General features: G+C 37.6%; 3 annotated features.

Annotated features, from left to right (window-relative positions):
• Positions 28,527–29,028: an enhancer, noted in NCBI's record as "NANOG hESC enhancer chr19:24584392-24584893 (GRCh37/hg19 assembly coordinates)". NCBI's record gives its function as "activates a minimal SCP1, AML or CMV promoter by ChIP-STARR-seq in naive H9 embryonic stem cells {active_cell/tissue: H9 hESC(naive)}" and the evidence as "EXISTENCE:reporter gene assay evidence [ECO:0000049][PMID:30033119]".
• Positions 29,552–30,053: an enhancer, noted in NCBI's record as "NANOG hESC enhancer chr19:24585417-24585918 (GRCh37/hg19 assembly coordinates)". NCBI's record gives its function as "activates a minimal SCP1, AML or CMV promoter by ChIP-STARR-seq in naive H9 embryonic stem cells {active_cell/tissue: H9 hESC(naive)}" and the evidence as "EXISTENCE:reporter gene assay evidence [ECO:0000049][PMID:30033119]".
• Positions 69,593–70,578: an enhancer, noted in NCBI's record as "OCT4-NANOG hESC enhancer chr19:24625458-24626443 (GRCh37/hg19 assembly coordinates)". NCBI's record gives its function as "activates a minimal SCP1, AML or CMV promoter by ChIP-STARR-seq in primed H9 embryonic stem cells {active_cell/tissue: H9 hESC(primed)}" and the evidence as "EXISTENCE:reporter gene assay evidence [ECO:0000049][PMID:30033119]".

Here is a 72,089-nt window from a genome sequence, read left to right on the forward strand (position 1 = left end):
GCATTGAGGCCTATGGAGAAAAAGCAAATATCTTCAGATAAAAAATAGAAAGAATTTTTCCAAGACACTGTTTTGGATGTGTGCATTCCCCTCACAGAGCTAAAGGATTCTCTTCATTGAGGAGTATGGAAATACTGTTTTTGTAGAAACTGTGAAGGAATATTTGGGACCACTTTGAGGCCTATGGTGAAACAGGAAATGCCTTAGGGTAAAAGCTAGAAAGAAGCTTTCTGAGAAGCTGCTGTGTGATATCTACATTCATCTCACAGAGATAAAGCCTACTTTTGATTTAGCAGTTTTGAAACACTGTGTAGAATCTGCAAAAGGATGTTTTGGAGTGCATTGAGGACTGTGGTGAAAAAGGAAATATCTTCATAAAAACCTGAAAGAAGCTTTTGGAGAAACTGCTTTGTGATGTGTGCTTTCATCACATAGAGTTAAACAAATATTTTGATGGAGCACTTTGGTAACACTGTTTTTGTAGAATCTAGGAAGTTATATTTGGGAGCACTTTGAGGTCTGCAGTGAAAAAGGAAATATTCTCAGATGAAAACTAGAAAGAAGCTTTCTGAGAAAATGCTTTGGGATGTGCGCATTCATCTCACAGAATTTCACCTTTCTGACATTTGAGCAGTTAGGAAACACTGTTTTTGTAGAATCTGTGATGGGATATTTTGGAGTGCATTGAGACCTACTGTGAAAAAGGAAACACCTTTACATAAAAACTAGAAGGATACTTTCTCAGAAACAAATTTGTGTTGTGTGCATTTGTTTTACTGAGATAAAACTTTCTTTTGATTCTGCAGTTTAGAAACACTGTTTTTGTAGCATCTGCAAAAGCATACTTGGGAACGCAATGAGGCCTATAGAGAAAAAGGAAATATCCTCAGATAAAAACCAGAAAGATGCTTTCTCAGGAACTGTTTTGTGATGTGTACATTCATCTCACAAAGTTACAGCTTTCTTTTGATTGAGCAGTTTGGAAACACTATTTTTCTTGAATCTGCAAAGGGCTATTTGAGAACGCAATGAGGCCTATGGTGAAAAAAGAAATATATTCACATGAAAACTAGAATGATTTCTGAGAAACAGCTTCGTGATGTGTGTTTTCATCTCACAGAGTTAATACTTTCTTTTGATTGAGAAGTTTGGAAACTGTTTTTCTAGAATCTGCAAAGGAATATTAGGGAGCACATGGAGGCCTATGGTGAAAAAGACAATATCTTCTGATGAAAACTAGTAAGAAGCTGTCTGAGACATTGCTTTGTGATGTGTACATTCACCTCACACAGAGTTAAAACTTTCTTTTCATTGAGCAGTTTGGATAAACTCTTTTTGTAGAATCTGCAAAGGGATATTTGGTAGCAAATTGAGGCCTAGGGTGAAAAAGGAAATATCTTCACACAGAACTAGAAAGACACTTTCTGAGAAACTGCTTTGTTATGTGTGCATTCATGGAATATTTTCACATAAAAACTAGAAAGAAGCTTTCTCAGAAACAGCTTTGTGATGTGTGAATTCATCCCACAGAGTTAAATATTTATTTTGATTGACCAGTTTGGAAACACTGGTTTTTAGTGTCTGTGAGGGATATTTGGGAGAGCATGGAGACCTATGGTAAAAAAAAAATCTTCAGATGCAAACTAGAAAGGAGTTCTCTGAGAAACTGCTTTGTGATATGTGCATTCATCTCACAGCATTAAACATTTGTTTTCATTGAGCAGTTTGGAAACACAGTTTTTGTAGAATCTGTGACTGCTTTCATCTCATAGAGTTAAAACTTTCTTTTGATGGATCTGTTTGGAAACAATGTTTTTGTAGAATCTGCAAAGGGATATTTGTGAGTGTGATGATACCTGTGGTGAAAATAAATAAAATATCTTCAGACAAAAACTACAAGGGAGATTTTTGAGAAACTGCTTTGTGTTGTGTGCATCCATCTCACAGAGTAAAACATTTATTTTGATCGAGCAGTTTGGAAACACTGTTTTTGTATAATCTGTGAAGTGATGTTAAGTATCAGAAAAAGGCCTATGGTGAACAAGGAAATATCTTTAGATAAGAATGGAAAGAAGTGTTATGATAAACTGCTTTCTGTTGTGTGCATTAATGTCACTAAGATAAGTCCTTCTTTTTATGAAACAGTTCAGAAACACTGTTTTTGTATAATCTGCAAAGGGATATTTGGGAGCACATTGAGCCCTATGGCGGAAAAGGAAACATCCCCAGAGAAGACCTATACAGAAGCTTTCTGAGAAACTGCTTTGTAATGTGTGCATTCATCTCACAGAATTAAGCCTTTCTTTTGACTGAGCCATTTGGAAACACTGCTTTTGTTTAATCTGCAAAATGATATTAGGCAGTGCAAAAAGCCAATGGTGAACAAGGAAATATCTTCAGAAAAAACCTGGAAAGAAGCATTATGAGAAACTGCTCTCTGATGTGTGCATTCATCTCACAGAGGTAAGTCTTTCTTTTGATGGAACAGTTTGGAAACACCTTTTTTTTAAAATCTGCAAAGGGATATTTGGAAGTGCATTGAGGCCTGTGGTGGAAAAGGAAATATCCTCAGAGAAGACCTATATGGAAACTTTCTGAGAAACTGCTTTGTTATGTGTGCATTCATCTCACAGAGTTAAATCTTTCTTTTGACTGAGGCGTTTGGAAACACCATTTTTGTAGAAACTGCGAAGGCATATTTCAAAGCGCAGTGATGCCTATGGTGAAAAAGGAAATATCTTCAGATAAAAACTAGAAAGAACCTTTTTTAGAAACTGCTTTGTGATGTATGAATTCATTTCACAGAGTTAAACTTTTCTTTTGACTGAGCAGTTTGGAAACACTGTTTTTGTTTAATCTGCAAAGTGTTGTTTGGTAGTGCAAATAGGCCTATTGTGAACAAGGAAATACCTTCAGATAAAAACTAGAAAGAAGCGTTATGAGAAACTGCTTTCTGATGTGTGCATTCATCTCTCAGAGTTAAATCCTTCTTTTGATGGAAGAGTTCAGAAACACTGTTTTTATAGAGTCTATGAAGGGATATTTGGGTGCATATTGAGGCCTATGGTGGAAAAGAAAATGTCTTCAGAAAAGAACTAGGCAGAAGCTATCTGAAAAACTGCTTTGTGATCTGTGTTTTCACCTCACAGAGTTAAACGTTTCTTTTGATTGAGTAGTTTAGAAACACTGTATTTGTAGAATCTGCAAAGGTATATTTGGGAGCGCACAGAGACCTATGGTGAAAAACAAAATGTAGTAGGAAAAAAATAGAAAGAAGCATTTTGAGAAATTGCTCTGTGATGTGTGTATTCAACTCACAGAGGTAAACTTATTTTTTCATTAAGCAGTTTGAAAACACTGTTTTTGTAGAATCTGTGATGGGATATTTGTGAGTGCATTGTGCCTATAGTGTTAAAGGAAATATCTTCGGATAAAAACTAGAAATAAGCTTTTTGAGAAACTGCTTTCTGATGTGTGCATTCATCCCCCAGAGTTAAAAGTTTCTTTTGACTGAGCAGTTTGGAAACACTCTTTTTGCGCTATCAACAAAGTGATATTAGGTAACGCAAAAAAGGCTATGGTGAAGAAGGAAATATCTTCAGATAAAAATGGGAAAGAAGCTTTATGAGAAACTGCTTTCTGATGTGTGAGTTCAACTCACAGTGTTAATCTTGTTTTATTGAGCAGTTTTGAAACACTCTTTTTGTAGGATCAGTGAAGGGATATTTGGGAGTGCATCGAGGCCTATGGTGGAAAAGGAAATATCTTCTGAGAAGAACTACACAGAAGCTATCTGAGAAACTGTTCGTGAAGTGTTCATTCATCTCACAGAGTTAAATTTTCTTTTGATTGAGCAGTTTGGAAGTAAGGTTTTTATAGCATCTGCCAAGAGATATATGGGAGTGCAATGAAGCCTATGGGATGAAGGAAATATCTTTGGACAAAAACAAGAAAGAAGCTTTTTGAGAAACTGCTTTGTGATGTGCACATTTATCTCACAGACTTAGACATTTCTTTTGATTGATCAGTTTGGAAACACTGCTTTTGTAGACTCTGCAAAGGGATATTTGGGAGTGCATGAGGCCTATGGTGAAAAAGGAAATAACTTCAGATAAAAACTACAAAGAAGCTTTCTAAGAAAAAGCTTTGTGATGTGGGCATTCTTCTCACAGTGTTAAATGTTTCTTTTGATTGAGGAGTTTGGAAACACTGTTTTTGTAGAATCTGCAAAGGGATATTTGGGAGCACACTGATGCATATGTTGAAAAAGCAAATATCTTCCTATAAAAGCTAGAAAAATCTTCTTGAGAAACTGCTTTGTGATGTATGCATTCATCTCACCGAGTTAAACTTTTCTTTTGACTGAGCAGTTTGGAAACACTGTTGTTGTAGAATCTGCGAAGGGATATTTGGGAATGGATTGTAACCTATTGTGGAAAAGGAAACATCTTCCAATAAAAATTAGAAAGAAGGTTTCTGAGAAACTGCTTCATGGTGTGTTCACTCACCTCACTGAGTTAAGCCTTCTTTTTGATTGAGAAGTTTGGAAACACTGTTTTTGTAGAATCTGGGAGGGGATACTTTGAGCACAGGGATAAATTTGAGTGCTTTGTGGCCTATGTTGAAAAAGAAATATCTTCAGATAAAAACTAGAGAGAAGATTTCTGAGAAACTGCTTTGTGATGTGTGCATTCTTCTCACACAGTTAAACATTTCTTTTCATTGAGCAGATTGGAAACACTCTTTTTGTAGAATCTGCAAAGGTATATTTGGGAGCATATTGAGGCCTATGTTGGAAAAGGAAATATCTTCAGAGAAGAACTAGACAGAACCTATCTGAGAAACAGTTTTATGATGTGTGCATTCATCAGAGTTAAACCTTTCTTTTGATTGAACAGTTTGGAAACACCGTTTTTGCGGAATCAGCAAAGGTACATTTGTGACTGCACTGAGGCCTATGGTGAAAAAGGAAATATCTACAGATAAATAGTAGAAATAAGTTTTCTGAGAAACTACTTTGTCATGTGTGCATTCAACCCACAGAATTAAACTTGTTTTTCAATTAAGCAGTTTGCAAACACTGTTTATATAGAAGATGCGATGGGATATTTGGGAATGCTTTGAAGCCTATGGTGATAAAGTAAATATCTTCAGTTAGAAACTATAAAGAAGTTTTTTGAGAAACTGCTTTGTGATGTGTCCATTAATCTCACAGGGTTAAACTTTTATTTTGAATGAGGAACTTGGAAACTCTGTTTTTGCAAAATCTGCCAAGCATTATTATGTGGCACAAAATAGCCTATGGTGAACAAGGAAATATCTTCAGATAAAAGCTGGACAGAAGGGTTGGGAGAAACTCCTTTCTAATGTGTGCATTCATCTCACAGAGTTAAGTCATTCTTTTGATGGAACAGTTTGAAAACACTGTTTTTGTAGAATCTGTGAAGAGATATTTGGGAGCGCATTGAGGCCTATGGTGGAAGAGGAAATATCTTCAGAGAAGAATTAGGAAGAAGCTTTCTGAGAAAATGCTTTGTGTTGTGTGCATGTGCAGTCATCTCACAGAGTTAAACCTTTCTTTTGACTGAGCAGATTGGAAACACTGTTTTTGTAGTACCTGCAAAGGGATGTTTGGGAGCTCATTGAAGCCAATGGTGAAAAAGGAAATACCTTTGGATAAAGACTAGAAGGAAGCTTTTTGAGAAACGGCTTTGTGATGTGTGCATTCATCTTACAGAGTTAAACCTTTCTTTTGACTGAGCAGTTTGGAAACCCTCTTTTTGTATATTCTGCGAAGTGAGGTTTTGTAGAGCAAAACTGCCTATTGTAAACAAGGTAATATCTTCAGATAAAAACTGGAAAGAAGCGTTACAAGAAACTGCTTTCTGATGTGTGCATTCATCTCACAGAGTGAACTCCATTTTTTGATGGAACAGTTTGGAAACACTCTTTTTTTAGAATCTGCAAATGGATATTTGGGAGTGCATTGAGGCCTGTGGTGGAAAAGGAAATATCTTCAGGGAAGAACTAGACAGAAGCTATCTGAGAAACTGCTTTGTGATGTGTGCATTCATCTCACAGAGTTAAAACTTTCTTTTATTGTGCAGTTTGGAAACACTGTTTTTGTATTATCTGCGAAGGGATATTTGGGAGTGCATTGAAGCCCACTGTTAAAAAGGAAATATCTTCTGATAAAAACTAGAAAGAAGCTTTTTGAGAAACTGCTTTCTAATGTGTACTTTCAACTCACAGAGTTAAAACTGTTTTTGTTTGAGCAGTTTGGACACAAGGTTTTTGTAGAATCTGCAACGGGATATTTGGGAGTGCATTGAAGCCTATGGTGAAGAAAAAAATATCTTCAGATAAAAATTAGAAAGAAGCTTTTTGAGAAACTTATGTGACTTGTGCATTCATCTCACAACGATAAACCTTTCTTTTGACTAAGCAGTTTGGAAACAACGTTTTTGAAAAATCTGCCAAGCAATATTAGGCACCATTAAAAAGACTATAGTGAACAAGGAAATATCTTCAGATAAAAACTGGAAAGAAGCGTTATGAGAAACAGCTTTGTGTTGTGCATGTTCATGTGATGCAGCTAACTCCTTCTTTATGTGGAAGAGTTTGGAAACACTGGTTTTGTAGAATCTGCAAAGGGATATTTGGGAGCATATTGAGGCCTATGGTGGAAAAGGAAATATCTTCAGAGAAGAAATAGACATAAGTTTTCTGAGAAACTGCTTTGTGATGTGTGCGTTCATCTTACAGAATTAAAACTTTCTCTTGATTGAGCAGTTTTGAAACACTATTTCTGTAGAATCTGTGAAGGGATATTTGGGAGCACATTGAAGCCTATTTTGAAAAAGGAAATATCTTTGGATAAAAATGAGAAGGAAGCTTTATGAGAAACTGCTATATGATGTGTGCATTCATCTTACAGATTTAAACTTTTCTTTTGATTGATCAGTTTGGAAACACTGTTTAAAGAGGATCTGCAAAGGAATATTTGGGAATGCATTGAAGTATATGGAGACATAGGAAATATATTCGGATAAAAACTAGAAAGAAGTAATTTGAGAAACTGCTTTTTGATGTACACTCTCATCTCACAGAGTTAAACCTTTCTTTTGATTGATCAGTTTGGAAACACTGTTTTTGTAGAATCTGCAAAGGGATGCTTGGGAGCTCACTGATGCCTATGGCATAAAGGGAAATATCTTCAGAAAAAAACTAGAAAGAACTTGAGAAACTGTTTTCTGATGGATGCATTCATCACACAGAGTTAAACTAGTCTTTGACTGAGCAGTTTGGGAACACGGTTTTACAATCAATTGCGAAGCAATGTTAGGTAGCGCATAAAAGGATTATGGTGAACAAGAATAATTTCAGAGAAAAACTGGAAAGAATCGTTAAAAGAAACTGCCTTGTGATGTGCGCATTCATCTCACAGTTTTAAGTCTTTCTTTTGATTGAACAATTTGGAAACACTGTTTCTGTAGATTCTGTGAAGGGATATTTCAGAGTGCATTGTGGCCTATGGTGGCAAAGGAAATATCTTCAGAGAAGAACTAGACAGAAACTACCTGAGAAACTGCTTTGTGATGTGTGCATTCATCTCACAGAGTTAAACTTTTTTTTTCTTTTTGAGCACTTTGGAAACACTCTTTTTGTAGAATCTGTAAAGGGATATTTGAGAGTACACTGATGCCTATAGTGTAAAAGGAAATATCTTTGGATAAAAACTAGAAAGAAGCTTTTTGAGGAACTGCTTTTTGATGTATGCATTCATCTCAAAAAGCTAAACTTCTCTTTTGACAGAGCAGTTTGGAAACACTGCTTTTGTATAATCTGTGAAGTGATGCTAGGTAGCATAAAATAGCTTATGGTGAACAAGTAAATACCTTCAGATAAAAACTGGAAAGAAGCGTTATGGGAAACTGCTTTCTGATGTGTGCTTTCATCTCACAGAGTTCAATCCTTAATTTAATGGAACAGTTCGGAAACACTTTTTTTTTTCAGAGCACATTGAGGCCTATGTTGGAAAAGGAAATATCATCAGAGAAGAACTAGACAAGCTATCTGAGAAACAGCTTTGTGATGTGTGCCTTCATCTCGCAGAGTTAAACCTCTATTTTGATTGAGCCTTTTGGAAACTGTTTTTGTATAATATGCAAAGGTATATTTGGGAGCTCGCTGAAGCCTATGGTGAAAAAGGAAATATCTTCAGATAAAAACTAGGAAGAAGCTTTTTGAGAAACTGCTTTGTGATGTATGAGTTCAACTCACAGAGTTAAGCTTGTTTTCTGATAGAGCAGTTTGGAAACAGTGTTTTTGTAGAATCTGTGAAGGGATATTTAGGAGCACATTGAAGCCTATGTTGACATAGGAAATATCTTTGGATAAAAACTAGAAAGAAGCTTTTTGAGAAACTGTTTTGTGAATTGTGCATTTGACTCACAGAGATCAAACTTTCTTTTACTGAGCAGTTTGGAAACACTGTTTTATCAAAATCTGTGAAGCAATATCAGGTAGTGTAAAAAAGCCTATGGTGAACAAGAAGACGTCTTCAGATGAAAACTGGAAAGAAGCGTTACAAGAAACTGCTTTCTGATGTGTGACCTCATCTCACAGAGTTAAGTCCTTCTTTTGATGGAACAGTTTGGAAACTCTGTATTTGTAGAATATGTGAAGGGATATTTGGGATCAAATTTAAGCCTATGGTGAAAAAGGAAATGTCTTCAGTTAAAAATTGGAAAGCAGTGTTATAAAAACTGGTTTCTCATGGGTGCATTCATCTAACAGAGTTAAGTCCTTCTTTTGATGGAATAATTTGGAAACACTGTTTTTGTAGAATCTGCAAAGGGGTATTTGGGAGCATATTGAGGTCTATGGTGGAAAAGGAAATATCTTCTGAGAAGAGCTAGACAGAAGCTTTCTCAGAAAATACTTTGTGATGTGTGAATTCATCTCATAGAGTTAAAACTTTTTTTTGATTAAGCAGTTTGGAAACACTGTTTTTGCAGAATCTACGAAGGGATTTTTGGGAGCACATTGAAGCCTATGGTGAAAAGGGAAACATCTTCAAATAAAAACTGGAAAGAAGCTTTTTCAGAAACTGTTTTGTGATGTGTGCATTCATCTCACAGAGATAAAACTTTCTTTATTTTATCAGTTTGGAAACACTGTTTTTGTAGTAACTGCAAAAACGAATTTGGGAGCCCAAGAGGCCTAAGGTGAAAAAGGAAATAACTTAAGATGAAAACTAGAAAGAAGCTTTTTGAGAAAACAGTTTGTGATGTGTGCATTATTCTCAGAGTTAAACGTTTCTTTTGACTGAGCAGTTTGGAAACACTGTTTTTGTAGAATATGAGAAGGGATGTTTGGGAGTGCACTGAGGACTATGGTGAAGAAGAAAATATCTTCGGATAAAAACTAGAAAAAAGATATTTGAGAAACTGCTTTGTGATGTTTGCATTCAACTGACAGAATTAAAACTTTTTTTTGATTGATCTATTTGGAGACACAGTTTTTGTAGAATCTGTGGAGTGATATTTTGAAGAATCTGTGAAGGGATATTTGGGAGCACATAGAGAAGCCTATGGTGATAAAAAATATCTTTGGACATAAACTGGAAAGTTTTTTGAGAAACTTGTTTGTGATGTGTGCATTCGTTTCCCATAGTTAAACAATTCTTTTGACTGAGCAGTTTGGAAACACTGTTTTTGTGAAATCTGTGAATCAATATTTGGTAGCACAAGAAAGCCTATGATGAAAAGGGAAATATCTTTAGGCAAATATCCAGAAAGAAGCACAATGGGAAACTGCTTTCTGATGTGTGCATTCGTCTCAAAGAGTTAAATCCTTCTTTTGATGGAAGATTTCAGAAACACTGTTTATATAGAATCTATGAGGGAATATTTGGGAGTGCATTGAGGCCTGTGGTGGAAACGGAAATATCTTCAGAGAATAACAAGACAGAAGCTTTCTGAGAAACTACTTTGTGATGTATGCATTCAATTCACAGAGTTAAACCTGTTTTTTCATTGAGCAGTTTGGAAACACTGTTTTTTTAGAATCTGTGATGGGATATTTGGGAATGCATTGAAGCCTATGGTGATGAAGGAAATATCATCAGATAAAAACGAGAAAGAAGCTTTTTGAGAAACTTCTTTTTGATGTATGCATTTGTCTCACAGAGTTAAACTTTTCTTTTGATTGGGCAGTTTGGAAACACTGTTTTTTTAGAATCTGTGAAAGGATGTTAGGTATCACAAAAAGGCCAATGGTGAAGAAGGAAATATCTTCAGATAAAAACTGGAAAGAAGCATTATGAGAAAATGCTTTCTGCTATGTGCATTCATCTCACAGATTTAAATCCTTCTTTCACAAGGACAGTTAGGAAACACTGTGTTTGTAGAATCTGCAAAGGGATATTTTGAAGTGCAGTGAGGCCTAATGTGGAAAAGAAAGTATCTTCAGAGACGAATTAGACAGAAGTTATCTCAGAAACTACTTTGTGATGTATGATTTCCTCTCACAGAGTTAAACTTTTCTTTTGATTGATCAGTTTGGAAACACTGTTTTTGTAGAATCTGTGAAGCTATATTTGGGAGCACCTTCAAACCTATGGTGATAAATCAAATATCTTCGGATAAACACTAGAAAAAAGTTATTGAGAAATTGCTTTGTGATGTGAGCATTCATCTTGCAGCTTTAAACATTTCTTTTGACTGAGCAGTTTGGAAACACCTTTTTTGCAAAATCTGTGAAGTGAATTTAGGTAGTGCAGAAAAGCCTATGGAGAAAAAGAAAGTATCTTCAGATAAAAAGTGAAAAGAAACGTTATGAGAAACTGCTTTCTGATGTGTAGGATAATCTCAAAGAGTTAAACTTTTCTTTTGATTCAGCAGTTTGGAAACATGGTTTTTGTAGAATCTGTGAAGGGATATTTGGCAGCACATGGGAACATATGGTGAAAAAGGAAATATCTTTGGATAATAATGAGAAAGAAGTTTTTGAGAAACTGACTTGTGATATATACAATCATCTAACAGAGTTAAACTTTTCTTTGATTGATCAGTTTGGAGACACTATTTTTGTAGAATATGCGATGTGACATTGGAGAGTGCATGAGGCCTATGTTGAAAAAGGAAATAACTTCAGATAAAAACCAGAAAGAAGCTTTCTGAGAAACTGCTTAGTGATGTGTGCATTCTCCTCACAGAGTTAAACGTTTCTTTTATTGAGCAGTTTGGAAACACTGTTTTTGTAGAATGTGCAAAGGGATATTTGGGAGCACACTGATGCCTATGGTGAAAAAGGAAACATCTTTGGATAAAAACTAGACAGAAGGTTTTTGAGAAACTTCTTTGAGATTTGTGCATTTAGCTCACAGAGTTAAACTTTTCTATAGACTGAGCAGTTTGGAACCACTGTGTTTGTGTAATCTGTGAAGCGATGTTTGGTAGCTCAAAAACACCTATGGTGAACAAGGAAATATCTTCAGATAAAAACTGGAAAAAAACATGATAAGAAAGTGCTTTCTTATGTATGCATTCATCTCACAGAGTTATATCCTTCTTTTGATGGAACAGTTTAGAAACAATGTTTTTTATAGAATCTGCAAAGGGTTATTTAGGAGTGTACTGTGTTCTGTGGTGGAAAAGGAAATATCTTTGGAGAAGAACTAGAAAGACGCTTTTTGAGAAACTGCTTTGTGATATGTGCATTCACCTCACAGCGGTAAACTTGTTTTTGATTGAGCAGTTTCAAAACTCTGTTTTTGTAGAATCTGCAAATGGATATTTGGGAGCACATTGAGGCCTAAGGTGATAAACGAAATATCTTAGGATAAAAACTAGAAAGAAGCTTTCTAAGAAACTGATTTGGGATGTGGACTTTCATCTCACAGATTTAAACCTTTCTTTTAACTGAGCAGTTTGGAAACGCTGTTTTTGCAAAATTTGTGAAGTGATATTAGGTAGTGCAAAAAAGCCTTTGGTGAAAAAGGAAATAAATTCAAATAAAAACTGGAAAGAAGCATTAGGAGAAACTGCTTTCTGATGTGTGCATTCAGCTCACAGAGTTAAGTTCTTTTTTTGATGGAATAGTTTGGAAACGTTGTTTTTGTAGAATATATGAAGGGATATTTGGGAGCACTTTGAGGCCTCTGGTGTAAAAGGAAAAATCTTCAGAGAAGAACTAGACAGAAGCTATCTGAGAAACTGCTTTGTGATATGTGCATTCATCTAACAAAGTTAAACCATTCTTTTGATTGAGCAGTTCGGAAACACTGTTTTTGTAGAATCTGCGACAGGATATTTGGGAGAGCATGGAAGCCTATGGTGATCAAGGAAATATGTTCATATAAAAACGAGAAAGAAACATTTTGAGAAACTGCTGTGTGATGTGTGCATTCATCTCACAGATTTAAACCTTTCTTTTGATTGAGCAGTTTGGAAACACTGTTTTTACGAAATCTGCAAAGGGATATTTGGGAGCACACTGATGCCTATGGTGGAAAAGGAAATATCTTTGTATAAAAACTAGAAACTTTTTGAGAAACTGCTTTGTGATGTATGTATTCATCTCACAGAGGTAAACTTTTCTTTTGAATGAGCAGTTTGAAAACACTGGTTTTGTAGAATCTGCAAAGAGATAGTGGAGTGCATTGAGGCCTGTGGTGGAAAAGGAAATATCTTCAGAGAAGAACTAGAAAGAAGCTTTCTGAGAAACTGCTTCATGATGTGTGCATTCATCTCACAGAGCTAAAGTTTCTTTTGGCTGAGCAGTTTGGAAACACTGTTTCTGAAAAATCTGCAAAGGGATATTTGGGAGCACACTGATGCCTATTGTGGAAAATGAAATATCTTTGTACAAAAACTAGAAAGAAACTTTTTGAGAAACTGCTTTGTGATGTATGTATTCATCTCACAGAGGTAAACTTTTCTTTTGACTGAGCAGTTTGGAAACATTGTTTTTCTATAATCTGCAAAGGGATATTTGGGAGCACATTGAGGCCTGTGGTGGAAAAGGAAATATCTTCATAGAAGAACTAGACAGAAGCTTTCTGAGAAACTGCTTTGTGATGTGTGCATTCATCTCACAGAGCTAAAGCTTTCTTTTGATGGAGCAGTTTGGAAACAATGTTTTTGCAAAATCTGCAAAGGGATATTAGGGAGCACACTGAAGCCTATGGTGAAAAATGAAATATCTTTGGATAAAAACTAGAAAGAAACTTTTTGAGAAACTGCTTTGTGATGTATGTATTCTTCTCACAGAGGTAAACTTTTCTTTTGACTGAGCAGTTTGGAAACACTGTTTTTCTATAATCTGCAAAGGGATATTTGGGAGCACATTGAGGCCTATGGTGGAAAAGGAAATATCTTCAGAGAAGAACTAGACAGAAGCTTTCTGAGAAACTGCTTTGTGATGTGTGCATTCATCTCACAGAGCTAAAGCTTTCTTTTGATTGAGCAGTTTGGAAACACTGTTTTTGTAGAATCTGTGAAGGGATATTTGGGAGGTAATTGAAGCCTGTGGTGAAAAAGGAAATATCTTCAGATAAAAAGTAAAAAGAAGCTCTTTGAGAAACTGCTTTGTGATTATCAGGTGAAATTCACCCCTGATATGTCACGTAGGTTCTTTTCTATTTTCCCTAAATGTCAGCCCATCTGAGAAATAAAGGGACGGAGTGCAAGAGAGAAATTTGAAAGCTTGGTGTCCGGGGTAGACATCACATTGCTGCAGGTTCTGTGATGGGCCACAAGCCACAAAGCCAGCAAGTTTTTACTAGTGATTTTCAAAAGGGGAAGGAGTATACGGTAGGGTGTGGATCACAGAGATCTCAGGCTTCACAAAGTAATAAGATATCACAAGGTAAAAGGAGGTGGGGCAAGATTACAGGACACAGGACTGGAGTGAATTTAAAATTGCTAATGAAGTTTCTGGCTTGCATTGTCATTGATATCATCTTATCATAAACAGGGTTTGAGAGCAGAAAACTGGTCTGACCAAAATTTATTAGGCGGGAATTTTCTCCTCCTAATAAGCCTGGGAGAGCTACAGGAGACTGGGGCTCATTTCATCTCTACAGCTGTGACCATAAAAGACAGCCACCCCCAAAGCAGCCATTTCAGATGCCTACCCTCAGGGATGCATTATCTTTCTCTGGGATGTTTCTTGCTGAGAAAAAGAATTCAGAGATACTTCTCCCATTTGCTTTGAAAGAAGAGAAATATGGCTCTGTTCCACCAGGCTCACCAGGAGTCTGAGTTTAAGGTTATCTATCTTCTTCCCTGAACATTGCTGCCACCCTGTTCTTTTTCCAAGGTACCCAGATTTCATAGTGTTCAAACACACATGCTCTACACACAATTTGTGCAGCTAATGCAATCATCACAGGATCCTGAGGTGACATATATCCTCCTCACTCTCTAGTGAGATGAACCCAGTACCACAGATGGAAATGCAGAAATCACCTGTCTTCTGCGTCGCTCATGCTGGGAGCTGTAGACCAGAGCTGTTCCTATTTGGCCATCTTGGCTCCTCCCCTGAACCTTTCTTTTGATTCAGCTGTTTGGAAACACTCTTTTTGTAGATTCCACAAGTGGATATTTGGAGCGCTTTGAGGCCTATTGTGGAAAAGGAAATATCTTCACATAAAAACTACATGGAACATCCTGAGAAACTGCTTTGTGATGTGTGCATTCATCTCACAGAGTTGAAAATTTCTTTTCATTGAGCAGTTTTGAAACACTTTTTCTGTAGAATCTGCAAGGGGATATTTGGTGCCATTTTAGGCCTATTGTGGATAAGGAAACATCTTCACATAAAAACTGCACAGATGCATTCTGAGAAACTTCTTTGTGATGTGTGCATTAATGTCTTAGAGTTGAAGCTTTCTTTTCATTGAGCAGTTTGGAAACACTCTTTTTGAAGGATCTGCAAGTGGATATTTGGAACGCTTTGAGGCCTATGGTGGAAAAGGAAATATCTTCACATAAAAACTACACTGAAGCATTCTGAGAAACTTCTTTGTGTCGAGTGCATTCAACTCACAGAGTTGGAACTATATTTTGATAGAGCAGTTTTGAAACTCTCTTTTTGTAGAATCTGTACGTGGGTATGTGGAGTTGTTTGTGGCTAATGGTGGAAAAGGAAATATCTTCTCATAAAAACTACACAGAAGCTTTCTGAGAAACTTCTTTGTGATGTGTGCATTCATCTCACAGGGTTGAAACTTTCTTTTGATTGAGCTGTTTTGAAACACTCTTTTTGTAGAATATGCAGGTGGATATTTGGAGCACTTTGAGGCATATTGTGGAAAAGGAAATATCTTCACATACAAAGTACGTGGAAGTATTCTGAGAAACTTCTTTGTGATGTGTGCCTTCATCTCACAGAGTTGAACATTTCTCTGAGCTGTTTGGAAACACTCTTTTTGAAGAATGTGCAAGTGGACATTTGGATCACTTTGAGGCCTATGGTGGAAAAGGAAATATCTTAAAATAAAAATTACAAAGAAGTGTTCTGTGAAACTTCTTTATGATGTGTGCATTAAACTCACAGTGTTGAACCTATCTTTTGAGTGAGCAGTTTGGAAACACTCTTTTTGTAGAATCTGCAAGTGGATATTTGGAGCGCTTTGGGGTCTATTGTGGAAAAGGAAATATCTTCACATAAAAACTGCACAGAAGCATTCTGAGAAACTGCTTTGTGATGTGTGCATTAATCTCACAGAGTTGAACATTTCCTTTGATGGAGCAGTTTTGAAACACTCTTTTTGTAGAATCTGTAAGGGGATATTTGGAGTGCTTTTAGGCCTAATGTGTATAAGGAAATATCTTCACATAAAAGATACACACATGCTTTTTGAGAAACTTCTTTGTGATGTGTGCATTAGTCTCACAGAGTTGAGGCTTTCTTTTGATTGAGCAGTTTGGAAACACTCTTTTTGTGGGATCTGCAAGTGGATATTTGGAACACTTTGAGGCCTATGATGGAAAAGGAAATATCTTCACATAAAAACTACACAGAAGCATTCTGAGAAACTACTTTGTGATGTGTGCATTCAACTCACAGAGTTGAACCTATCTTTTGATGGAGCAGTTTTGAAACTCTCTTTTTGTAGAATCTGCAAGTGGGTATTTGGAGCCTTTCTGGCCAAAGGTGGAAAAGGAAATATGTTCACATAAAAACTACACAGAAGCCCTCTGAGAAACTTCTTTGTGATGTGTGAATTCATCTGCCAGAGTTGACCCTTTCTGTTGAATGAGCTGTTATGAACCACTTTTTTTTTGTAGAATATGCAGGTGGATATTTGGAACATTTTGAGGCCTAAGGTGGTAAAGGAAATATATACAAATAAAAACTATACAGAAGAATTCTGAGAATCTTCTTTTTGATGTGTGCATTCAATTCACAGGGTTGAACCTATCTTTTGATGGAGCAGTTTTGAAACTCACTTTTTGTACAATCTGCAAGTGAATATTTGCAGCACTTTGAGGCCTATGGTGGAAAGAGAAATATCTTCACATAAAAACTACACAGAAGCATTCTGTGAAACTTCTTTGTGATGTGTGCATTCATCTGACAGAGTTGAACTTTTCTTTTGATTGAGCAGTTTGGAAGCACTCTTTTTGTAGAATCTGCAAGTGGATATTTGGAGTCCTTTGAGGCCTATTGTGGAAAAAAAATCTTCACATAAAATCTACACGGAAGCATTCTGAGAAACTGCTTTGTGATGTATGCATTCATCTCAGAGAGTTGAGCATTATTTGGATTTAGCAGTTTTGAAACACTCCTTTTGTAGTATCTGCAAGTGGATATTTGGATCTCTTTGAGGACTAAGTTTGAAATGGAAATATCTCCACATAAAAACCACACAGAAGCATTATGAGAAAATAATTTGCAATGTGTGCATTCATCTAACAGAGTTGAACATTTCTTTTGATTGAGCAGTTTTGAAACACTCTTTTAGTAGCAACTGCAAGTGGATATTTGGAGTGCTTTGAGGACTATTGTGGAAAAGGAAATATCTTCACATAAAAACTACACAGAAGCATCCTGAGAAAGAACTTTGCAATGTGTGCATTCATCTCAAAGTGTTGAAACATTCTTTTGATTGAGCAGTTTGGAAAAACTCTTTTTGTAGGATCTGCATATGGATATTTGGAACGTTTTGAGGCATAAGGTGGAAAAGGAAATATCTTCAAATAAAAACTACACAGAAGAATTCCGAGAAACTTCTTTGTGATATGTGCGTTCATCTCACAGAGTTGAACCCTTGTTTTGATTGAGCAGTTTTGAAACAATCTCTATGTAGAATCTGCAGGTGTATATTTGGACTGCTCTGAGGCCTGTTGTGGAAAAGGAAGTATCTTCACATAAAAACTACATAGAAATATTCTAAGAAACTTCTTTGTGTTGTGTGCACTCATCTCACAGAGTTCAGTCTTTCTTTTGATTGAGCTGTTTTGAAACACTCTTGTTGTAGAATGTACAGGTGGAAATTTGGATCGCTCTGAGGTGTATTGTGGAAAAGGAAATATCTTCACATAAAAACTACATAGAAACATTTTGAGAAACTTCTTTTCAATGTGTGCATTCATCACACAGAGTTGAATTTCTTTTGATTGAGCAGTTTGGAAACACTCTTTTTGAAGGATATGCAAGTGGATATTTGGATCACTTTGAGGCCTATGGTGGAAAAGGAAATAACTTCACATAAAATCTACACAGAAGCGTTCTGAGAAACTACTTTGTGGTGTGTGCACTCATCTCACAGAGTTGAACCTTTCTTTTGATTGAGCACTTTTGAACACCCTTTTTGTAGAATCTGCAAGTGGATATTTAGAATTCTTTGTGGACTATTGTGGAAAAGGAAATATCTTCACTTAAAAACTACACAGAATACTGAGAAACTTATTTGTGATGTGTGCATTCATCTCAAAGTATTGAAGATTTCTTTTGATTGAGCAGTTTGGAAAATTCTTTTTGAAGAATCTGAAAGTGGATATCTGGAGCCATTTGAGGCCTAAGGTGGAAAAGGAAATATCTTCACACAACCACTACACAGAAGCATTCTGGGAAAGTTCTTTCTGAAGTGTGCATTCATCTCACAGGTTTGAACGTTTCTTTTGATTGTGTAGTTTTGAAACACTCTTTTCTAGAATCTGCAGGTGGATTTTCTGACTGCTTTGAGGCTTATTGTAGAAAAGGAAATATCTTCATATAAAGACTATACAGAAGCATTCTGATAAACTTCTTTGTGATGTGTGTGTTCATCTCACATTGTTTAACCTTTCTTTTGATTGAGCAGTTTTGAAACACGTTTTTGCAGATTCTGCAAGTGGATATTTGGAGTGCATTGAGGCCTATTGTGGAAAAGGAAATATTTTCACACAAAAACTACACAGAAGCATTCAGAGAAACTTCTTTGTGATGAGTGCATTCAACTCACAGAGTTGAAAATCTCTTTTGATTGAGGAATTTTGAAACTCTCTTTTTGTCGAATCTGCAAGTGGATATTTGGAGCACTTTGAGGTCTATGGTTGAAAAGGAAATATCTTCACATAAAAACTACACAGAAGAATTCTAATGAACTTCTATGTGATGTGTTCATTCAACTCACAGAGTTCAACCTATCTGTTGATAGAGCTGTTTACGAACTCTCTTTTTGTAGAATATAAAATGGATATTTTGAGTGCTTTGCAGCCTATAGTGGAAAAGGAAATATCTTCACATAAAAATTACACAGAAACATTCTGAGAAACATCTTCGTGATGTATGCATTGATCTCACAGAGTTGAACATTTCCTTTAATTCAGCAGTTTTGAAACACTCTTTTTGTAGAATCTACATGTGGATATTTGGAGAGCTGTGAGGGCTATTGAGAAAAGGAAATATCTTCACATAAAAACTACACAGAAGGATTCTGAGAAACCTCTTTGCGATGTGTGCATTCATCTCACAGAGGTGAACATTTCTTTTGATAGAGTAACTTTGAAACATTCTTTTTTGAATAATCTGCAAGTAGATATTTGGTGCGCTTTGAGCCCTATTGTGGAAAAGGAAATATCTTCACACAAAAACTACAAAGAAGCATTCTTAGAAAGTAATTGGTGATGCGTGCATTCAACTCACAGAGGTGAAACTATCCTTTGATTGAGCAGTTTTGAATCTCACTTTTTGGAATATCTGCAAGTGGATGTTTGGAGCCCTTGGTGGCCTATGATGGAAAAGGAAATATCTTCACACAAAAACTACACAGAAGTATTCTGATAAATTTCTTTGTGATGTGTGCATTATTCTAACAGAGTTGAAACTTTCTTTGAGCAGTTTTGAGACAATCTTTTTGTAGAATCTGCAGGTGGATATTTGGAGTGCTTTGAGGTCTATTGTGGAAAAGGAAATATCTTCACATAAAAGCTACACAGAAGCATTCTGAGAAACTCCTTTGTGAAGTGTACTTTCACTTCAGAGAGCTGAAGCTTTCTTTTGATTGTGCAGTTTTGAAACTCTCTTTTTGTAGAATCAGCAAGTGGATATTTGGAGCCATTTGCAGCCTACGGTGGAAAACAAAATATCTCCACATAAAAACTACACAAAAAAATACAGAGAAAGTTCTTTGTGATGTGTGTATTCATCTAACAGAGTTGAAAGTTTCTTTTGATTGAGCAGTTTGGAAACACTCTTTTTGTAGAATCTGCAAGTGGATATTTGGAGCGCTTTGAGGCATATTTTGGAAAAGGAAATATCTTCACATAAAAACTACCCAGAAGCTTTCTGAGAGCCATCTTTGTGATGTGTGCATTCATTTCACAGAATTGAACCGTTCTTTTGATTGAGCAGTTTTGAAACACTCTTTTTGTAGAATCTGCAAGTGGATATTTGGAGCACCTTGCGGCCTATGGTGCAAAAGGAAATATTTTCACATAAAAACTACACAGAAGTATTCTGAGAAACTTCTCTGTGATGTGTGCATTCATCTCAGAGAGTTGATACTTTCTTTTGATTTAGCAGTTTGAAACACTCTTTTTGTAGAATTTGCAAGTGGATATTTGGAGCGCTTTGTGGCCTATTGTGGAAAGGGAAAAATTTTCACATAAAAAGTGCACAGAAGCATTCTGAGGAACTTCTTTTTGATCTGTGCATTCATCTGAAAGAGTTGAACCTTTCTTTTGATTGAGCAGTTTTGAAACACTCTTTTTGTAGAATCTGCATGGGGATATATGGAGCACTTTGACCTACTGTGGAAAAGGAAATATCTTCACATAAAAACTACACAGAAGCATTCTGAGAAACATCTTTGGGATGTGTACATTCAACTCACAGAGTTAAACCTACCTTTTGATAGAGCAGAAACTCTCTTTTTGTAGAATCTGCAAGTGGACTTTTGGAGCCTTTGGGGCCAATGGTGGAAAAGGAAATATCTTCACATAAAAACTACACAAAATCATTCTGAGAAACTTCTTTGCAAAGTGTGCATTCATCTCAGGGAATTGAATGTTTCTTTTGATTGAGCAGTTTGTAAACACTCTTTTTGTAGAATCTACAAATGTATATTTGGAGCGCTTTGAGGCCTATTGTGGAAAGGGAAATATCTTCACATAAAAACTACACAGAATTATTCTGAGAAGCTTCTTTGTGATGTGTGCATTCATCTCACAGAGTTGAAAGTTTCCTTTGATTGAGCAGTTTGGAAACACTGTTTTCGTAGAACCTGCAAGTGGATATTTGGAGGGCCTTGAGGCGTATTGTGGAAAAGGAAATATCTTCACCTAAAAACTACACAGAAGCATTCTGAGAAACTTCTTTTTGATGTGTGCATTCATATCAGAGAGGTGAAACTTTCTTTGATTGAGCAGTTTTGAAACTCTCTTTTTGTAGAATCTGCAAGTGGATATTTGGAACGCTTTGAGGCATATTGTAAAAGGAAATATCTTCACATAAAAACAACAAAAAATCATTCTGGGAGGGGAGGAGCCAAGATGGCCGAATAGTAACAGCTCTGGTCTACAGCTCCCAGCGTGAGTGATGCAGAAGATGGGTGATTTCTGCATTTCCATCTGAGGTAATGGGTTCATATCACTAGGGAGTGCCAGACAGTGGGTGCAGGACAGTGGGTGCACACACTGTGCGCAAGCCGAAGCAGGGCGAGGCATTGCCTCACTTGGGAAGTGCAAGGGGTCAGGGAGTTCCCTTTCTGAGTCAAAGAAAGGGGTGACAGAAGAACCTGGAAAATCGGGTCACTCCCACCTGAATACTGGGCTTTTCTGACCGGTTTAAAAAATGGCACATCAGGAGATTATATCCTGCACCTGGCTTGGAGGGTCCTATGCCCACGGAGTTTTGTTAATTGCTAGCACAGCAGTCTGAGATCAAACTGCAAGGTGGCAGTGAGGCTGGGGGAGGGGCGCCCACCATTGCCCAGGCTTGCTTAGGTAAACAAAGCAGCTGGGAAGCTCGAACTGGGTGGAGCCCTCCACAGCTCAAGGAGGCCTGCCTGTCTCTGTAGGCTCCACCTCTGGGGACAGGGAACAGACAAACAAAAAGACAGCAGTAACCTCGGCAGACTTAAATGTCCCTGTCTGACAGCTTTGAAGAGAGCAGTGGTTCTCCCAACACACAGCTGAAGATATGAGAATGGGCAGACTGCCTCCTCAAGTGGGTCCCTGACCGCTGACACCCAAGCAGCCTAACTGGGAGGCACTGCCCAGCAGGGGCACACTGACACCTCACATGGCAGGGTATTCCAGCAGACCTGAAGCTGAGGGTCCTGTCTGTTAAAAGGAAAACTAACAAACAGAAAGGACATCCACACCAAAACCCATCTGTACATCACCGTCATCAAAGACCAAAAGTAGATAAAACCACAAAGATGGGGAAAAAACAGAACAGAAAAACTGGAAACTCTAAAAAGCAGAGCGCCTCTCCTCCTCCAAAGGAATGCAGTTCCTCACCAGCAACGGAACAAAGCTGGATGGAGAATGACTTTGACGAGTTGAGAGAAGAAGGCTTCAGATGATCAAATTACTCTGAGCTATGGGAGGACATTCAAACCAAAGGCAAAGAAGTTGAAAACTTTGAAAAAAATTTAGAAGAATGTATAACTAGAATAACCAATACAGAGGAGTGCTTAAAGGAGCAGATGGAGCTGAAAACCAAGGCTTGAGAACTATGTGAAGAATGCAGAAGCCTCAGGAGCTGATGTGATCAACTGCAAGAAGGGTATCAGCAATGAAAGATGAAATGAATGAAATGAAGCGAGAAGGGAAGTTTAGAGAAAAAAGAATAAAAAGAAATGAGCAAAGCCTCCAAGAAATATGCGACTATGTGAAAAGACCAAATCTACGTCTGATTGGTGTACCTGAAAGTGACGGGGAGGATGGAACCAAGTTGGAAAACACTCTGCAGGATATTATCCAGGAGAACTTCTCCAATCTAGCAAGGCAGGCCAACGTTCAGATTAAGGAAATACAGAGAACGACACAAAGATACTCCTCGAGAAGAGCAACTCCAAGACATATAACTGTCAGATTCACCAAAGTTGAAATGAAGGAAAAAATGTTAAGGGCAGCCAGAGAGAAAGGTGGGGCTACCCTCAAAGGGAAGCCCATCAGACTAACAGTGGATCTCTGGGCAGAAACCCTACAAGCCAGAAGAGAGTGGGGGCCAATATTCAACATTCTTAAAGAAAAGAATTTTCAACCCAGAATTTCATATCCAGCCAAACGAAGCTTCGTGAGTGAAGGAGAAATAAAATAATTTACAGACAAGCAAATGCTGAGAGATTTTGTCACCACCAGGCCTGCCATAAAAGAGCTCCTGAAGGAAGCGCTAAACATGGAAAGGAACAACTGGTACCAGCCACTGCAAAATCATGCCAAAATGTAAAGACCATCGAGACTAGGAAGAAACTGCATCAACTAACGAGCAAAATCACCAACTAACATCATAATGACAGGATCAAATTCACACATAACAATATTAACTTTAAATGTAAATGGACTAAATGCTCCAATTAAAAGACACAGACTGGCAAATTGGATAAAGAGTCAAGACCCATCAGAGTGCTGTATTCAGGAAACCCATCTCACGTGCAGAGACACACATAGGCTCAAAATAAAAGGATGGAGGAAGATCTACCAAGCAAATGGAAAACAAAAAAAGGCAGGGGTTGCAATCCTAGTCTCTGATAAAACAGACTTTAAACCAACAAAGATCAAAAGAGACAAAGAAGGCCATTACATAATGGTAAAGGGATCAATTCAAAAAGAAGAGCTAACTATCCTAAATGTATATGCACCCAATACAGGAGCACCCAGATTCATAAAGCAAGTCCTGAGTGACCTACAAAGAGACTTAGACTCCCACACCTAAATAATGGGAGACTTTAACACCCCACTGTCAACATTAGACAGATCAACGAGACAGAAAGTCAACAAGGATACCCAGGAATTGAACTCAGCTCTGCACCAAGCAGACCTAATAGACATCTATGGAAAAGAACAGAAATTATAACAAATTATCTCTCAGACCACAGTGCAAACAAACTAGAACTCAGGATTAAGAATATCACTCAAAACCGCTCAACTACATGGAAACTGAACAACCTGCTCCTGAATGACTACTGGGTACATAACGAAATGAAGGCAGAAATAAAGATGTTCTTTGAAGCCAACGAGAACAAAGACACAACATACCAGAATATCTGGGACACATTCAAAGCAGTGTGTAGAGGAAAATTTATAGCACTAAATGCCCACAAGAAAAAGCAGGAAAGATCCAAAATTGACACCCGAACACCACAATTAAAAGAACTAGAAAAGGAAGAGCAAGCACATTCAAAAGCTAGCAGAAGGCAAGAAATAACTAAAATCAGAGCAGAACTGAAGGAAATAGAGACACAAAAAACCCTTCAAAAAATTAACGAATCCAGGAGCTGTTTTTTTGAAAGGATCAACAAAATTGATAGACCGCTAGCAAGACTAATAAAGAAAAAAAGAGGGAAGAATCAAATAGATGCAATAAAAAATGATAAAGGGGATATGACCACCGATCCCACAGAAATACAAACTACCATCAGAGAATACTACAAACACCTCTACACAAACAAACTAGAAAATCTAGAAGAAATGGATAAATTCCTCGACACATACACTCTCCCAAGACTAAACCAGGAAGAAGTTGAATCTCTGAATAGACCAATAACAGGATCTGAAATTGTGGCAATAATCAATAGCTTACCAACCAAGAAGAGTCCAGGACCAGATGTATTCACAGCCGAATTCTACCAGAGGTACAAGGAGGAGCTGGTACCATTCCTTCCGAAACTATTCCAATCAATAGAAAAAGAGGGAATCCTCCCTAACTCATTTTATGAGGCCAGCATCATTCTGATACCAAAGCCGGGCAGAGACGCCACCAAAAAAGAGAATTTTAGACCAATATCCTTCATGAACATTGATGCAAAAATCCTCAATAAAATACTGGCAAAACGAATCCAGCAGCATATCAAAAAGCTTATCCACCATGATCAAGTGGGCTTCATCCTTGGGATGCAAGGCTGGTTCAATATACTCAAATCAAAAAATGTAATCCAGCAATTACACAGAGCCAAAGACAAAAACCACATGATTATCTCAATAGATGCAGAAAAAGCCTTTGACAAAATTGAACAACCCTTCATGCTAAAAACTCTCAACAAATTAGGTATTGATGGGACATATTTCAAAATAATAAGAGCTATCTATGACAAAACCACAGCCAATATCATACTGAATGGGCCAAAACTGGAAGCATTCCCTTTGAAAACTGGCACAAGACAGGGATGCCTTCTCTCACCACTCCTATTCAACATAGTGTTGGAAGTTCTGGCCAGGGCAATTAGGCAGAAGAAGGAAATAAAGGGTATTCAATTAGGAAAAGAAGAAGTCAAATTGTCCCTGTTTGCAGACGACATGATTGTATATCTAGAAAACCCCATTGACTCAGCCCAAAATCTCCTTAAGCTGATAAGCAACTTCAGCAAAGTCTCAGGATACAAAATCAATGTACAAAAATCACAAGCTTTCTTATACACCAACAACAGACAAACAGAGAGCCAAATCATGAGTGAACTCCCATTCACAATTGCTTCAAAGAGAATAAAATACCTAGGAATTCAAGTTACAAGGGATGTGAAGGACCTCTTCAAGGAGAACTACAAACCGCTGCTCAATGAAATGAAAGAGGATACAAACAAATGGAAGAACATTCCATGCTCACGGATAGGAGGAATCAATATCGTGAAAATGGCCATACTGATCAAGGTAATTTATAGATTCAATGCCATCCCCATCAAGCTACCAATGCCTTTCTTCACAGAATTGGAAAAAACTACTTTAAAGTTCATATGGAACCAAAAAAGAGCCCACATAGCCACGTCAATCCTAAGGCAAAAGAACAAAGCTGGAGGCATCACACTACCTGACTTCAAACTATACTACAAGGCTACAGTAACCAAAACAGCATGGTACTGGTACCAAAACACAGATATAGATCAATGGAACAGAACAGAACCCTCAGAAATAATGCCGCATATCTACAACTATCTGATCTTTGACAAACCTGAGAAAAACAAGCAATGGGGAAAGGATTCCCTGTTTAATAAATGGTGCTGGGAAAACTGGCTAGCCATATGTAGAAAGCTGAAACTGGATCCCTTCCTTACATCTTATACAAAAATCAATTCAAGATGGATTAAAGACTTAAACGTTAGACCTAAAACCATAAAAACCCTAGAAGAAAACCTAGGCGATACCATTCAGGACATAGGCATGGGCAAGGACTTCATGTCTAAAACACCAAAAACAATGGCAACAAAAGACAAAATTGACAAATGGGATCTAATTAAACTAAAGAGCTTCTGCACAGCAAAAAAAAAACTACCATCAGAGTGAACAGGCACCCTACAAAATGGGAGAAAATTTTCGCAACCTACTCATCTGAAAAAGGGCTAATATCCAGAATCTACAATGAACTCAAACAAATTTACAAGAAAAAAACAAACAACCCCATCCAAAAGTGGGCAAAGAACATGAACAGACACTTCTCAAAAGAAGACATTTATGCAGCCAAAAAACACATGAAAAAATGCTCATCATCACTGGCCATCAGAGAAATGCAAATCAATCCACAATGAGATACCATCTCACACCAGTTAGAATGGCAATCATTAAAAAGTCAGGAAAGAACAGGTGCTGGAGAGGATGTGGAGAAATAGGAACACTTTTACACTGTTGGTGGGACTGTCAACTAGTTCAACCATTGTGGAAGTCAGTGTGGCGATTCCTCAGGGATCTAGAACTAGAAATACCACGTGTCCCAGCCATCCCATTACTGGATATGTACTGAAAGGACTATAAATCATGCTGCTATAGAGACACATGCACACGTATGTTTACTGAGGCATTATTCACAATAGGAAAGACTTGGAACCAACCCAAATGTCCAACAATGATAGACTGGATTGAGAAAATGTGGCCCATATACACCATGGAATACTATGCAGCCATAAAAATGATGAGTTCATGTCCTTTGTAGGGACATGGATGAAATTGGAAATCATCATTCTCAGTAAACTATCGCAAGAACAAAAAACCAAACACCGCATATTCTCACTCATAGGTGGGAATTGAACAATGAGATCACATGGACACAGGAAGGTTACTATCACACTCTGGGGACTGTTGTGGGGTGGGGGCGGGGGGAGGGGTAGCATTGGGAGATATACCTAATGCTAGATGACGAGTTAGTGGTTGCAGCGCACCAGCATGACACACATGTATACATATGTAACTAACTTGCACAATGTGCACATGTACCCTAAAACTTAAAGTATAATAAAAAAAAAATCATTCTGAGGAACTTCTTTGTGATGTGTGCATTCATATCAGAGAATTGAACGTTTCTTTTGATTGAGCAGTTTGGAAATACTCTTTTTGTCCAAACTACAGGTGGATATTTGGATCGCTTTGAGGCCTATTGTGGAAAGGGAAATATCTTCACATAAAAACTACACAGAAGATTTCTGAGAAACTTATTTGCTATGTGTGCATTCAACTCTCAGTGTTGAACCTATCTTTGAATGAGCAGTTTTGAAACTCCCTTTTTGGAAAATCTGCAAATCGATATTTGGACCCATTTGCAGCTTATGGTGGAAAAGGAAATATCTTCAATTAAAAACTACACCGAAGCATTCTTAGAAAATTCTTTGTGGTGTGTGCATTCATGTCACAGAGTTGAAACTTTCTTTTGATAGAGCAGTTTTGAAACACTCTTTTTGTAGAAACTACAGGTGGATATTTGGAGCGCTTTGAGGCCTATTGTGGAAAGGGAAATATCTTCACATAAAAACTACACAGAAGCATTCTGAGAACGTTCTTTGTGATGTGTGCCTTCAACTCTCAGTGTTGAACCTATCTTTGATTGAGCAGTTTTGAAACTCCCTTTCTGGAAAATCTGCAAATGGATACTTGGAGCCGTTTGCAGCCTATGGTGGAAAAGGAAATATATTCAAATAAAAACTACACAGAAGCATTCTGAGAAAATTCTTTGTGGTGTGTGCATTCATGTCACAGAGTTGAAACTTTCTTTTGATTGAGCAGTTTTGAAATATTCTTTTTGTAGAGTCTGCATGTGGATATTTGGAGTGCTTTGAGGCCAATGGTGGAAAAGGAAATATCTTCACAGAAAAAATACGCAGAATAATTCTGAGAAATTACTTAGTGATGTGTGCATACATCTCACAGAGTTGAAACCTTCTTTTGATTGAGCAGTTTTGAAACACTCTTTTTATTGAATCTGCAAGTGGATATTTGGAGTGCTTTGAGGCCTATGGTGGAAAAGGAAATATCTTCACATAAAAACTACTCAAAAACATTCTGAGAAACTTCTTTGTGATATGTGCATTTATCTCACAGAGTTGAGGATTTCTTTTGATTGAGCGGTTTGGAAACTTCTTTTTGAAGAATCTGCAAGTGGATATTTGGAGCGCTTTGAGTCCTATCGTGGAAAAGGTAATATCTTCACATAAAAAGTACATAGAAGCATTCTGTGAAACTTGTTTTTGATGTGTGCATTGCACTCACGTAGGTGAACCTATCTTTTCATTGAGCAGTTTTGAAACACTCTTTTTGTGGATTCCACAAGTGGATGTTTGGAGCGTTTTGAAGGTTAAGCTGGAAAAGGAACTATCTTCACATAAAAACTATACAGAAGCTTTCTGAGAAACTTCTTTGTGATGTGTGCAATCAACTCACAGATTTAAACCCATCTTCTGATTGAGCAGTTTTGAAAGTCTCTTTTTGTAGAATCTGCAAGTGGATATTTGGAACCGTTTGTGGCCTATGGGGGAAAAGGAAATATCTTCACATAAAAACTACACAGAAGCATTTTGAAAAACTTCTTTGTGATGTGTGCATTCATCTCACATAGTTGAACCTTATTTTTGATTGAACAGTTTTGAAACTTCTTTTTGTTGAATCTGCAAGTGGATATTTGGAGCTATTTGTGGCCTATGGTTGAAAAGGATATATGTTCACATAAAAGCTATAGAGAAGAATTCTGAGAAACTTCTTTGTGACGTGTGCAGTCAACTCACAGAGTTGAACCTATCTTTTGAAAGAGCAGTTTGAAACACTCTTTTTGTAGAATCTGCAAGTGGATATTTGGAGCCTTTTGCATCCTATAGTGGAAAAGGAAATATTTTCACATAGAAACTACACAGAATCATTCTGAGAAACTTCTTTGTGATGTGTGCATTCATCTCACAGAGCTGAACCTTTCTTTTGATTGAGCAGTTTTGAAACACTCTTTTTGTAGATTCTGTAAGTAGATATTTGGAGTGCTTTGAAGCCTATTGTGGAAAAGGAAATATCTTCACATAAACACTACAAAGAGGCATGCTGAGAAACTTCTTTGCGATGTGAGCATTCATCTCACAGAGGTGATCCTTTCTTTTGTTTGAGCAGTGGGGAAACTCTCTTTTTTTAGAATCTGCAAGTGGATATTTGGAGCGCTTTGAGGCCTATTCAGGAAAAGGGAACATCTTCACACAAAAACTACAAAGAAACATTCTGAGAAACTACTTTGTGATGTGTGCATTCATCTCACAGAGTTGAACTTTTCTTTTGATTGAGCAGTTTTGAAAATCTCTTTTTATGGAATCTGCAAGTGGATATTTGGAGTGCTTTGAGGCGAATTGTGGAAAAGGAAATATGTTCACATAAACACTACACAGAAGCATTCTGAGAAACGTCTTCGTGACATGGGCCTTCATCTCAGAGAGTTGAACCTTTCTTTTGATTGAGCAGTTTTGAAACTCTCTTTTTGTAGAGTCTACAAGTGGATATTTGGAGACATTTGTGGCCTATGGTGGAAAAGGAAATATCTTCACATAACAACTACACAGAAGCATTCTGGGAAACTTCATTTTGATGTGTGCAATCAACTCACAGATTTGAAATTATCTTTTAATTGAGCAGTTTGAAACTCTCTTTTTGTAGAATCTGCAAGTGGATATGTGGAGCCATTTGCAGTCTATGGTGGAAAAGGAAATATCTTCACATAGAAACTACACAGAAGCATTGTGAGAAACTACTTTGTGTTGTGTGTAATCTACTCACAGAGTTGAACATATCTTTTGATTGAGCAGCTTTGAAACTCTCTTTTTGTAGAATCTGTAAGTGGATATTTGGAGCCTTTTGTGGCCTATGGTGGAAAAGGAAATATCTACAAATTAAAACTACACAGAAGCATTCTGAGAAACTTCTTTGTGATGTGAGCATTCATCTCACAGAGTTGAATCTTTCTTTTGATTGAGCAGTTTGAAAATGCTCTTTTTGTAGAATCTGCAAGTGGATATTTGGAGTGCCTTGAGGCCTATTGTGGAAAAGGGAAACATCTTCACATAAAAACTACACAGAAGTAATCTGATAAACTTCTTTGTGATGTGTGCATTCATCTCACAGAGTTGAACCTTTATTTTTATTGAGCAGTTTGGAAGAACTCTTTTTGTACATTCTGCAAGTAGATATTCTTTGTGATGTGTGCATTCAACTCACAGAGTTGAAAGTATCTTTTGATTGAGTAGTTTTGAAACAGTCTTTTTGTAGAATCTGCAAGTGGATATTTGGAGTGCTTTGAGGCCTGTGGTGGAAAACGAAATATCTTCTCATCAAAAATACACAGAAGCATATTGAGAAAATTCTTGTGATGTGTGCATTCATCTCACAGAGTTGAATCTTTCTTTTGATTGAGCAATTTTGAAACACTCGTTTTGTAGAATCTGCAAGTGGATATTTGGAGCGCCTTGAGGCCTGTTGTGGAAAAGGGAAACATCTTCACATAAAAACTACACAGAAGTAATCTGAGAAACTTCTTTGTGATGTGTGCATTCATCTCACAGAGTTGAATCTTTATTTTGATTGAGCAGTTTGGAAGAACTTTTTTGTACATTCTGCAAGTGGATATTTGGAGTGCTTTGAGGCCTATTCTGGAAAAGGAAATATCTTCACACAAAAACTACACAGAAGCATTCTGAGAAACTTCTCTGTGATGTGTGCATTCAACTCACAGAGTTGAAAGTGTCTTTTGATTGAGTAGTTTTGAAACAGTCTTTTTGTAGAATCTGCAAGTGGATATTTGGAGTGCTTTGAGGCCTATGGTGGAAAAGGAAATATCTTCTCATCAAAAATACACAGAAGCGTACTGAGAAAATTCTTGTGATGTGTGCATTCATCTCACAGAGTTGAATCTTTCTTAAGATTGAGCAATTTTGAAACACTCGTTTTGCAGAATCTGCAAGTGGATATTTGGAGCGCTTTGAGGCCTATTTTGGAAAAGGAAATGTCTTCACATAGAAACTACACAGATGCATTCTGAGAAACTTCTTTGCAAAGTGTGCGTTCATCTCAGAGAGTTGAAGCTTTCTTTTGATTGAGTCGTTCTGAAACTCTCTGTATGTCGAATCTGCAAGTGGATATGTGGAGCCTTTTGTGGGCTATGGTGCAAATGAAAATATCTTCACATGAAAGCTACAAAGAAGCATTGTGACAAAATTCTTTGTGATATGTGTATTCACCTCACAGAGTTGAACACTTCTTTTGATTGAGCAGTTTGAAAACACTCTTTTGTAGAATCTGCAAGTTGATATTTAGAGAGCTTTGAGGCCTATTTTGGAAAACGAATTATCTTCACATAAAAACTACACAGAAGAATTCTGAGAAACTTCTTTGTGATGTGTGCATTCATCTCACAGAGTTGAACCTTCCTTTTGATTGAGCAGTTTTGAAACACTCTTTTTGTAGAATCTTCAACTGTATATTTGGAGAGCTTTGAAGCCTCTGGTGGAAAAGGAAATATCTTACAATAAAAACAACACAGAAGCATTCTGATGAACTTCTTTGTGATGTCTTCATTCATCTCACAGAGTTGAAAATTTCTTTTGATTCAGTAGTTTTGAAACACTCCTTTTGTAGAATCTGCAAGTGGATATTTGGAGTTCTTTGGGGCCTATTGTGGAAAACGAAATATCTTCACATAAAAACTATACAGAAGCATTCTGAGAAACTTCTTTGTGATGAGTGTATTCAACTCACCGAGTTGAACCTATCTTTTGATGGAACAGTTCTGCACCTCTCTTTTTGTAGAATCTGAAAGTGGATATTTTGAGCCCTTTGCGGCATATGGTGGAAAAGGAAATATCTACTCATAAAAACTACACAAAAGAAATCTGAGAAATTTCTTTGGGTTGTTTGCATTCATCTCACAGAGTTGAAACTTTCTTTTGTTTGAGAAGTTTGTAAACACTAATTTGTAGAATCTGAAAGTGGATATTTGGAGTGCTTTGGGGCCTACTGTGGAAAAGGAAATATCTTCACCTAAAAACTACATAGACGCATTCTGAGAAACTTCTTTGTGATGTGTGGATTCATCTTACTGAGTTGATCCATTCTTTTGATTAAGCAGTTTGAAAACACTCTTTTTGTAGAATCTGCAAATGGATATTTTCGGTTCTTTGATGTCTATGGTGGAAAAGGAAATATCTTCACATAAAAAATACACAGAAGCATTCTGGGAAACTTCATTGTGATGTGTGCATTCAACTAACAGAGTTGAACGTATCTTTTGATTGAGAAGTTTTGAAACTCACTTTTTATACAATCTGCAATTGGATATTTGGAGACCTTTGCGGCCTATGTTGGAAAAGGAAATATCTTCACATAAAAACTGCACAGAAGCTTTCTGAGAAACTTCTTTGTGATGTGTGCATTCAACTCACAGACTTGTACCTATCTTTTGATTGAGCAATTTTGAATCTCTCTCTTTGTAGAATCTGCAAGTGGATATTTGGAGCCCCTTGCGGTCTACGGTGGAAAAGGAAATATCTTCATATAAAAAATACACAGAAGCATTCTGAGAAAATTCTTTGTGATCAGTGCATTCTTCTCACAGAGTTGAGCTTTTCTTTCTATTGAGTATTTTGAAAAACTCTTTTTGTACAGTCAGCAAGTGGATAATTGTAGTGCTTTGAGGTCTATTGTGGAAAAGGAAATATCTTCACATAAAGACTACACAGAAACAGTCTGAGAAACTTCTTTGTGATTTGTGTTTTCATGTCATAGAGTTGAAACTTTCTTTTGATTGAGCAGTTTGGAAACACTCTTTTTGTATAATCTGCAAGTGAATGTTTGGAGTGCATTGAGGCCTATGGTGTAAAAGGAAATATCTTCACATAAAAATTACACAGAAGCTATCTGAGAAATTTCTTTGTGATGTGTGTATTCATCTCACAGAGTTGAATTTTTTTTTTCTTTTATTATTATACTTTAAGTTTTAGGGTACATGTGCACACTGTGGAGATTAGTTACATATGTATACATGTGCCATGCTCGTGCACTGCACCCACTAACTCGTCATCTAGCATTAGGTATATCTTCCAATACTATCCCTCCCCCCTACCCCCACCCCACAACAGTCCCCAGAGTGTGATGTTCCCCTTCCTGTGTCCATGTGATCTCATTGTTCAATTCTCACCTATGAGTGAGAATATGCGGTGTTTGGTTTCTTGTTCTTGCGATAGTTTACTGAGAATGATGATTTCCAATTTCATCTATGTCCCTACAAAGGACATGAACTCATCACTTTTTATGGCTGCATAGTATTCCATGGTGTATATGGGCCACATTTTCTTAATCCAGTCTATCATTGTTGGACATTTGGGTTGGTTCCAAGTCTTTGCTATTGTGAATAGTGCTGCAATAAACATACGTGTGCATGTGTCTTTATAGCAGCATGATTTATAGTCTTTTGGGTATATACCCAGTAATGGGATGGCTGGGTCAAATGGTATTTCTAGTTCTAGATCCCTGAGGAATCGCCACACTGACTTCCACAATGGTTGAACTAGTTTACAGTCCCACCAACAGTGTAAAAGTGTTTCTATTTCTCCACATCCTCTCCAGCACCTGTTGTTTCCTGACTTTTTAATGATCACCATTCTAACTGGTGTGAGATGGTATCTCATTGTGGTTTTGATTTGCATTTCTCTGATGGCCAGTGATGATGAGCATTTTTTCATGTGTTTTTTGGCTGCATAAATGTCTTCTTTTGAGAAGTGTCTATTCATGTCCTTTGCCCACTTTTGGATGGGGTTGTTTGTTTTTTTCTTGTAAATCTGTTTGAGTTCATTGTAGATTCTGGATATTAGCCCTTTGTCCGATGAGTAGGTTGCAAAAATTTTCTCCCATGTTGTAGGTTGCCTGTTCACTCTGATGGTAGTTTCTTTTACTCTACAGAAGCTCTTTAGTTTAATTAGATCCCATTTGTCAATTTTGTCTTTTGTTGCCATTGCTTTTGGTGTTTTAGACATGAAGTCCTTGCCCATGCCTATGTCCTGAATGGTATTGCCTAGGTTTTCTTCTAGGGTTTTTATGGTTTTAGGTCTAATGTTTAAGTCTTTAATCCATCTTGAATTGATTTTTGTATAAGATGTAAGGAAAGGATCTAGTTTCAGCTTTCTACATATGGCTAGCCAGTTTCCCCAGCACCATTTATTAAATAGGGAATCCTTTCCCCATTGCTTGTTTTTCTCAGGTTTGTCAAAGATCAGATAGTTGTAGATATGTGGTGTTATTTCTGAGGGCTCTGTTCTCTTCCATTGATCTGTATCTCTGTTTTGGTACCAGTACCATGCTGTTTTGGATACTGTAGCCTTGTAGTATAGTTTGAAGTCAGGTAGTGTGATGCCTCCAGCTTTGTTCTTTTGGCTTAGGATTGACTTGGCGATGTGGGCTCTTTTTTGGTTCCATATAGACTTTAAAGTAGTTTTTTCCAATTCTGTGAAGAATGGCATTGGTAGCTTGATGGGGATGGCATTGAATCTGTAAATTACCTTGGGCAGTATGGCCATTTTCACGATATTGATTCTTCCTACCCATGAGCATGGAATGTTCTTCCATTTGTTTGTATCCTCTTTTATTTCATTGAGCAGTGGTTTGTAGTTCTCCTTGAAGAGGTCCTTCACATCCCTGGTTATTGGGATTCCTAAGTATTTTATTCTCTTTGAAGAAATTGTGAATGGGATTTCACTCATGATTTGGCTCTCTGTTTGTCTGTTGTCAGTGTATAAGAATGCTTGTGATTTTTGTACATTGATTTTGTATCCTGAGACTTTGCTGAAGTTGCTTATCAGCTTAAGGAGATTTTGGGCTGAGTCAATGGGGTTTTCTAGATATACAATCATGTCGCCTGCAAACAGGGACAATTTGACTTCCTCTTTTCCTAATTGAATACCCTTTATTTCCTTCTCCTGCCTAATTGCCCTGGCCAGAACTTCCAACACTATGTTGAATAGGAGTGGTGAGAGAGGGCATCCCTGTCTTGTGCCAGTTTTCAAAGGGAATGCTTCCAGTTTTGGCCCATTCAGTATGATATTGGCTGTGGGTTTGTCATAATTAGCTCTTATTATTTTGAGATATGTCCCATCAATACCTAATTTATTGAGAGTTTTTAGCATGAAATGTTGTTGAATTGTGTCAAAGGCCTTTTCTGCATCTATTGAGATAATTATTTAGTTTTTGTCTTTGGTTGTTTATATGCTGGATTACATTTATTGATTTGCATATATTGAACCAGCCTTGCATCCCAGGGATGAAGCCCACTTGATCATGGTGGATGAGCTTTTTGATGTGTTGCTGGATTCGGTTTGCCAGTATTTTATTGAGGATTTTTGCATCAATGTTCATCAAGGATATTGGTCTAAAATTCTCTTTTTTCATTGTGTCTCTGCCTGGCTTTGGTATCAGAATGATGCTGGCCTCATAAAATGAGTTAGGGAGGATTCCCTCTTTTTCTATTGATTGGAATAGTTTCAGAAGGAATGGTACCAGCTCCTCCTTGTACCTCTGGTAGAATTCGGCTGTGAATCCATCTGGTCCTGGACTCTTTTTGGTTGGTAAGCTATTGATTATTGCCACAATTTCAGATCCTGTTATTGGTCTATTCAGAGATTCAACTTCTTCCTGGTTTAGTCTTGGGAGAGTGTATGTGTCGAGGAATTTATCCATTTCTTCTAGATTTTCTAGTTTATTTGTGTAGAGGTGTTTTTAGTATTCTCTGATGGTAGTTTGTATTTCTGTGGGATTGGTGGTGATATCCCCTTTATCAGTTTTTATTGCATCTATTTGATTCTTCCCTCTTTTTTTCTTTATTAGTCTTGCTAGCAGTCTATCAATTTTGTTGATCCTTTCAAAAAACCAGCTCCTGGATTCATTAATTTTTTGAAGGGTTTTTTTGTGTCTCTATTTCCTTCAGTTCTGCTCTGATTTTAGTTATTTCTTGCCTTCTGCTACCTTTTGAATGTGTTTGCTCTTGCTTTTCTAGTTCTTTTAATTGTGGTGTTAGGGTGTCAATTTTGGATCTTTCCTGCTTTTTCTTGTGGGCATTTAGTGCTATAAATTTACCTCTACACACTGCTTTGAATGTGTCCCAGAGATTCTGGTATGTTGTGTCTTTGTTCTCGTTGGTTTCAAAGAACATCTTTATTTCTGCCTTCATTTCGTTATGTACCCAGTAGTCATTCAGGAGCAGGTTGTTCAGTTTCCATGTAGTTGAGCGGTTTTGAGTGAGATTCTTAATCCTGAGTTCTAGTTTGATTGCACTGTGGTCTGAGAGATAGTTTGTTATAATTTCTTTTCTTTTCCATTTGCTGAGGAGAGCTTTACTTCCAAGTATGTGGTCAATTTTGGAATAGGTGTGGTGTGGTGCTGAAAAAAATGTATATTCTGTTGATTTGGGGTGGAGAGTTTTGTAGATTTCTATTAGGTCTGCTTGGTGCAGAGCTGAGTTCAATTCCTGGGTATCCTTGTTGACTTTCTGTCTCGTTGATCTGTCTAATGTTGACAGTGGGGTGTTAAAGTCTCCCATTATTAAGGTGTGGGAGTCTAAGCCTCTTTGTAAGTCACTCAGGACTTGCTTTATGAATCTGGGTGCTCCTGTATTGGGTGCATATATATTTAGGATAGTTAGCTCTTCTTTTTGAATTGATCCCTTTACCATTATGTAATGGCCTTCTTTGTCTCTTTTGATCTTTGTTGGTTTAAAGTCTGTTTTATCAGAGACTAGGATTGCAACCCCTGCCTTTTTTTGTTTTCCATTTGCTTGGTAGATCTTCTTCCATCCTTTTATTTTGAGCCTATGTGTGTCTCTGCATGTGAGATGGGTTTCCTGAATACAGCACCCTGATCTGTCTTGACTCTTTATCCAATTTGCCAGTCTGTGTCTTTTAATTGGAGCATTTAGTCCATTTACATTTAAAGTTAATTTTATTATGTATGAATTTGATCCTGTTATGATGATGTTAGCTGGTTATTTTGCTCATTAGTTGATGCAGTTTCTTCCTAGTCTTGATGGTCTTTACATTTTGGCATGATTTTGCAGCGGCTGGTGCTGGTTGTTCCTTTCCATGTTTAGCGCTTCCTTCAGGAGCTCTTTTATGGCAGACCTGGTGGTGACAAAATCTCTCAGCATTTGCTTGTCTGTAAAGGATTTTATTTCTCCTTCAGTTATGATGCTTAGTTTGGTTGGGTATGAAATTATGGTTTGAAAATTCTTTTCTTTAAGAATGTTGAATATTTGTCCCCACTCTCTTCAGGCTTGTAGGGTTTCTGCCGAGAGATCTGCTGTTAGTCTGATTGGCTTCCCTTTGAGCATAACCCGACTTTTCTCTCTGGCTGCCCTTAACATTTTTTCGTTATTTCAACTTTGGTGAATCTGACAATTGTGTGTCTTGGAGTTGCTCTTCTCGATGAGTATCTTTGTGGTGTTCTCTGTATTTCCTTAATCTGAACGTTGGCCTGCCTTGCTAGATTGGGGCAGTTCTCCTGGATAGTATCTTGCAGAGTGTTTTCCAACTTGATTCCATTCTCCCCGTCACTTTCAGGTACACCAATCAGACGTAGATTTGGTCTTTTCACATAGTCCCATATTTCTTGGAGGCTTTGCTCATTTCTTTTTATTCTTTTTTCTCTAAACTTCCCTTCTCACTTCATTTCATTCATTTCATTTTCCATTGCTGGTACCCTTTCTTCCAGTTGATCACATCGGCTCCTGAGGCTTCTGCATTCTTGACGTAGTTCTTGAGCATTGGTTTTCAGCTCCATCAGCTCCTTTAAGTACTTCTCTGTATTGGTTATTCTAGTTTTACATTCTTCTAAATTTTTTTCAAAGTTTTCAACTTCTTTGCCTTTGGTTTGAATGTCCTCCCATAGCTCAGAGTAATTTGATCTTCTGAAGCCTTCTTCTTTCAGCTCTTCAAAGTCGTTCTCCGTCCAGCTTTGTTCCGTTGCTGGTGAGGAACTGCATTCCTTTGAAGGAGGAGAGGCGCTCTCAGAGTTGAATTTTTCTTTTGACTGTGGAGTTTGGAAACACTCTGTTTGTAGAATCTGCAAGGGGATATTTGGAGACCTTTGTTGCCTTTTGTGGAAAAGGAATATCTTCAGATAAAAACTACACAGAAGCATTCTGATGAATTTCTTTGTGATGTGTGCATTCATCTCACAGAGTTGAACTTTGTTTGGACTCAGTAGTTTTGAAACACTCTTTATGTAGAATCTGCAAGTGGATATTTGTAGCGCTTTGGGTCCTTTTGTGGAAAAGGAAATATCTTCACCTAAAAACTACACAGAAGCATTCTGAGAAACTTCTTTGTGATGTGTGCATTCTTCTCATGGAGCTAAACCTTTCTTTTTATTGAGCAATTTGGAAACACTCTTTTTGTAGAATCTGCAAGTGGTCACTTTGAGCACTTTCAGGCCTATGGTGGAAAAGAAAATATCTTCACATATAAACTACACAGAAACATTCTGAGAATCTTCTTTGTGATGTGTGTATTAAACTCACAGAGTTGAACCTATCTTTTGATGGAGCAGTTTTGAAACTCTCTTTTTGTAGAATCTGGAAGTGGATATTGGGGAGCTTTGAGGTCTATTGTGGAAAGGGAAATATCTTCACATAAAACCTACACAGAAGCATATTGAGAAAATTCTTGTGATGTGTGCATTCACCTCACAGAGTTGAACCTTTCTTTTGATTGAATACTTTTGAATCACTCGTTTTGTAGAATCTGCAAGTGGATGTTTGGAGAGCTTTGAGGAAAAGGAAATATCTTCACATAAAAACTACACAGACCATTCTGAGAAACTTCTTTGCCATGTGTGCATTCATTTCACAAAGTGAACTTTTCTTTTGATACTGCAGTTTTTCAGCACTCTTTTTGTAGAATCTGCAAGTAGATATTTGGAGCACCTTGAGGCCTCTAGTGGAAAAGGAAATATCCTCACATAAAAATTACACAGAAGTATTCTGAGAAACTTCTTTGTGATGTTTACTTTCATGTCACAGATTTGAACCTGACTTTGGATTGAACAGTTTTGAAACACTCTTTTTGTAGAATCTGCAAGAGGATGGATGGAGCGCTTTGAGGAAATGGTGGAAAACGAAATATCTTCACATAAAAACTACACAGAAGTATTCAGAGAAACTTCTTTGTTATGTGTGCATTCATTTCACAAATTTAAACCTTTCTTTTGATAGAGCAGTTTTGAAACTCTCTTTTTGTAGAATCTAAGGTGAATATTTGAAGCCCTTTGCAGCCAACGGTGGAAAAGGAAATATCTTCACATGAAAACTACACAGAGTCATTCTCAGAAACTTCTTTGTGATGTGTGAATTCATCTCACAGAGTTGAAGCTTTCTTTTGATTGAGCAGTTTTGAAAAACATCTTTTGTAGAATCTGCAAATGGATATTTGGAGCGCCTTGAGGCCTATTTTGGAAAAAGAAATATATACACATAAAAACTACACAGAAGCATTCTGATAAACTTCTTTGTGATGTGTGCATTCATCTGACTGAGTTGAAGCTTTCTTTTGATTGAGCAGTTTGGAAACACTCTTTTTGAAGAATCTGCTAGTGGATATTTGGAGTGGTTTCAGGCCAATGGTGGAAAAGGCAATATCTTCACATAAAAACTACACAGAAGAATTCTGAGAAACTTCTTTTGGATGTGTGCATTCAACTCACAGATTTGAACCTATCTTTTGATTGAGCAGTTTTGAACCTCTCTTTTTGTAGAATCTGCAAGTGGGGATTTGGATCCCTTTGTGGCCAATGATGGAAAAGGAAATATCTTCACATAAAAACTTTGCAGAAGTATTCTGAGAAACTTATTTGCAATGTCTTCATTCATCTCGTAAGGTTAAACCTTTCCTTTGATTCAGCAGTTTTGAAACATTCTTTTTGTAAAATCTGCAAGTGGATATTTGGGGTGCTTTGAGGTTTATTGTGGAAAAGGATATATCTTCATATAAAACCTACACAGAAGCGTTCTGAGAAACTTCTTTGTGATCTGTGCATTCATCTCACAGAATTGAACCTTTCTTTTGATTGAGTAGTTTTGAAACACTCTTTTTGTAACTTCTGCAAGTGGATATTTGGAGCTATTTGAGGCCTATTGTGGAAAAGGAAATATTTTCACATAGAAACTACACAGAAGCATTCTGAGAAACTTCTTTGTGATGTGTGCATTCATCTCACAGAGTTGAACCTTTTTTTTTTTGTTCAGCAATTTTGAAACACTCTTTTTGTAGAATCTGCTAGTGGATATTTGGAGCTCGTTGAGGCCTATTGTGAAAAAGTAAATATCTTCACATAAAAACTATGTGGAAGTTTTCTGACACATTTCTTTGTGATGTGTAAATTCAACTCACAAGTTGACCTATCTGTTGTTTGAGCAGTTCTGAAACTCTTTTAGTAGAATCTGCAAATGGATATTTGGAGCCCTTTGTGGCCTATGGTGGAAAAGGAAATATCTTCACATAAAAACTACCCAGAAGCATTCTGAGACACTTCTTTGTGATGTGTGCATTCAACTCGCAGACTTGAACGTATCTTTTGATTCAGCAGTTTTGTATCTCTCTTTTTGTAGAATCTGCAAGTGGATATTTTGTGTCCTTCGTGGCCTACTGTGGAAAAGGAAATATCTTCACATAAAAACTACACATAAGCATTCTGAGAAACTTCTTTGTGATGTGTGCATTCATCTCATAGAGTTGAACATGTCTTTTTTTTTTACATTTTAATTTTTAAAAATTTATTTATTTTTTTCTTTTATTATTATTATACTTTAAGTTTAGGGTACATGTGCACAATGTGCAGGGTAGTTACATGTGTATACATGTGCCATACTGGTGTGCTGCACCCATTAACTCTTCATTTAGCATTAGGTATATCTCCTAAAGCTATCCCTCCCTCCTCCCCCCACCCCACAACAGTCCCACGAGTATGATGATCCCCTTCTTGTGTCCATGTTTTCTCATTGTTCAATTCTCACCTATGAGTGAGAATATGCAATGTTTGGTTTTTTGCTCTTGCCATAGTTTACTGAGATGATGAGTTCCAATTTCATCCATGTCCCTACAAAGGACATGAACTCATCATTTTTTATGGCTGCATAGTATTCCATGGTGTATATGGGCCACATTTTCTTAATCCAGTCTATCATTGTTGGACATTTGGGTTGGTTCCAAGTCTTTGCTACTGTGAATAATGCCGCAATAAACATACGTGTGCATGTGTCTTTATAGCAGCATGATTTATAGTCCTTTGGGTATATACCCAGTAATGGGATGGCTGGGACACATGGTATTTCTAGTTCTAGATCCCTGAGGAATCGCCACACTGACTTCCACAATGGTTGAACTAGTTGACAGTCCCACCAACAGTGTAAAAGTGTTCCTATTTCTCCACATCCTCTCCAGTACCTGTTGTTTCCTGACATTTTAATGATCGCCATTCTAACTGGTGTGAGATGGTATCTCATTGTGGTTTTGATTTGCATTTCTCTGATGGCCAGTGATGATGAGCATTTTTTCATGTGTTTTTTGGCTGCATAAATGTCTTCTTTTGAGAAGTGTCTGTTCATGTCCTTTGCCCACTTTTGGATGGGGTTGTTTGTTTTTTTCTTGTAAATTTGTTTGAGTTCATTGTAGATTCTGGATATTAGCCCTTTGTCAGATGAGAAGGTTATGAAAACTTTCTCCCATTTTGTAGGTTGCCTGTTCACTCTGATGGTAGTTTCTTTTGCTGTGCAGAAGCTCTTTAGTTTCATTAGATCCCGTTTGTCAATTTTGGGTTTTGTTTCCATTGCTTTTGGTGTTTAGACAAGAAGTCCTTGCCCATGCCTGTGTCCTGAATAGTAATGTCTAGGTTTTCTTCTAGGGTTTCATGGTTTTAGGTCTAACGTTTAAGTCTTTAATCCATCTTGAATTAATTTGAGCAGTTTTGAAACAATCTTTTAGTAGCATCTGCAAGTGGATATTTGGAGTGCTTTGAGGCCTATTGCGGAAAAGGAAATATCTTCACATGAAAACTACACAGAAGCATTCTGAGAAACTTCTATGTGATGTGTGCATTCATCCCATGGTGTTGAATTTTCTTTTGATTGAGCAGTTTTGAAACACTCTTCTTGTAGAATCTGCAAGGTGATATTTGGAGCCCTTCGAGGCCTATGGTGGAAAAGGAAATATCTTCACCTAAAACCTACACAGAAGCATTCTGAGAATATACTTGGTGATGTTGGCATTCACCTCACAGTGTTGAACCTATCTTTTGACTGAGCAGTTTTGAATCCGTCTTTTTGTAGAATCTTCAGGTGTATATTTGGAGCCCTTTGCGACCTATTGTGGAAAAGGAAATGTCTTCACATAAAAACTACACAGAAGCATTCTGAGAAACTTCTTTGTGATGTGTGCTTTCATCACACAGAGTTGAAAGTTTCTTTTGATTGAGCAGTGTGAAGCACTCTTTTTGTAGAATTTGCAAGTAGATATTTTTAGTACTTTGACACATATTGTGGAAAGGGAAATATCTTCACATGAAAACTACACAGAAGCATTCTGAGAAACTTCATTGTAATGTGTGCATTCATTTCACAGAGTTGAACTTTTCTTTTGATAGAGCAGTTTGGAAACACTCTTTTTGCAGAATCTACAAGTGTACATTTGGAGCGCTTTGAGGCTTATGGTGGAAAAGGACATATCTTCACATAAAAACTACACAGAAGCATTCTGAGAAACTTCTTTGTGATGTGTGTATTCAACTCACAGAGTGGAACATATGTTTTGATAGAGCAGTTTTGAAACTCTCTTTTTGGAGAATCTGCAAGTGGATATTTGGAGCCCATTGTGGCCTATGGTGTTAAAGGAAACGTTCTCACATAAAAACTGCACAGAAGCATTCTGAGAAACTTCTTTGTGAGGTGTGCAGTCATCTCCACTGTTGAACCTTTCTTTTGATTGAGCAGTTTTGAAACATTTTTTTGTGATATTTGCAAGTGGATATTTGGATCACTATGAGGCCTATAGTGGAAAAGGAAATATCTTCACCAAAAAACTACACAGAAGCATTCTGAGACACTTCCTAGTGATTTGTGCATTTATCTCACAGAGTTGAAACTTTCTTTTGAATGAGCAGTTTTGAAACTCTCTTTTTGTAGAATCTTCAAGTGCCTGTTTGGAGTGCTTTCAGGCCTATGGTGGAAAAGGAAATGTCTTCACATAAAAATTACACAGGAGAATTCTGAGAAACTTCTTTGTGATGTGTGCATTCAACTCACAGAGTTGAACCTATTTTTGAGAGAGAAGCTTTGAAACTCTCTTTTTGTAGAATCTGCAAGTGGATATTTGGAGCCCTTGGAGGCCTATGGTGGAAAACGAAATGTCTTCACATAAAAACTACACAGAAGCATTCTGAGAAACTTCTTTGTGATGTGTGCATTCATCTCACAGAATTGAACCTTTCTTTTGATTGAGCAGTTGGAAACACTCTTTTTGTACAATCTGCAAGTCAGTATTTGGAGTGCCTTGTGGCCTGTGGTGGAAAAGGAAATATCTTCACATAAAAACTACACAGAGGCATTCTCAGAATCTTCTTTGTGATGTGAACATTCAACTAACAGATTTGACCTTCTCTTTCAATTGAGCAGTTTTGCATCTCTCTTTCTGTATAATCTGTAAGTGGGTAATTGGAGCCTTTTGTGGCCTGTTTTGGAAAAGGAAAAATCTTCACATGAAAACTACACAGAAGCATTCTTTGAAACTGCTTTGTAGTGTGTGCATTCATCTCACAGAATTGAACAATTCTTTTGATTGGGCAGTTTTGAAACACACTTTTTATGGAATCTGCAAGTGGATATTTGAAGCGCTTAGAAGCCTATTATGGAAAAGGAAATATCTTCACATTGAAACTACACAGAAGCATTCAGAGAAACTTCTTTGGGATGTGTGCATTCAGCTCACAGAGTTGAACCTATCTTTTTAGAGAGAAGTTTTGAAACTCTCTTTTTGTAGAATCTGCAAGTGCATATTTGGAACTCTTTGAGGCCTATGGTGGAAAAGGAAATATCTTCACATAAAAACTACACAGAAGCATTCTGAGAAACTTCTTTGTGATTTGTGCATTCAACTCACAGAGTTGACCTATCTTTTTAGAGAGAAGCTTTGAAACTCTCTTTTTGTAGAATCTGCAAGTGGATATTTGGAGCCATTTGAGGCCTATGGTGGAAAAGGAAATATCTTCATATAAAAACTAGACAGAAGCATTCTCAGAAACTTCTTTGTGATGTGTGCATTCATCTCACAGAGTTGAACCTTTCTTTTGATTGAGCAGTTGGAAACACTCTTTTTGTACAATCTGCAAGTCAGTTTTTAGAGCGCCTTGAGGCCTATGGCGGAGAAGGAAATATCTTCACATAAAAACTACACAGAAGCATTCTCAGAATCTTCTTTGTGATGTGAGCATTCAACTCACAGAGTAGAGCCTCTGTTTTCATTGAGCAGTTTTGAATCTCTCTTTCTGTATAATCTGTAAGTGGATATTTGGAGCCCTTTCTGGCCTGTTTTGGAAAAAGAAATATCTTCACACAAAAACTACACAGAAGCATTCTGAGAAACTTCTTTGTAATGTGTGCATTCATCTCACAGAGTTGAATATTTCTTTTGATTGGGCAGTTTTGAAACACACTTTTTATGGAATCTGCAAGTGGATATTTGAAGCGCTTGGAAGCCTATTATGGAAAAGGAAATATCTTCACATTAAAAGGACACAGAAGCATTCAGAGAAACTTCTTTGGGATATGTGCATTCATCTCAGAGAGTTGAACCTTTCTTTTGATTGTACAGTTAAAAACACTCTTTTTGTAGAATCTGCAAGTGAACATTTGGAGTGCTTTGTGGCCTGAGGTGGAAAAGGCAATATCTTCACATAAAAACTTTATAGAAGCATTCTGAGAAACTTTTTTGATTTGTGCATTCATCTAACAGAAGTGAAGCTTTCTTTTGATGGACCTGGTTTGAAATACTCTTTTTGTGGAATCTGCAAGTGGACATTTGGAACACTTTGAGGCCTATGGTGGAAAAGGAAATATGTTCACATAAAAACTACACAGAAGAATTCTGAGAAACTTATCTGCGATGTGTGCATTCATTTCGCAGATTTCAACGTTTATTTTGATTGAGCAGTTAGGAAACACTCTTTTTGTAGAATCTGCAAATGGACATTTGGAGCGCTTTGTGGATTATGTTAGAAAACGAAATATATTCACATGAAAACTAGACAAAAAAATTCTGAGAAACTTCTTGGTGATGTATGCGTTCATCTCACAGAGTTGGACCTTTCTTTTGATTGAGCTGTTTGGAAACACTCTTTTGTGGAATCTGCAAATGGATATTTGGAGCGCTTTGCTGCCTATGATAGAAAAGCAAATATCTTCACATAATATCTAGACAGAAGCAATCTGAGAAACTTATTTGCGATGTGTCCATTCAAGTCACCGAGTTAAACCGTTCTTTTGATTGAGCAGTTTTGAAACTCTTTTTGTAAAATCTGCAACTGGACATTTGGAGCGCTTTAAGGCCTATGTTGGAAAAGGAAATATCTTCATATAAAAACTAGACAGAATAATTCTGAGAAACTTCTTTAGAATGTGTGTGTTCATCTCACAGAGTTATACCTTTCTTTTTATTAAGCAGTTTTGAAACTCTCTTTTTGTAGAATCTGCAAGTGGACATTTGGAGCGCTCTGTGGTCTATGGTAGAAAAGGAAATATCTTCACATAAAATCTAGACAGAAGCAATCTGAGAAACTTCTTTGTGATGTGTGCATTCATCTCACAGAGTTAAACGTTTCTTTTGATTGAGCAGTTTTGAAACTCTGTTTTTGTAGTATCTGCAAGTGGACATTTGGAGCGCTTTGAGGCCTATGGTGGAAAAGGAAATATCTTCACATAAAAACTAGACAGAAGAATTCTGAGAAACTTCCTTGTGATGTGTGCGTTCATCTCACAGAGTTGAACCTTTCTTTTGGTTGAGCAGTTTGGAAACACTCCTTTTGTAGAATCTGCAAGTGGACATTTGGATCACTTTGCAGCCTATGTTTGAGAAGGAAATATCTTCACAACAAAACAAGACGGAAGAATTCTGAGAAACTTCTTTGTGATGTGTGCATTAATCCCACAGAGTTGAATGTTTGTTTTCATTGAGCAGTTTGGAAACAATCTTTTTGTAGAATCTGTAAGTGGAAATTTGGAGCGCATTGCGGCCTATTGTAGAAAAGGAAATATCTTCACATAAAATCTAGACAGAAGAAATTTGAGAAACTCCTTTGTGATGTGTGTGTTCATCTCACAGAGTTGAATCTTTCTTTTTATTGAGCAGTTTGGAAACACTCTTTTTGTAGAATCTGCAAGTGGACATTTGGAGCACTTTGAGGCATATGGTGGAAAAGGAAATATGTTCACATAAAAATTAGACAGACGAATTCTGAGAAACTACTTTTTGATATGCGTTCATCTCACACAGTTGAACCTTTCTTTTGATTGAGTAGTTTGGAAACACTCTTTTTGTAGAATCTGCAAGTGGACATTTGGAGTGCTTTGCGGCCTATGGTAGAAAAGGAAATACCTTCACATAAAATCTAGACAGAAGCAATCTGAGAAATTTCTTTCTTATGTGTGCTTTCATCTCACAGAGTTGAACTTTTCTTTTGATTGAGCAGTTTGGAAAAACTCTTTTTGTGCAATCTGCAACTGGACATTTGGAGCGCTTTGCAGCCTAAGTTAGAAAATGAAATATCTTCACATAAAAACTAGACAGAAGAATTCTGAGAAACTTCCTTGTAATGTGTGCGTTTATCTCACAGAGTTGAACCTTTCTTTTGATTCAGGTGTTTGGAAACTCTCTTTTTGTAGAATCTGCATTTGGACATTTGGAGCCCTTTTTGGCCTATGGTAGAAAAGGAAGTATCCTCACATAATATCTAGACAGAAGTTATCTAAGAAACTTCTTTTTGATGTGTGCATTCTTCTCACCAAGTTAAACCTTTCTATTGATTGAGCAGTTTTGAAACTCTCTTTTTGTAGAATGTGGAAGTAGACATTTGGAGCACTTTGAGACCTCTGGTGGAAAAGGGAATATCTTCACATAAAAAGAAGATAGAAGAATTCTGAGAAACTTCCTTCTGATGTGTGCGTTCATCTCACAGAGTCGAACAATTGTTTTGATTGAGCAGTTTGGAAACACTCTTTTTGTAGAATCTGCAAGTGGACATTTGGAGTGCTTTGTAGCCTACGGCAGAAAAGGTAATGTCTTCACATGAAATCTAGACAGAAGAAATCTGAGAAAATACTTTTTGATGTGTGTGTTCATCTCACAGACTTGAATCTTTTTTTTGATTGAGCAGTTTGGAAATACTCTGTTTTCTAGAATCTGCAAGTGGACATTTGGAACGCTTTGCGGCTTAAGGTAGAAAAGGAAATATCTTCAAATAAAATCTAGACAGAATCAATCTGAGGAACTTCTTTGTGATGTGTGCATTCGTCCCACAGAGTTAAACCTTTCTTTTGATTGAGAAGTTTTGAGACTCTTTTTGTAGTACCTGGAAGTGGACATTTCGAAGGCCTTGAGGCCTATGGTGGAAAAGGAAATATCTTCTCATAAAAACTAGACTGAAGTATTCTGTAAAACTCCTTTGTGATGTTTGCATTCAACTCAGAAAGTTGAACTTCTCTTTATATAGTCCAGTTTTCAAACACTATTTTTGTAGAATCTGCAAGTGGATACTGGGACTGCTTTGAGGCCTTCGTTGGAAACGGGATTATCTTCACATAGAAACTAGACTGAAGGATTCTTAGAAACTTCTTTGTGATGTGTGCATTCAACTCACCGAGTGGAACCTCACTTTTGATAGAGCAGTGTTGAAAGACACTTGTTGTAGAATCTGCAGGTGGATATTTGGAGTGCTTTGAAGCCTTCCTTGGAAACGGGAATATCTTCACATAAAAACTAGACATAAGCATTCTCAGAAACTCCTTTGTGATCTGTCCATTCAGCTCACAGAGTTGAACCTTCCTTTTGATAGAGCAGTTTTGAAACACTCTTTCTGTAGAGTCTGCAAGTGGATATCAGGAGCGCTTTGAGGCCTATGGTAGAAAAAGAAATATCTGCATATAAAAACTAGACAGAAGCATTCTGAGAAACTTCTTTGTGATGTTTGCATTCAACTACCAGAGTTGAACCTTCCTTTTGATAGAGCAGTTTTGAAACACTCTTTGTGTAGAATCTGCATGTGGATATCTGGAGCGATTTGAGGCCTATGGTCAAAAAGGAAATATCTTCCTATGAAAAACAGACAAAAGCATTCTCAGAAACTACTTAGAGATATGTGCATTCAACTCACAGAGTTGAAACTTTTTTTTGATAGAGCAGTTTTGAAACACTCTGTAGAATCTGAAAGTGGATATTTGGAGCTATTTGAGGGCTATGGTGGAAAAGAAAATATATTCCCATTAAACTAGACAGAAGCATCCTCAGAAACTTCTTTATGATGTTTGCATTAAACTCACAGAGTTGAACATACCTTTCCATAGAGCAGTTTTGAAACACTCTTTTTGGGGAATCCGCAAGTGGATATTTGGACCGCTTTGAGACCTTTGCTGGAAATGGGAATATCTTCACATATAAACTAGACAGAAGCATTCTCGGAAACTTCTTCGTGATGTGTGCATTCTGCTCCCAAAGTTGAACCTTCCTTTTCATAAAGCAGTTTTGAAACACTCTTTTGTACAATCTACCATTGGATATGTGGAAGGCTTTGATGCCCATGGTAGAAATGGAAACATCCTCATATAAAATCTAGACAGAAGGATTCACAGAAACTGCTGTGTGATGTGTGCATCCAAATCACGGAGTTGAACTTTTCTTTTGTTAGAGCAGTTTTGAAACCCTGTTTCCGTGGAATCTGCCAGTGGACATTTGGAGCGCATTGAGGGCTATGGTGGAGAAGGAAATATCTTCACATAAAAACTAGAAAGAAGCATTCTCAGAAACATCTATGTGAAGTATGCATTCAACTCACAGAGTTGAACCTTCCTTTTGATAGAAGAGTTTTGAAACACTCTTTTGTACAATTGCAGGTGAATATTTGGAGCGCTTTGAAGCCTTTGTTGGAAATGGGAATATCCTCACATTAAAAACTAGCCAGAAGCATTCTCAGAAACTTCTTTGTGATGTGTGCATTGAACCCAGAGAGATGAACCGTTCCTTTGAGAGAGCAGTTTTGAAACGTGTTTTTGTAAGATCTGCAAGTGGATATTTGGGGCGCTTTGAGTCCTTAGGTGGAAACGGGAATATCTTCGAATAAAAACTAGACAGAATTATTCTCAGAATCTTCTTTGTGATGTGGGCATTCAACTAACACAGTTGAACATTTCTTTTGACAGAGCAGTTCTGAAACACTCTTTTTGTAGAATCCGCCAGTGGATATTTGGAGCGCTTTGAGGGCTATTGTGCAAATGGAAATATCTTCACCTAAAAACTAGACCGAAGCAATCCCAGAAACTACTTTGTGATGTTTGCATTCAACTCACAGAGTTGAACCTACCTCTTCATAGGGCAGTTTGGAAAACCTCTTTTTGTAGAATCTGCAAGTGGATATTTGGACCACTTTGAGGCCTTCATAGGAAACAGTACTATCTTCACATAAAAACTAGGTAGAAGCATTCTCAGAAACTTCTTTGTGATGTGTGAATTCAACTCACAGAGTTGAACCTTCCTTTAATAGAGCAGTTTTGAAACACTCTTTTTGTAGAATTTGCCAGTAGATATTTGGAGCGCTTTGAGGCCTTCGTTGGAAACCGGAATATCTTCACATAAAAAGTAGATAGAGCCATTCTCAGAAACTTTTTTGTGATATGTAGATTCAACTCACAGCGTTGAACCTTTCTTTTGATAGAGCAGTTTTGAAAAACTCTTTTATCGAATCTGCAAGTAGACATTTGGAGTGCTTTGAGGGCTGTGGTCGAAAAGGAAATATCTTCACATAGAAACTAGACTGAAGCATTCTCAGCAACTTCTTTGTGACGTTTGCATTCATCTCACAGTGTTGAACATACCTTTTCATAGAGCAGTTTTGAAACACTATTTTTGTAGTATCTGCAAGTGGATATTTGGACTGCTTTGAGGCCTTCATTGGAAACGGGAATATCTTCACATAAACACTAGACAGAAGCATTCTCTGAAACTTCTTTGTGATGTGTGTATTCAACTCACAGAGTTGAACCATCTTTTTTATGGAGCGGTTTTGAAACAGCGTTTTTGTAGAATCAGCAAGTGGATATTGGGAACACTTTGAGGCCTCTGGTGGAAAGGGAATGTCTTCACATAAAAACTGGACAGAAGCATTCTCAGAAACATCTTTGTGATGTTTGCATTCAACTCACAGAGTTGATCCTTCCTTTTAATAGGGCAGTTTTGCAACACTCTTTTTGTAGAATGCACCAGTGGGCTTTTGGAGCACGTCAAGGGCTATGGTGAAAAAGGAAATATCTTCTCATAAAAACTAGACTGAAGTATTCTGTAAAACTCCTTTGTGATGTTTGCATTCAACTCAGAAAGTTGAACTTCTCTTTATATAGTCCAGTTTTCAAACACTATTTTTGTAGAATCTGCAAGTGGATACTGGGACTGCTTTGAGGCCTTCGTTGGAAACGGGATTATCTTCACATAAAAACTAGACTGAAGGATTCTTAGAAACTTCTTTGTGATGTGTGCATTCAACTCACCGAGTGGAACCTCACTTTTGATAGAGCAGTGTTGAAAGACACTTGTTGTAGAATCTGCAGGTGGATATTTGGAGTGCTTTGAAGCCTTCCTTGGAAACGGGAATATCTTCACATAAAAACTAGACATAAGCATTCTCAGAAACTCCTTTGTGATCTGTCCATTCAGCTCACAGAGTTGAACCTTCCTTTTGATAGAGCAGTTTTGAAACACTCTTTCTGTAGAGTCTGCAAGTGGATATCAGGAGCGCTTTGAGGCCTATGGTAGAAAAAGAAATATCTGCATATAAAAACTAGACAGAAGCATTCTGAGAAACTTCTTTGTGATGTTTGCATTCAACTACCAGAGTTGAACCTTCCTTTTGATAGAGCAGTTTTGAAACACTCTTTGTGTAGAATCTGCATGTGGATATCTGGAGCGATTTGAGGCCTATGGTCAAAAAGGAAATATCTTCCTATGAAAAACAGACAAAAGCATTCTCAGAAACTACTTAGAGATATGTGCATTCAACTCACAGAGTTGAAACTTTTTTTTGATAGAGCAGTTTTGAAACACTCTGTAGAATCTGAAAGTGGATATTTGGAGCTATTTGAGGGCTATGGTGGAAAAGAAAATATATTCCCATTAAACTAGACAGAAGCATCCTCAGAAACTTCTTTATGATGTTTGCATTAAACTCACAGAGTTGAACATACCTTTCCATAGAGCAGTTTTGAAACACTCTTTTTGGGGAATCCGCAAGTGGATATTTGGACCGCTTTGAGACCTTTGCTGGAAATGGGAATATCTTCACATATAAACTAGACAGAAGCATTCTCGGAAACTTCTTCGTGATGTGTGCATTCTGCTCCCAAAGTTGAACCTTCCTTTTCATAAAGCAGTTTTGAAACACTCTTTTGTACAATCTACCATTGGATATGTGGAAGGCTTTGATGCCCATGGTAGAAAAGGAAACATCCTCATATAAAATCTAGACAGAAGGATTCACAGAAACTGCTGTGTGATGTGTGCATCCAAATCACGGAGTTGAACTTTTCTTTTGTTAGAGCAGTTTTGAAACCCTGTTTCCGTGGAATCTGCCAGTGGACATTTGGAGCGCATTGAGGGCTATGGTGGAGAAGGAAATATCTTCACATAAAAACTAGAAAGAAGCATTCTCAGAAACATCTATGTGAAGTATGCATTCAACTCACAGAGTTGAACCTTCCTTTTGATAGAAGAGTTTTGAAACACTCTTTTGTACAATTGCAGGTGAATATTTGGAGCGCTTTGAAGCCTTTGTTGGAAATGGGAATATCCTCACATTAAAAACTAGCCAGAAGCATTCTCAGAAACTTCTTTGTGATGTGTGCATTGAACCCAGAGAGATGAACCGTTCCTTTGAGAGAGCAGTTTTGAAACGTGTTTTTGTAAGATCTGCAAGTGGATATTTGGGGCGCTTTGAGTCCTTAGGTGGAAACGGGAATATCTTCGAATAAAAACTAGACAGAATTATTCTCAGAATCTTCTTTGTGATGTGGGCATTCAACTAACACAGTTGAACATTTCTTTTGACAGAGCAGTTCTGAAACACTCTTTTTGTAGAATCCGCCAGTGGATATTTGGAGCGCTTTGAGGGCTATTGTGCAAATGGAAATATCTTCACCTAAAAACTAGACCGAAGCAATCCCAGAAACTACTTTGTGATGTTTGCATTCAACTCACAGAGTTGAACCTACCTCTTCATAGGGCAGTTTGGAAAACCTCTTTTTGTAGAATCTGCAAGTGGATATTTGGACCACTTTGAGGCCTTCATAGGAAACAGTACTATCTTCACATAAAAACTAGGTAGAAGCATTCTCAGAAACTTCTTTGTGATGTGTGAATTCAACTCACAGAGTTGAACCTTCCTTTAATAGAGCAGTTTTGAAACACTCTTTTTGTAGAATTTGCCAGTAGATATTTGGAGCGCTTTGAGGCCTTCGTTGGAAACCGGAATATCTTCACATAAAAAGTAGATAGAGCCATTCTCAGAAACTTATTTGTGATATGTAGATTCAACTCACAGCGTTGAACCTTTCTTTTGATAGAGCAGTTTTGAAAAACTCTTTTATCGAATCTGCAAGTAGACATTTGGAGTGCTTTGAGGGCTGTGGTCGAAAAGGAAATATCTTCACATAGAAACTAGACTGAAGCATTCTCAGCAACTTCTTTGTGACGTTTGCATTCATCTCACAGTGTTGAACATACCTTTTCATAGAGCAGTTTTGAAACACTATTTTTGTAGTATCTGCAAGTGGATATTTGGACTGCTTTGAGGCCTTCATTGGAAACGGGAATATCTTCACATAAACACTAGACAGAAGCATTCTCTGAAACTTCTTTGTGATGTGTGTATTCAACTCACAGAGTTGAACCATCTTTTTTATGGAGCGGTTTTGAAACAGCGTTTTTGTAGAATCAGCAAGTGGATATTGGGAACACTTTGAGGCCTCTGGTGGAAAGGGAATGTCTTCACATAAAAACTGGACAGAAGCATTCTCAGAAACATCTTTGTGATGTTTGCATTCAACTCACAGAGTTGATCCTTCCTTTTAATAGGGCAGTTTTGCAACACTCTTTTTGTAGAATGCACCAGTGGGCTTTTGGAGCACGTCAAGGGCTATGGTGAAAAAGGAAATATCTTCTCATAAAAACTAGACAGAAGTATTCTGTAAAACTCCTTTGTGATGTTTGCATTCAACTCAGAAAGTTGAACTTCTCTTTATATAGTCCAGTTTTCAAACACTATTTTTGTAGAATCTGCAAGTGGATACTGGGACTGCTTTGAGGCCTTCGTTGGAAACGGGATTATCTTCACATAGAAACTAGACTGAAGGATTCTTAGAAACTTCTTTGTGATGTGTGCATTCAACTCACCGAGTGGAACCTCACTTTTGATAGAGCAGTGTTGAAAGACACTTGTTGTAGAATCTGCAGGTGGATATTTGGAGTGCTTTGAAGCCTTCCTTGGAAACGGGAATATCTTCACATAAAAACTAGACATAAGCATTCTCAGAAACTCCTTTGTGATCTGTCCATTCAGCTCACAGAGTTGAACCTTCCTTTTGATAGAGCAGTTTTGAAACACTCTTTCTGTAGAGTCTGCAAGTGGATATCAGGAGCGCTTTGAGGCCTATGGTAGAAAAAGAAATATCTGCATATAAAAACTAGACAGAAGCATTCTGAGAAACTTCTTTGTGATGTTTGCATTCAACTACCAGAGTTGAACCTTCCTTTTGATAGAGCAGTTTTGAAACACTCTTTGTGTAGAATCTGCATGTGGATATCTGGAGCGATTTGAGGCCTATGGTCAAAAAGGAAATATCTTCCTATGAAAAACAGACAAAAGCATTCTCAGAAACTACTTAGAGATATGTGCATTCAACTCACAGAGTTGAAACTTTTTTTTGATAGAGCAGTTTTGAAACACTCTGTAGAATCTGAAAGTGGATATTTGGAGCTATTTGAGGGCTATGGTGGAAAAGAAAATATATTCCCATTAAACTAGACAGAAGCATCCTCAGAAACTTCTTTATGATGTTTGCATTAAACTCACAGAGTTGAACATACCTTTCCATAGAGCAGTTTTGAAACACTCTTTTTGGGGAATCCGCAAGTGGATATTTGGACCGCTTTGAGACCTTTGCTGGAAATGGGAATATCTTCACATATAAACTAGACAGAAGCATTCTCGGAAACTTCTTCGTGATGTGTGCATTCTGCTCCCAAAGTTGAACCTTCCTTTTCATAAAGCAGTTTTGAAACACTCTTTTGTACAATCTACCATTGGATATGTGGAAGGCTTTGATGCCCATGGTAGAAAAGGAAACATCCTCATATAAAATCTAGACAGAAGGATTCACAGAAACTGCTGTGTGATGTGTGCATCCAAATCACGGAGTTGAACTTTTCTTTTGTTAGAGCAGTTTTGAAACCCTGTTTCCGTGGAATCTGCCAGTGGACATTTGGAGCGCATTGAGGGCTATGGTGGAGAAGGAAATATCTTCACATAAAAACTAGAAAGAAGCATTCTCAGAAACATCTATGTGAAGTATGCATTCAACTCACAGAGTTGAACCTTCCTTTTGATAGAAGAGTTTTGAAACACTCTTTTGTACAATTGCAGGTGAATATTTGGAGCGCTTTGAAGCCTTTGTTGGAAATGGGAATATCCTCACATTAAAAACTAGCCAGAAGCATTCTCAGAAACTTCTTTGTGATGTGTGCATTGAACCCAGAGAGATGAACCGTTCCTTTGAGAGAGCAGTTTTGAAACGTGTTTTTGTAAGATCTGCAAGTGGATATTTGGGGCGCTTTGAGTCCTTAGGTGGAAACGGGAATATCTTCGAATAAAAACTAGACAGAATTATTCTCAGAATCTTCTTTGTGATGTGGGCATTCAACTAACACAGTTGAACATTTCTTTTGACAGAGCAGTTCTGAAACACTCTTTTTGTAGAATCCGCCAGTGGATATTTGGAGCGCTTTGAGGGCTATTGTGCAAATGGAAATATCTTCACCTAAAAACTAGACCGAAGCAATCCCAGAAACTACTTTGTGATGTTTGCATTCAACTCACAGAGTTGAACCTACCTCTTCATAGGGCAGTTTGGAAAACCTCTTTTTGTAGAATCTGCAAGTGGATATTTGGACCACTTTGAGGCCTTCATAGGAAACAGTACTATCTTCACATAAAAACTAGGTAGAAGCATTCTCAGAAACTTCTTTGTGATGTGTGAATTCAACTCACAGAGTTGAACCTTCCTTTAATAGAGCAGTTTTGAAACACTCTTTTTGTAGAATTTGCCAGTAGATATTTGGAGCGCTTTGAGGCCTTCGTTGGAAACCGGAATATCTTCACATAAAAAGTAGATAGAGCCATTCTCAGAAACTTTTTTGTGATATGTAGATTCAACTCACAGCGTTGAACCTTTCTTTTGATAGAGCAGTTTTGAAAAACTCTTTTATCGAATCTGCAAGTAGACATTTGGAGTGCTTTGAGGGCTGTGGTCGAAAAGGAAATATCTTCACATAGAAACTAGACTGAAGCATTCTCAGCAACTTCTTTGTGACGTTTGCATTCATCTCACAGTGTTGAACATACCTTTTCATAGAGCAGTTTTGAAACACTATTTTTGTAGTATCTGCAAGTGGATATTTGGACTGCTTTGAGGCCTTCATTGGAAACGGGAATATCTTCACATAAACACTAGACAGAAGCATTCTCTGAAACTTCTTTGTGATGTGTGTATTCAACTCACAGAGTTGAACCATCTTTTTTATGGAGCGGTTTTGAAACAGCGTTTTTGTAGAATCAGCAAGTGGATATTGGGAACACTTTGAGGCCTCTGGTGGAAAGGGAATGTCTTCACATAAAAACTGGACAGAAGCATTCTCAGAAACATCTTTGTGATGTTTGCATTCAACTCACAGAGTTGATCCTTCCTTTTAATAGGGCAGTTTTGCAACACTCTTTTTGTAGAATGCACCAGTGGGCTTTTGGAGCACGTCAAGGGCTATGGTGAAAAAGGAAATATCTTCTCATAAAAACTAGACTGAAGTATTCTGTAAAACTCCTTTGTGATGTTTGCATTCAACTCAGAAAGTTGAACTTCTCTTTATATAGTCCAGTTTTCAAACACTATTTTTGTAGAATCTGCAAGTGGATACTGGGACTGCTTTGAGGCCTTCGTTGGAAACGGGATTATCTTCACATAAAAACTAGACTGAAGGATTCTTAGAAACTTCTTTGTGATGTGTGCATTCAACTCACCGAGTGGAACCTCACTTTTGATAGAGCAGTGTTGAAAGACACTTGTTGTAGAATCTGCAGGTGGATATTTGGAGTGCTTTGAAGCCTTCCTTGGAAACGGGAATATCTTCACATAAAAACTAGACATAAGCATTCTCAGAAACTCCTTTGTGATCTGTCCATTCAGCTCACAGAGTTGAACCTTCCTTTTGATAGAGCAGTTTTGAAACACTCTTTCTGTAGAGTCTGCAAGTGGATATCAGGAGCGCTTTGAGGCCTATGGTAGAAAAAGAAATATCTGCATATAAAAACTAGACAGAAGCATTCTGAGAAACTTCTTTGTGATGTTTGCATTCAACTACCAGAGTTGAACCTTCCTTTTGATAGAGCAGTTTTGAAACACTCTTTGTGTAGAATCTGCATGTGGATATCTGGAGCGATTTGAGGCCTATGGTCAAAAAGGAAATATCTTCCTATGAAAAACAGACAAAAGCATTCTCAGAAACTACTTAGAGATATGTGCATTCAACTCACAGAGTTGAAACTTTTTTTTGATAGAGCAGTTTTGAAACACTCTGTAGAATCTGAAAGTGGATATTTGGAGCTATTTGAGGGCTATGGTGGAAAAGAAAATATATTCCCATTAAACTAGACAGAAGCATCCTCAGAAACTTCTTTATGATGTTTGCATTAAACTCACAGAGTTGAACATACCTTTCCATAGAGCAGTTTTGAAACACTCTTTTTGGGGAATCCGCAAGTGGATATTTGGACCGCTTTGAGACCTTTGCTGGAAATGGGAATATCTTCACATATAAACTAGACAGAAGCATTCTCGGAAACTTCTTCGTGATGTGTGCATTCTGCTCCCAAAGTTGAACCTTCCTTTTCATAAAGCAGTTTTGAAACACTCTTTTGTACAATCTACCATTGGATATGTGGAAGGCTTTGATGCCCATGGTAGAAATGGAAACATCCTCATATAAAATCTAGACAGAAGGATTCACAGAAACTGCTGTGTGATGTGTGCATCCAAATCACGGAGTTGAACTTTTCTTTTGTTAGAGCAGTTTTGAAACCCTGTTTCCGTGGAATCTGCCAGTGGACATTTGGAGCGCATTGAGGGCTATGGTGGAGAAGGAAATATCTTCACATAAAAACTAGAAAGAAGCATTCTCAGAAACATCTATGTGAAGTATGCATTCAACTCACAGAGTTGAACCTTCCTTTTGATAGAAGAGTTTTGAAACACTCTTTTGTACAATTGCAGGTGAATATTTGGAGCGCTTTGAAGCCTTTGTTGGAAATGGGAATATCCTCACATTAAAAACTAGCCAGAAGCATTCTCAGAAACTTCTTTGTGATGTGTGCATTGAACCCAGAGAGATGAACCGTTCCTTTGAGAGAGCAGTTTTGAAACGTGTTTTTGTAAGATCTGCAAGTGGATATTTGGGGCGCTTTGAGTCCTTAGGTGGAAACGGGAATATCTTCGAATAAAAACTAGACAGAATTATTCTCAGAATCTTCTTTGTGATGTGGGCATTCAACTAACACAGTTGAACATTTCTTTTGACAGAGCAGTTCTGAAACACTCTTTTTGTAGAATCCGCCAGTGGATATTTGGAGCGCTTTGAGGGCTATTGTGCAAATGGAAATATCTTCACCTAAAAACTAGACCGAAGCAATCCCAGAAACTACTTTGTGATGTTTGCATTCAACTCACAGAGTTGAACCTACCTCTTCATAGGGCAGTTTGGAAAACCTCTTTTTGTAGAATCTGCAAGTGGATATTTGGACCACTTTGAGGCCTTCATAGGAAACAGTACTATCTTCACATAAAAACTAGGTAGAAGCATTCTCAGAAACTTCTTTGTGATGTGTGAATTCAACTCACAGAGTTGAACCTTCCTTTAATAGAGCAGTTTTGAAACACTCTTTTTGTAGAATCTGCCAGTAGATATTTGGAGCGCTTTGAGGCCTTCGTTGGAAACCGGAATATCTTCACATAAAAAGTAGATAGAGGCATTCTCAGAAACTTTTTTGTGATATGTAGATTCAACTCACAGCGTTGAACCTTTCTTTTGATAGAGCAGTTTTGAAAAACTCTTTTATCGAATCTGCAAGTAGACATTTGGAGTGCTTTGAGGGCTGTGGTCGAAAAGGAAATATCTTCACATAGAAACTAGACTGAAGCATTCTCAGCAACTTCTTTGTGACGTTTGCATTCATCTCACAGTGTTGAACATACCTTTTCATAGAGCAGTTTTGAAACACTATTTTTGTAGTATCTGCAAGTGGATATTTGGACTGCTTTGAGGCCTTCATTGGAAACGGGAATATCTTCACATAAACACTAGACAGAAGCATTCTCTGAAACTTCTTTGTGATGTGTGTATTCAACTCACAGAGTTGAACCATCTTTTTTATGGAGCGGTTTTGAAACAGTGTTTTTGTAGAATCAGCAAGTGGATATTGGGAGCGCTTTGAGGCCTCTGGTGGAAAGGGAATGTCTTCACATAAAAACTGGACAGAAGTATTCTCAGAAACATCTTTGTGATGTTTGCATTCAACTCACAGAGTTGATCCTTCCTTTTAATAGGGCAGTTTTGCAACACTCTTTTTGTAGAATGCACCAGTGGGCTTTTGGAGCACGTCAAGGGCTATGGTGAAAAAGGAAATATCTTCACATAAAAACTAGACAGAAGTATTCTGTAAAACTCCTTTGTGATGTTTGCATTCAACTCAGAAAGTTGAACTTCTCTTTATATAGTCCAGTTTTCAAACACTATTTTTGTAGCATCTGCAAGTGGATACTGGGACTGCTTTGAGGCCTTCGTTGGAAACGGGATTACCTTCACATAGAAACTAGACTGAAGGATTCTTAGAAACTTCTTTGTGATGTGTGCATTCAACTCACCGAGTGGAACCTCACTTTTGATAGAGCAGTGTTGAAAGACACTTGTTGTAGAATCTGCAGGTGGATATTTGGAGTGCTTTGAAGACTTCCTTGGAAACGGGAATATCTTCACATAAAAACTAGACATAAGCATTCTCAGAAACCCCTTTGTGATCTGTCCATTCAGCTCACAGAGTTGAACCTTCCTTTTGATAGAGCAGTTTTGAAACACTCTTTCTGTAGAGTCTGCAAGTGGATATCAGGAGCGCTTTGAGGCCTATGGTAGAAAAAGAAATATCTGCATATAAAAACTAGACAGAAGCATTCTGAGAAACTTCTTTGTGATGTTTGCATTCAACTACCAGAGTTGAACCTTCCTTTTGATAGAGCAGTTTTGAAACACTCTTTGTGTAGAATCTGCATGTGGATATCTGGAGCGATTTGAGGCCTATGGTCAGAAAGGAAATATCTTCCTATGAAAAACAGACAAAAGCATTCTCAGAAACTACTTTGAGATATGTGCATTCAACTCACAGAGTTGAAACTTTTTTTTGATAGAGGAGTTTTGAAACACTCTGTAGAATCTGAAAGTGGATATTTGGAGCTATTTGAGGGCTATGGTGGAAAAGAAAATATATTCCCATTAAACTAGACAGAAGCATCCTCAGAAACTTCTTTATGATGTTTGCATTAAACTCACAGAGTTGAACATACCTTTCCATAGAGCAGTTTTGAAACACTCTTTTTGGGGAATCCGCAAGTGGATATTTGGACCGCTTTGAGACCTTTGCTGGAAATGGGAATATCTTCACATATAAACTAGACAGAAGCATTCTCGGAAACTTCTTCGTGATGTCTGCATTCTGCTCCCAAAGTTGAACCTTCCTTTTCATAAAGCAGTTTTGAAACACTCTTTTGTACAATCTACCATTGGATATGTGGAAGGCTTTGATGCCCATGGTAGAAAAGGATACATCCTCATATAAAATCTAGACAGAAGGATTCACAGAAACTGCTGTGTGATGTGTGCATCCAAATCACGGAGTTGAACTTTTCTTTTGTTAGAGCAGTTTTGAAACCCTGTTTCCGTGGAATCTGCCAGTGGACATTTGGAGCGCATTGAGGGCTATGGTGGAGAAGGAAATATCTTCACATAAAAACTAGAAAGAAGCATTCTCAGAAACATCTATGTGAAGTGTGCATTCAACTCACAGAGTTGAACCTTCCTTTTGATAGAAGAGTTTTGAAACACTCTTTTGTACAATTGCAGGTGAATATTTGGAGCGCTTTGAAGCCTTTGTTGGAAATGGGAATATCCTCACATAAAAACTAGCCAGAAGCATTCTCAGAAACTTCTTTGTGATGTGTGCATTGAACCCAGAGAGATGAACCGTTCCTTTGAGAGAGCAGTTTTGAAACGTGTTTTTGTAAGATCTGCAAGTGGATATTTGGGGCGCTTTGAGTCCTTAGGTGGAAACGGGAATATCTTCGAATAAAAACTAGACAGAATGATTCTCAGAATCTTCTTTGTGATGTGGGCATTCAACTAACACAGTTGAACATTTCTTTTGACAGAGCAGTTCTGAAACACTCTTTTTGTAGAATCCGCCAGTGGATATTTGGAGCGCTTTGAGGGCTATTGTGCAAATGGAAATATCTTCACCTAAAAACTAGACCGAAGCAATCCCAGAAACTACTTTGTGATGTTTGCATTCAACTCACAGAGTTGAACCTACCTCTTCATAGAGCAGTTTGGAAAACCTCTTTTTGTAGAATCTGCAAGTGGATATTTGGACCACATTGAGGCCTTCATAGGAAACAGTACTATCTTCACATAAAAACTAGGTAGAAGCATTGTCAGAAACTTCTTTGTGATGTGTGAATTCAACTCACAGAGTTGAACCTTCCTTTAATAGAGCAGTTTTGAAACACTCTTTTTGTAGAATCTGCCAGTAGATATTTGGAGCGCTTTGAGGCCTTCGTTGGAAACCGGAATATCTTCACATAAAAAGTAGATAGAGGCATTCTCAGAAACTTTTTTGTGATATGTAGATTCAACTCACAGCGCTGAACCTTTCTTTTGATAGAGCAGTTTTGAAAAACTCTTTTATCGAATCTGCAAGTAGACATTTGGAGTGCTTTGAGGGCTGTGGTCGAAAAGGAAATATCTTCACATAGAAACTAGACTGAAGCATTCTCAGCAACTTCTTTGTGACCTTTGCATTCATCTCACAGTGTTGAACATACCTTTTCATAGAGCAGTTTTGAAACACTATTTTTGTAGTATATGCAAGTGGATATTTGGACTGCTTTGAGGCCTTCATTGGAAACGGGAATATCTTCACATAAACACTAGACAGAAGCATTCTCTGAAACTTCTTTGTGATGTGTGTATTCAACTCACAGAGATGAACCATCTTTTTTATGGAGCGGTTTTGAAACAGTGTTTTTGTAGAATCAGCAAGTGGATATTGGGAGCGCTTTGAGGCCTCTGGTGGAAAGGGAATGTCTTCACATAAAAACTGGACAGAAGCATTCTCAGAAACATCTTTGTGATGTTTGCATTCAACTCACAGAGTTGATCCTTCCTTTTAATAGGGCAGTTTTGCAACACTCTTTTTGTAGAATGCACCAGTGGGCTTTTGGAGCACGTCAAGGGCTATGGTGAAAAAGGAAATATCTTCACATAAAAACTAGACAGAAGTATTGTGTAAAACTCCTTTGTGATGTTTGCATTCAACTCAGAAAGTTGAACTTCTCTTTATATAGTCCAGTTTTCAAACACTATTTTTGTAGAATCTGCAAGTGGATAGTGGGACTGCTTTGAGGCCTTCATTGGAAACGGGATTATCTTCACATAAAAACTAGACATAAGCATTCTCAGAAACTCCTTTGTGATCTGTCCATTCAGCTCACAGAGTTGAACCTTCCTTTTGATAGAGCAGTTTTGAAACACTCTTTCTGTAGAGTCTGCAAGTGGATATCAGGAGTGCTTTGTGGCCTATGGTAGAAAAAGAAATATCTGCATATAAAAACTAGACAGAAGCATTCTGAGAAACTTCTTTGTGATGTTTGCATTCAACTACCAGAGTTGAACCTTCCTTTTGATAGAGCAGTTTTGAAACACTCTTTGTGTAGAATCTGCATGTGGATATCTGGAGCGATTTGAGGCCTATGGTCAAAAAGGAAATATCTTCCTATGAAAAACAGACAAAAGCATTCTCAGAAACTACTTTGAGATATGTGCATTCAACTCACAGAGTTGAAACTTTTTTTTGATAGAGCAGTTTTGAAACACTCTGTAGAATCTGAAAGTGGATATTTGGAGCTATTTGAGGGCTATGGTGGAAAAGAAAATATATTCCCATTAAACTAGACAGAAGCATCCTCAGAAACTTCTTTATGATGTTTGCATTAAACTCACAGAGTTGAACATACCTTTCCATAGAGCAGTTTTGAAACACTCTTTTTGGGGAATCCGCAAGTGGATATTTGGACCGCTTTGAGACCTTTGCTGGAAATGGGAATATCTTCACATATAAACTAGACAGAAGCATTCTCGGAAACTTCTTCCTGATGTGTGCATTCTGCTCCCAAAGTTGAACCTTCCTCTTCATAAAGCAGTTTTGAAACACTCTTTTGTACAATCTACCATTGGATATGTGGAAGGCTTTGATGCCCATGGTAGAAAAGGATACATCCTCATATAAAATCTAGACAGAAGGATTCACAGAAACTGCTGTGTGATGTGTGCATCCAAATCATGGAGTTGAACTTTTCTTTTGTTAGAGCAGTTTTGAAACCCTGTTTCCGTGGAATCTGCCAGTGGACATTTGGAGCACATTGAGGGCTATGGTGGAGAAGGAAATATCTTCACATAAAAACTAGAAAGAAGCATTCTCAGAAACATCTATGTGAAGTGTGCATTCAACTCACAGAGTTGAACCTTCGTTTTGATAGAAGAGTTTTGAAACACTCTTTTGTACAATTGCAGGTGAATATTTGGAGCGCTTTGAAGCCTTTGTTGGAAATGGGAATATCCTCACATAAAAACTAGCCAGAAACATTCTCAGAAACTTCTTTGTGATGTGTGCATTGAACCCAGAGAGATGAACCGTTCCTTTGAGAGAGCAGTTTTGAAACGTGTTTTTGTAAGATCTGCAAGTGGATATTTGGGGCGCTTTGAGTCCTTAGGTGGAAACGGGAATATCTTCGAATAAAAACTAGACAGAATGATTCTCAGAATCTTCTTTGTGATGTGGGCATTCAACAAACACAGTTGAACATGTCTTTTGACAGAGCAGTTCTGAAACACTCTTTTTGTAGAATCCGCCAGTGGATATTTGGAGCGCTTTGAGGGCTATTGTGCAAATGGAAATATCTTCACCTAAAAACTAGACCGAAGCAATCCCAGAAACTACTTTGTGATGTTTGCATTAAACTCATAGAGTTGAACCTACCTCTTCATAGAGCAGTTTGGAAAACCTCTTTTTGTAGAATCTGCAAGTGGATATTTGGACCACTTTGAGGCCTTCATAGGAAACAGTACTATCTTCACATAAAAACTAGGTAGAAGCATTGTCAGAAAGTTCTTTGTGATGTGTGAATTCAACTCACAGAGTTGAACCTTCCTTTAATAGAGCAGTTTTGAAACACTCTTTTTGTAGAATCTGCAAGTAGATATTTGGAGCGCTTTCAGGCCTTCGTTGGAAACCGGAATATCTTCACATAAAAAGTAGATAGAGGCATTCTCAGAAACTTTTTTGTGATATGTAGATTCAACTCACAGCGCTGAACCTTTCTTTTGATAGAGCAGTTTTGAAAAACTCTTTTATCGAATCTGCAAGTAGACATTTGGAGTGCTTTGAGGGCTGTGGTCGAAAAGGAAATATCTTCACATAGAAACTAGACTGAAGCATTCTCAGCAACTTCTTTGTGACGTTTGCATTCATCTCACAGTGTTGAACATACCTTTTCATAGAGCAGTTTTGAAACACTATTTTTGTAGTATCTGCAAGTGGATATTTGGACTGCTTTGAGGCCTTCATTGGAAACGGGAATATCTTCACATAAACACTAGACAGAAGCATTCTCTGAAACTTCTTTGTGATGTGTGTATTCAACTCACAGAGTTGAACCATCTTTTTTATGGAGCGGTTTTGAAACAGTGTTTTTGTAGAATCAGCAATTGGATATTTGGAGCGCTTTGAGGCCTCTGGTGTAAAGGGAATGTCTTCACATAAAAACTGGACAGAAGCATTCTCAGAAACATCTTTGTGATGTTTGCATTCAACTCACAGAGTTGATCCTTCCTTTTAATAGGGCAGTTTTGCAACACTCTTTTTGTAGAATGCACCAGCGGGCTTTTGGAGCACGTCAAGGGCTATGGTGAAAAAGGAAATATCTTCACAAAAAACCAGACAGAAGTATTCTGTAAAACTCCTTTGTGATGTTTGCATTCAACTCAGAAAGTTGAACTTCTCTTTATATAGTCCAGTTTTCAAACACTATTTTTGTAGAATCTGCAAGTGGATACTGGGACTGCTTTGAGGCCTTCGTTGGAAACGGGATTATCTTCACATAGAAACTAGACTGAAGGATTCTTAGAAACTTCTTTTTGATGTGTGCATTCAACTCACCGAGTGGAACCTCACTTTTGATAGAGCAGTGTTGAAAGACACTTGTTGTAGAATCTGCAGGTGGATATTTGGAGTGCTTTGAAGCCTTCCTTGGAAACGGGAATATCTTCACATAAAAACTAGACATAAGCATTCTCAGAAACTCCTTTGTGATCTGTCCATTCAGCTCACAGAGTTGAACCTTCCTTTTGATAGAGCAGTTTTGAAACACTCTTTCTGTAGAGTCTGCAAGTGGATATCAGGAGCGCTTTGAGGCCTATGGTAGAAAAAGAAATATCTGCATATAAAAACTAGACAGAAGCATTCTGAGAAACTTCTTTGTGATGTTTGCATTCAACTACCAGAGTTGAACCTTCCTTTTGATAGAGCAGTTTTGAAACACTCTTTGTGTAGAATCTGCATGTGGATATCTGGAGCGATTTGAGGCCTATGGTCAAAAAGGAAATATCTTCCTATGAAAAACAGACAAAAGAATTCTCAGAAACTACTTAGAGATATGTGCATTCAACTCACAGAGTTGAAACTTTTTTTTGATAGAGCAGTTTTGAAACACTCTGTAGAATCTGAAAGTGGATATTTGGAGCTATTTGAGGGCTATGGTGGAAAAGAAAATATATTCCCATTAAACTAGACAGAAGCATCCTCAGAAACTTCTTTATGATGTTTGCATTAAACTCACAGAGTTGAACATACCTTTCCATAGAGCAGTTTTGAAACACTCTTTTTGGGGAATCCGCAAGTGGATATTTGGACCGCTTTGAGACCTTTGCTGGAAATGGGAATATCTTCACATATAAACTAGACAGAAGCATTCTTGGAAACTTCTTCGTGATGTGTGCATTCTGCTCCCAAAGTTGAACCTTCCTTTTCATAAAGCAGTTTTGAAACACTCTTTTGTACAATCTACCATTGGATATGTGGAAGGCTTTGATGACCATGGTAGAAAAGGAAAGATCCTCATATAAAATCTAGACAGAAGGATTCACAGAAACTGCTGTGTGATGTGTGCATCCAAATCACGGAGTTGAACTTTTCTTTTGTTAGAGCAGTTTTGAAACCCTGTTTCCGTGGAATCTGCCAGTGGACATTTGGAGCGCATTGAGGGCTATGGTGGAGAAGGAAATATCTTCACATAAAAACTAGAAAGAAGCATTCTCAGAAACATCTATGTGAAGTGTGCATTCAACTCACAGAGTTGAACCTTCCTTTTGATAGAAGAGTTTTGAAACACTCTTTTGTACAATTGCAGGTGAATATTTGGAGCGCTTTGAAGCCTTTGTTGGAAATGGGAATATCCTCACATAAAAACTAGCCAGAAGCATTCTCAGAAACTTCTTTGTGATGTGTGCATTGAACCCAGAGAGATGAACCGTTCCTTTGAGAGAGCAGTTTTGAAACGTGTTTTTGTAAGATCTGCAAGTGGATATTAGGGGCGCTTTGAGTCCTTAGGTGGAAACGGGAATATCTTCGAATAAAAACTAGACAGAATTATTCTCAGAATCTTCTTTGTGATGTGGGCATTCAACTAACACAGTTGAACATTTCTTTTGACAGAGCAGTTCTGAAACACTCTTTTTGTAGAATCCGCCAGTGGATATTTGGAGCGCTTTGAGGGCTATTGTGCAAACGGAAATATCTTCACCTAAAAACTAGACCGAAGCAATCCCAGAAACTACTTTGTGATGTTTGCATTCAACTCACAGAGTTGAACCTACCTCTTCATAGAGCAGTTTGGAAAACCTCTTTTTGTAGAATCTGCAAGTGGATATTTGGACCACTTTGAGGCCTTCATAGGAAACAGTACTATCTTCACATAAAAACTAGGTAGAAGCATTCTCAGAAACTTCTTTGTGATGTGTGAATTCAACTCACAGAGTTGAACCTTCCTTTAATAGAGCAGTTTTGAAACACTCTTTTTGTAGAATCTGCCAGTAGATATTTGGAGCGCTTTGAGGCCTTCGTTGGAAACCGGAATATCTTCACATAAAAAGTAGATAGAGGCATTCTCAGAAACTTTTTTGTGATATGTAGATTCAACTCACAGCGCTGAACCTTTCTTTTGATAGAGCAGTTTTGAAAAACTCTTTTATCGAATCTGCAAGTAGACATTTGGAGTGCTTTGAGGGCTGTGGTCGAAAAGGAAATATCTTCACATAGAAACTAGACTGAAGCATTCTCAGCAACTTCTTTGTGACGTTTGCATTCATCTCACAGTGTTGAACATACCTTTTCATAGAGCAGTTTTGAAACACTATTTTTGTAGTATCTGCAAGTGGATATTTGGACTGCTTTGAGGCCTTCATTGGAAACGGGAATATCTTCACATAAACACTAGACAGAAGCATTCTCTGAAACTTCTTTGTGATGTGTGTATTCAACTCACAGAGTTGAACCATCTTTTTTATGGAGCGGTTTTGAAACAGTGTTTTTGTAGAATCAGCAAGTGGATATTGGGAGCGCTTTGAGGCCTCTGGTGGAAAGGGAATGTCTTCACATAAAAACTGGACAGAAGCATTCTCAGAAACATCTTTGTGATGTTTGCATTCAACTCACAGAGTTGATCCTTCCTTTTAATAGGGCAGTTTTGCAACACTCTTTTTGTAGAATGCACCAGTGGGCTTTTGGAGCACGTCAAGGGCTATGGTGAAAAAGGAAATATCTTCACATAAAAACTAGACAGAAGTATTCTGTAAAACTCCTTTGTGATGTTTGCATTCAACTCAGAAAGTTGAACTTCTCTTTATATAGTCCAGTTTTCAAACACTATTTTTGTAGAATCTGCAAGTGGATACTGGGACTGCTTTGAGGCCTTCGTTGGAAACGGGATTATCTTCACATAGAAACTAGACTGAAGGATTCTTAGAAACTTCTTTGTGATGTGTGCATTCAACTCACCGAGTGGAACCTCACTTTTGATAGAGCAGTGTTGAAAGACACTTGTTGTAGAATCTGCAGGTGGATATTTGGAGTGCTTTGAAGCCTTCCTTGGAAACGGGAATATCTTCACATAAAAACTAGACATAAGCATTCTCAGAAACTCCTTTGTGATCTGTCCATTCAGCTCACAGAGTTGAACCTTCCTTTTGATAGAGCAGTTTTGAAACACTCTTTCTGTAGAGTCTGCAAGTGGATATCAGGAGCGCTTTGAGGCCTATGGTAGAAAAAGAAATATCTGCATATAAAAACTAGACAGAAGCATTCTGAGAAACTTCTTTGTGATGTTTGCATTCAACTACCAGAGTTGAACCTTCCTTTTGATAGAGCAGTTTTGAAACACTCTTTGTGTAGAATCTGCATGTGGATATCTGGAGCGATTTGAGGCCTATGGTCAAAAAGGAAATATCTTCCTATGAAAAACAGACAAAAGCATTCTCAGAAACTACTTTGAGATATGTGCATTCAACTCACAGAGTTGAAACTTTTTTTTGATAGAGCAGTTTTGAAACACTCTGTAGAATCTGAAAGTGGATATTTGGAGCTATTTGAGGGCTATGGTGGAAAAGAAAATATATTCCCATTAAACTAGACAGAAGCATCCTCAGAAACTTCTTTATGATGTTTGCATTAAACTCACAGAGTTGAACATACCTTTCCATAGAGCAGTTTTGAAACACTCTTTTTGGGGAATCCGCAAGTGGATATTTGGACTGCTTTGAGACCTTTGCTGGAAATGGGAATATCTTCACATATAAACTAGACAGAAGCATTCTCGGAAACTTCTTCGTGATGTGTGCATTCTGCTCCCAAAGTTGAACCTTCCTTTTCATAAAGCAGTTTTGAAACACTCTTTTGTACAATCTACCATTGGATATGTGGAAGGCTTTGATGCCCATGGTAGAAAAGGAAACATCCTCATATAAAATCTAGACAGAAGGATTCACAGAAACTGCTGTGTGATGTGTGCATCCAAATCACGGAGTTGAACTTTTCTTTTGTTAGAGCAGTTTTGAAACCCTGTTTCCGTGGAATCTGCCAGTGGACATTTGGAGCGCATTGAGGGCTATGGTGGAGAAGGAAATATCTTCACATAAAAACTAGAAAGAAGCATTCTCAGAAACATCTATGTGAAGTGTGCATTCAACTCACAGAGTTGAACCTTCCTTTTGATAGAAGAGTTTTGAAACACTCTTTTGTACAATTGCAGGTGAATATTTGGAGCGCTTTGAAGCCTTTGTTGGAAATGGGAATATCCTCACATAAAAACTAGCCAGAAGCATTCTCAGAAACTTCTTTGTGATGTGTGCATTGAACCCAGAGAGATGAACCGTTCCTTTGAGAGAGCAGTTTTGAAACGTGTTTTTGTAAGATCTGCAAGTGGATATTAGGGGCGCTTTGAGTCCTTAGGTGGAAACGGGAATATCTTCGAATAAAAACTAGACAGAATTATTCTCAGAATCTTCTTTGTGATGTGGGCATTCAACTAACACAGTTGAACATTTCTTTTGACAGAGCAGTTCTGAAACACTCTTTTTGTAGAATCCGCCAGTGGATATTTGGAGCGCTTTGAGGGCTATTGTGCAAACGGAAATATCTTCACCTAAAAACTAGACCGAAGCAATCCCAGAAACTACTTTGTGATGTTTGCATTCAACTCACAGAGTTGAACCTACCTCTTCATAGAGCAGTTTGGAAAACCTCTTTTTGTAGAATCTGCAAGTGGATATTTGGACCACTTTGAGGCCTTCATAGGAAACAGTACTATCTTCACATAAAAACTAGGTAGAAGCATTCTCAGAAACTTCTTTGTGATGTGTGAATTCAACTCACAGAGTTGAACCTTCCTTTAATAGAGCAGTTTTGAAACACTCTTTTTGTAGAATCTGCCAGTAGATATTTGGAGCGCTTTGAGGCCTTCGTTGGAAACCGGAATATCTTCACATAAAAAGTAGATAGAGGCATTCTCAGAAACTTTTTTGTGATATGTAGATTCAACTCACAGCGCTGAACCTTTCTTTTGATAGAGCAGTTTTGAAAAACTCTTTTATCGAATCTGCAAGTAGACATTTGGAGTGCTTTGAGGGCTGTGGTCGAAAAGGAAATATCTTCACATAGAAACTAGACTGAAGCATTCTCAGCAACTTCTTTGTGACGTTTGCATTCATCTCACAGTGTTGAACATACCTTTTCATAGAGCAGTTTTGAAACACTATTTTTGTAGTATCTGCAAGTGGATATTTGGACTGCTTTGAGGCCTTCATTGGAAACGGGAATATCTTCACATAAACACTAGACAGAAGCATTCTCTGAAACTTCTTTGTGATGTGTGTATTCAACTCACAGAGTTGAACCATCTTTTTTATGGAGCGGTTTTGAAACAGTGTTTTTGTAGAATCAACAAGTGGATATTGGGAGCGCTTTGAGGCCTCTGGTGGAAAGGGAATGTCTTCACATAAAAACTGGACAGAAGCATTCTCAGAAACATCTTTGTGATGTTTGCATTCAACTCACAGAGTTGATCCTTCCTTTTAATAGGGCAGTTTTGCAACACTCTTTTTGTAGAATGCACCAGTGGGCTTTTGGGGCACGTCAAGGGCTATGGTGAAAAAGGAAATATCTTCACATAAAAACTAGACAGAAGTATTCTGTAAAACTCCTTTGTGATGTTTGCATTCAACTCAGAAAGTTGAACTTCTCTTTATATAGTCCAGTTTTCAAACACTATTTTTGTAGAATCTGCAAGTGGATACTGGGACTGCTTTGAGGCTATCGTTGGAAACAGGATTATCTTCACATAAAAACTAGACTGAAGGATTCTTAGAAACTTCTTTGTGATGTGTGCATTCAACTCACCGAGTGGAACCTCACTTTTGATAGAGCAGTGTTGAAAGACACTTGTTGTAGAATCTGCAGGTGGATATTTGGAGTGCTTTGAAGCCTTCCTTGGAAACGGGAATATCTTCACATAAAAACTAGACATAAGCATTCTCAGAAACTCCTTTGTGATCTGTCCATTCAGCTCACAGAGTTGAACCTTCCTTTTGATAGAGCAGTTTTGAAACACTCTTTCTGTAGAGTCTGCAAGTGGATATCAGGAGCGCTTTGAGGCCTATGGTAGAAAAAGAAATATCTGCATATAAAAACTAGACAGAAGCATTCTGAGAAACTTCTTTGTGATGTTTGCATTCAACTACCAGAGTTGAACCTTCCTTTTGATAGAGCAGTTTTGAAACACTCTTTGTGTAGAATCTGCATGTGGATATCAGGAGCGCTTTGAGGCCTATGGCAGAAAAAGAAATATCTGGCTCTAAAAACTAGACAGAAGCATTCTGAGAAACTTCTTTGTGATGTTTGCATTCAACTACCAGAGTTGAACCTTCCTTTTGATAGAGCAGTTTTGAAACACTCTTTGTGTAGAATCTGCATGTGGATATCTGGAGCGATTTGAGGCCTATGGTCAAAAAGGAAATATCTTCCTATGAAAAACAGACAAAAGCATTCTCAGAAACTACTTAGAGATATGTGCATTCAACTCACAGAGTTGAAACTTTTTTTTGATAGAGCAGTTTTGAAACAATCTGTAGAATCTGAAAGTGGATATTTGGAGCTATTTGAGGGCTATGGTGGAAAAGAAAATATATTCCCATTAAACTAGACAGAAGCATCCTCAGAAACTTCTTTGTGATGTTTGCATTAAACTCACAGAGTTGAACATACCTTTCCATAGAGCAGTTTTGAAACACTCTTTTTGGGGAATCCGCAAGTGGATATTTGGACCGCTTTGAGACCTTTGCTGGAAATGGGAATATCTTCACATATAAACTAGACAGAAGCATTCTCGGAAACTTCTTCGTGATGTGTGCATTCTGCTCCCAAAGTTGAACCTTCCTTTTCATAAAGCAGTTTTGAAACACTCTTTTGTACAATCTACCATTGGATATGTGGAAGGATTTGATGCCCATGGTAGAAAAGGAAACATCCTCATATAAAATCTAGACAGAAGGATTCACAGAAACTGCTGTGTGATGTGTGCATCCAAATCACGGAGTTGAACTTTTCTTTTGTTAGAGCAGTTTTGAAACCCTGTTTCCGTGGAATCTGCCAGTGGACATTTGGAGCGCATTGAGG

The sequence above is a fragment of the Homo sapiens genome, chromosome 19, assembly GCF_000001405.40.
Source record: "Homo sapiens chromosome 19, GRCh38.p14 Primary Assembly".
NCBI classification, from domain to species: Eukaryota; Metazoa; Chordata; class Mammalia; order Primates; family Hominidae; genus Homo; species Homo sapiens.